This window comes from Lepisma saccharinum, chromosome 7 (genome assembly GCF_977018435.1).
Source record: "Lepisma saccharinum chromosome 7, izLepSacc3.1, whole genome shotgun sequence".
NCBI classification, from domain to species: Eukaryota; Metazoa; Arthropoda; class Insecta; order Zygentoma; family Lepismatidae; genus Lepisma; species Lepisma saccharinum.
Genome location: NC_139235.1, coordinates 96,495,748 through 96,549,072, shown reverse-complemented (window position 1 = coordinate 96,549,072; position 53,325 = coordinate 96,495,748). Strand labels below are relative to the sequence as shown.

The 53,325-nt window shown below is 38.4% G+C and overlaps 1 protein-coding gene across 1 annotated transcript; it reads right to left on the bottom strand.

Annotated features, from left to right (window-relative positions):
* Window positions 1–260: 260 nt before the first annotated feature.
* Window positions 261–50,397, bottom strand: LOC145990367 (luciferin sulfotransferase-like). The gene is made up of 8 exons (XM_083126060.1): window positions 50,325–50,397; window positions 47,400–47,618; window positions 45,795–45,891; window positions 21,253–21,448; window positions 9,858–9,984; window positions 9,136–9,230; window positions 8,324–8,504; window positions 261–583 (listed from the first exon to the last, which is right to left on the bottom strand). Exons 2-8 carry the CDS (start codon window positions 47,602–47,604, stop codon window positions 477–479), a joined length of 1,008 nt encoding a protein of 335 aa, XP_082982186.1. The 5' UTR covers window positions 47,605–47,618; window positions 50,325–50,397; the 3' UTR covers window positions 261–476.
* Window positions 50,398–53,325: the final 2,928 nt, after the last annotated feature.

Below are 53,325 nucleotides of genomic sequence, written 5' to 3'. Positions count from 1 at the left end.
GAATGTGAAAGAATGAAAAAAAATCACGAGCGTTTTCATTCAGGAAGAAGAAATGTTGCAAAGTTGGCTACTCTTAGTTGGCTCTGAAGCGCTATGCTGCCAAATTTACGAATTTCGGACTTTGAAATTTTTCAGGGCGGTCAAATAAGATGTTGCGAAGTGTACGTTTCGAACAATAGTCAAATAACTTTAGTGGGTTTAAGTTTAAGAAAGTTTTTTTTTTTGTTATTACGACATAATGCAGGCAGCTGCTTATGATACAAATGCACTAGATTTTTGCGATTCATAATTATTGCCAATACTTGGACAAGCTAATTTTACATGTTTTATTTTTAATATTTCGCAGATATTTCAGAGGGGGTTTGAACCCCCGAAAAGGCTTCTCTCGTACACCCTTGAATACATGTCAGAAAAGTATATGCACACATTAGATTGTTTGATTACAAAACTGTCAGTGTGGACTTTCCCCTCAATCTTCACAAAGGAAATCGTAGATCCGTCTGCTTCAGGTGTTTTTCAATCCACTCATCTGCTCTCGCGAGAAGTTCAGGGGTAAATTCCTCATTCCAACCACCCACTGCACCTAGAAGAGAAAGCATATTCTCTCTATTGTCATCAATGATTAAAGTAAAGAAACATGATTGCGTCCCCACTTGGGCTGTACACACAAGTCCCTTATCAAGAACTAAATAGAGCAGGTGTGACAAGTTAAAAGTGACAACGTCTTGCGATAAGGAATTCCTTATCAAGATTAAAAGCAATTAGAGTACACAAGGACTGATATCAAAGGTGTAAGTATGAATTTTGTGATAATTGCGACCGCGGACAATCGCGATGGAGGTAAAGCATCGAATTATCAATAAGTACCTCACCATACATGCAGATATACCAGCATGATATACGTATTATATGCAGGCTGCCCAGGCATGCATAAGAAAACTGTTCAGTTATGACGCAGGTGAGCGCATAATTGTGAGAATTTCATTCGATATACCTTTGCCTCCTACCTCACCTTGTACTCCTGTCCCTGTAATAGAGTCCCGTAAAAATTTTAGTTATGATTTGTCTAACCAATGGAACCTAGTAGAATACATTTAGGAGAGTCAGAAAAACTTGGGTAGACATCACCATATTCTGGACCGGGTGTTTTAGACGCCATTTTCCAAAATGGCCGACAGCGACAATATTTTGCTTTTATTTCCGCTCCTGAAACCGTTAAAGTCATAATTTTGGTGTCTAAATATATGTTTTGAAGGGTGAGGAATCGAATAAAATGGTTCCTGAAGTTGTCTGGTTGTTATTGATTTCAGGAAATCTGTTTGTTATTTTGCATCTATAAAGGATAATATGAATAACTGACTACAATTATTTGGAAATTTACATTTACACAACATAAAAGTTTTGAAAAAATATATATAATAAAATAAAGCACACATCAAAAAAATTATATTCCAATAAAGCACACAAGTAATTATGAAAACACTGAACTTAAATGTTTTTTACAAGTTATTGCAACAATCTGCATAATAATATGATAATTTCTTATTTTTCTCCTGCACTATATTTTACATCCTTCGCCGCATTTGCAATACTCAGTGCATGGTAAATATTTCATACGACATGTACATCTACTAGTAGCACATGCTTTACAAGTACACTGTATTAGTAGCTCAGAACGCATTTCATGAAGGCAGATATCAGGCTTTAGTACGCCATTTGCATCTTAACGAATCTCATCAAATGTCTTATACTTTGAGGATGGATGTTAAACTTGAACAAGATATTCCTCTGCTTTATCAAGTGCTTCTTCAGACAGAGTATTTTCTTTTGCAAATCCAATTAGTAATGTTTCTGATGATGCTTTCAGTGAAGATGGCTTTGTTCCTATCTTGCTTGTAACATCACTACCTGTAATGATGTGTGCCTTAATTAAAGTGCTGCAAAGAGTAGCTCCTAGTTTTCTCCCCAGTGTGTGTAGAGGTACATAACGCACTTTGTCACCCACTCCCACTTTAATCCACATTTCTTCCAATCCTTTCGTGAATAGTTCAAATAGATATCGAAGGACGAGAACAACTACATCAGTGTCATTAGATAATATTATGAGGTATGCTATGCCTGACTGAACAGCGTGGAATATATGGAGTATCATTCTGGAATCTGCTTCTTCTACAAAGGTCTGAAGGCCAGAGCAAGTTCGAAGTTCCTTGTTCATAACTATGAAGGCATCTCTGGTATAATTGTCTCCTGTGATGGTTCCACTTATCATTGTAGTAAAGTTAGTCGTTTTTGCATGTTCAATAAAACCGGTAGCAGCGGACAATTGAAGCAGCTGTTTGTTTTTACTTGAAGACCAGAATCTGTCCATCTGTATAGGAATTAGTGTGTCCCATTCCATTGTTATCATTTCAATTGGATCATCAGGTCTCCGTCTTTCTCTTTCACCTTCGTTTAGTGACTGCTCAATGTAGCTGTCAAATACAAAATCCACTCTTTTAGTTCCGTGGTATTGAGTTGCATTAGTCCAGACTTTATCAAATATACTTTTAAAAGTTCCCATACACTTAGTTCTGAGTTGGCGAACTTGTGACATAAAATCAACTACGACAGAGGTATTCATGACTTCACGTTCTTGAAAACAGTAATCAGTTGGATCTAGTTTTTTCTCCAATGTGAAACAGTAGATACTTTACAGGTCTTGTTGTGTAGCCATTATTATCAAATAACATATTAATTGGCAGCAGATCATATTTCAAAATATCTTTCATTGTTTCTCCTCGTGCTTTAGCTATGTGTATACTTCTGTCAGCTGCAGCAATATTATTCTTTTGGGAAGCAAGTGTTGTCTTCGATTTCGGAGCAGGCACTACGGTTTCACCCATCATTGTTGGGAGTCTTACCTTCGTGATGACACCAGAAAGTTTTGTAGTTTCCTTAACGAAACGTTCACTTCTGAATAGTTCATAACTCTCTTCTCCATGCTCTCTCACTTTCATCAGGCGGTACACATTGTTTACTGATAAAATTATGAAGTTGGGTCTGGCTGGATGTTTCATATGGATTGCCCCTACTGTTCATAAATTCAAATACTGCATTCACAAACATTAACATCTTGGAACTCAAGTTACCTGATAATTCATGATGAAGAGTTACCTCACTGTAACTGATATCATCAGCACCAAGTATTTCTCTGAAACAGTTGCTTATTCTTAGTATCTCGTGATATACCAACTCCCATTCAGTGACACACATTTGTTGCTTTGTTTCTCCAATTATTCCTTGAGAGCTCTTTCGAGATCGTTGGATAGTTTGCTCCAATTTCATGACCGGTGACACAGCACTAAATGATCGATTGGTTTGCCTCACTACAAAATGGTCTGTTTGAAATTTCTGATACACTTCAGGATGCTGTTCCTCTAACCATCGCATTTTTTTCAGATACCATGATGCATTCCTTAAATAGTTAATACTGTCAAATTCACAGAATATAGGTTGAAGGTTCTGAATAACTTGAAGGTGGCTATTCCAATCGCCATCTCTGTCAGACGCTATGAGAAATTACAACAAGTTTACAAGGTAAAGGAATGTATCCTAGTATCGGCACATTTCGAACTTAGTGGCACAATCATTGGAAAATTTCTGAAAGTCATTGTATAGAGTTGCTAAAAGTTCATTAAACTCTGTTGGGCTTGTTTTCACATTCTTAGTTGAAATACTTATTTTCAATTTCTGGGCTTGTTGAATGGTAATAGCATATTTTCCATTGGGGTCACATTTCAAAAATGCTGACCATTTCATCTTCAATATACCTTCATCAAGAATCAGTAAGCCCTTGAGCGATCTGACATAATTACTTCCATTCATTACTGATTCTGCAGTTTTAACACCAACTGATTGTTTTAACTGTGAGCAAACATTCTGCAAACTTTTCAATGAAAAGAAAACTGTAGCATGTTCTGTAACTGGTCTGGGGATGAATGGAACAAATCCCACATGCATGAGAGGTGGTGTAGCTGTTGATACCAAAGCACGACATCCAGCCCATGTTGGAACAATTAGATCATCAGTTGTATCTTCAGGAATCCCATGTTTAATTAAAGTGATTGCAAATTCAGTTTCAGCATGTATCTTTTCAGTGCTCTCATTACAGAGCAGGTCTTCCCTAACTTTGAAACTTTCATGAAAACATGGTTTGCTGTCTGGTCTCTTGTAATGTAGAAGCCTTTGACATAGTAATTCCTTTCGTATGTAGTGACTTCGTTGAATAAGATTACTCTGAGATATCCTTGATTTGACTGGCAGTTTTGATGGATCTGGACAAACAAATCGAAAAAAAAATATTTCCTGAAATCAATAACAACCAGACAACTTCAGGAACCATTTTATTCGATTCCTCGCCCTTCAAAACATATATTTAGACACCAAAATTATGACTTTAACGGTTTCAGGAGCGGAAATAAAAGCAAAATATTGTCGCTGTCAGCCAAAATGGCGTCTGAAACACCCGGTCCAGAATATGGTGATGTCTACCCAAGTTTTTCTGACTCTCCTAAATGTATTCTGCTAGGTTCCATTGGTTAGACAAATCATAACTAAAATTTTTACGGGAATCTATTACAGGGACTGGATTATTGTGTGTCATCATGTGATGTACATGATATCAGAGTTTTCTCTTTGATTAATTCACGATTCGCTGTTGCTTTTAGAGGTCTAATCGGGAAAACGTCTTCTTCATCTTTATGAGGTAAAGCCCCTTTCACAACACCCGCGGCACGTTAAATCTCACCACTGAAGTTTCTATGTTGGAATCCAGGCTTGTCCACGGGTGTTAGTTGTGAGTGTCGCTTCGTCAATTTCATCATATCGCTCATCCTCGTCGTCGCGATTAGCCAAAGGTGCCAGAAAAGAAACATAAAATAAAAAATAAGAAGAATGCACATTTCACCAACATTGGAATATATTTCAATGCAGTATCGTGCGATTTCAGAGATTTATATAAACACAGTCAAAAAAGTCTTGCATCATGACGGAGTAGAGGTATTGTATACGTTCAAGTCCATACTTGGTACGAGGCCTATTATTTTTATTAATTTAAGCACATTGGAAAACCTATTTTCATGATGTTTTTGTTGATTTTATACTATTGCAAATCTGTGATTTTTCATCTCATACTTCGTACGAGTGTCATAATTTCTTACGAGTTAAAGTACGTAACACCCACGCATACCTACGCACACCTACGCATACCCACACCTACACCCACACACACCTACACCTACACCTACATCCACGTACACCTATACCCACCCACGCACACCCACACAATGCAACAAGTTATTACGCAATGTTTACGCAACAAGTTATTACGCAGACCCGTATCTAGCGTGTTGTTGGTTATGACGTAATGGGTGTCTTCTGATTGACTTACTGTTTCGGATGTTTTCATCCGCGCTTAGGTTATTTAAAGGGTTTTCGCATTACAGATCAGTCAGTATCGTGAGAGTGTTTGAAGAGTATGGATATGTTGTTGCAGTGTTAAAAGTTAAGCATTTCATTTATTTTAAAGCTACATACTATTTATTATTTTTAAGTTTAAAAAAAGTGTATCAAGTGATTTTTTTTTCATAGTAATTTCGATCAGCTTGAGTTTTGATGTGATCACATGTTACTTGTTGTCTCCGGAAATTCTGTATAAATAACATAGCTGAAAATGTTATCGTAATAGCTACAATTATTTTATTTTTAAGGTGGTTCAAGTCTTTTTTCACACAGATTGAATTTGTACGAATTTGTATTTGTATTGAATTTTGTATTTTTTCCCGAGAAAATTTATATATAAATACCAGAGCTGAAAAAAATATTATAATTATAACTATTGTATTTTAAGTTACATTCTATCAATTATCGTAAGTTTAAAAGTGTTTCTTCTAGTAAATAGAATCTTATTGAATTTTGACTTGATTGTGCGTTTTGTATTTTTCCCTGAGGAGGAAATTTATATATAAATACCGAGAAAGTTCTATTTAAATAACAGCTTGTGAAAATGACAACTTGTATAACCGACTTACCACTTGAACTGCTGCACAAGATTTTTGCATACACATTCGATGCAGGTGAGGATGTCGCAAGGCTTGTTGAGTTAAGCAAAATAGCGCCTGAATTTCGTCCACCGTGCGAGATTATTTTTATGGACAATCTTCGCAAAATAAGCGGTATGAAAAACTTGCAGAATCCCGATTCTCTTTTTCGGGCTGCAGGCAAGAAGTTAGCGGATAGGATGGACGAACTTCATGAGGCGAGGGAAGGAAAGAGACGATATACGTACGATTGGTATGAGTCAAACGCGGAAACAGACAGCATCATCACACAACTCATCGCATTGGTTGAGGCGCGAACTTTCTTCTTGTCACGTGAATTGTGTTGATTGGTTCGCTAAGGGGAATTTTCCCGATTAGTAAATTGAGGTTATAAATATAATATATTCTTACTACTTATGTGCGTCTAGTTTTTTTACACCACAGATAAACGGTTACACAGTGCAACATTAACTTGTCTATTTTGTTGATTTGGTGTTAAGTAGTGTATTTGGTGTCTGCATGTGTAGTACTACGTTCTGGAGCGGTGTAGTGTGTGGTGTATGGTTACATGGTGCGAGCTAACTAAACAAATGAATGTTTAAAGCAGAGGCAATTGTTGAACTTTTTGAACTTGAATACAGCTATTCGTCTATTTGGTTGAACACAGTTATACTGCACTTGCCTGGCGCTGGGATGCACCTGCACTCCACCATATGTCTAAAAGTGTAGCGAACTAGACGGGGCTAATCATTTCTTAATTGCAATCATTTTTCCAAAGAAGGTGACTTGAGTTTATTTATGTTTTTAGAGTTTTAACACAAACACACAGCGTAAATTTATTTTTGTAGTGTTTAATTGATTAAATTGCTTTATTTTACTTCGCTTTTTTGTCCCTTGCTGCGACTGTTGTATATTTAAAGAAGGTAGGGAACATGTTTCTAAGAGGTAGGGATATAATTGATCGAGATAAAGATTGTGAGAAAAAAGAAAATGTGTAAGCAGAGTATAAGGAAAATTTTATATTTTGAGTTTCTTATTGTGATAGAACAAGGAGATAAATGGATTAACTTTTGCAGGTGACCAAATCTTATAAAATGTTGATAAAAGATACGCTTTCTATTAAAAATGTAATTACTTATAAATATAGAATGCGTGATATTCTCGAAAAACTTAACCGCTCCTGCAGTCCAGAGCCTCGCCGCCACACACGTCCTCTTTGTGAATCTGGCCTTAGACAGAGCCTACATTCATCGGTGAAGAGCACATGAGTCCAAATAATCGGGTCCCCAATTTCGAAGTGCACGGGCTCAATGCACACGGTCGCGCCGATGTCGTGGCAATAGGTACTGGCGTCGGAGAGGTCTTCTGGAACATAAGCCACTTTCTCGGAGTCTGTTACGGACAGCTTGGTTTGACACACACACACCAGAGGCTGCCTGGAGGGCATGAGTGATGTTCCTTGCCGTCATGGTATTCTGTCACCGAGCTGAGAGTTGTACATAGCGGTCTTGTGCTGGTGTCGTGACCCGTGGACGACCTGTCCATTGACGATCTGCTACTGTTCCTGTATCTGTATACGGCCTCCAGGTCCTACAGACATCGCTTTGCATCACTCCAACAGCCCTAGCTACAGCCCGTTGTGACATGCCAGTCTGCAGTAGCGTGATGATCCTGGCCCGATCAAACTGCACTATCGTACGCCTAGGCATGCCTTGCACAAAGCTGCACTAGCTCACCTTATCTAACTGGACACAAGAAAACACCTAACTAACCTTCGCCGACTACCGTGGTGCTACGCTCGTACACACGCATGCGCTTGTCGACTCCGGTAGTCGTCTGTGGTGATCGGTATTGCACGTCGACCGCGTTACTTCGCACAATGAGCTCTGCTTCATCGTTTCTTGTCCGCTTCGGCAAGTTGCGGATGCTGTTTTCATGACTTCTCGGGTGATGCAAAACTTTTTTGACTGTGTTTATATATATATATATATATATATATATATATATATATATATATATATATATAAACACATACGCACACACATTCGTACATACTGAGGCCTCCCCGATGGCGTAGTGGTAGCGTCGTCCGTCGCCTTGTTGTGAAGGGGTCCCGGGTTCGATTCCCGGTGGAGGCACATAGTGTTTAGGATCACACTTTGAACTGTAGGTCCAGTCCCGATTAGCCTTACTGTGCGTAAAGTGGACTTAAAACACCAACTCAATCAAGCAACATTCTTACATACCTTTCCTGATAAGAGATTGTTCTCCTTCCTTCCGGTAGCCCTTAGCCTCTAGAATGATTGTTCTTGATTCCATCTTTTTGAAATTCTTGATGTCCAAGTACTCTGCCAACTTCTTCACTTCTTCATCGCTGTAGCTCTTATTCAAAAACTTCGCCATTTTCTTGATTGCGGCTGGCAAATCCTGTAAATTCATTATCAGCAAAACAATGTATTATTTTTTGACAATTACACTGACTTTCTGTAAAGCATTTACAATTACAATTACAGGTCAAAATTAATTATAATTTGTGACAATTCTTGCCGGCCCCCGTGGCAGAGTGGTTATCACATCGCGCTACGACGCCAGAAATCCCGGGTTCGAATCCCGGCCTGGGCATGGATGTTTGTGAGTGTCCATTGATCAATTTCACCATGTCATCACTCATACCCATCTTCGCAAATTAGCCAAAAGTGGCACAAAAAGCGATGTAAAATAAAGCTAATCAATCAATCAATCAATCAATGGTAGTTTAATTATTTTTCGAAGTCATTCCTTGGGATTTATGCTGCTGAGAAAGAAATAGTGAGATAGGAAGATTCTTATTACTCTTTATTGTTTTACATTACTGGGTACTGATCGTAACATGTCTTATTCTGAGGCTTGTATACTTTTTAAGCAGTGGCGGCGATTGGGTTCCAAAACTAGGGGGGGAGGCAAGAACAGTTTACTTTCCCTTGTTAGATAAGGTGTAGCATCTTGCTGGCGCAAAAATTGCAAAAAGTGGGGGGCAGTAAAATTATAAGTTTGAAATGTTGATAGGACCTTCACTCACCTTCTTCATGTCTTCATAAAATAGGAAGAGAACGTTTGGATGGTTCCTCATCTGCCAGGCTTCAATGGTGTGGCGCCAATATGGCGACCATGGAACTATGGAAATATAAAAAAGTTATTTGTTAGGTACTAAAAAATCTGTGGCACTACAATATTTTTGTTCATTTGCATTATATTATATGATAATTGCCATGAATTAGAGACAATGTTGATCGGTTCAATATTTATGTTCAATCATTTCTCCACACACAAGTAAATATATTATTATTTTTAAAACATGAATTAAGTATTGTTTGAATTGTCCACAGTTTCTTCCGTTCTAAAATGTTTCATTCGGTTACTTCCACCATTCGATCGATCACTACATCAGCACCATCTCTTGGTATAATGTTCAAACTATCGCTTGCATTATTTCCTGAAATTAGTTGTGTGAGAAATTGAATTGGAACGCTTAGCAAAAGGTCATTTGGATACTAATGAGAAAATGAATTCCCCTTGCCCATAAATTTTATAATCGTAGATTACGAATAGGTCGCTTTTCCTGTTAGAACCATTTTTCGTCGTCTTCTTCTTCTAAGAGAACCAAACCCAACTTGCCTAACCTAACCACCACAGATTATTTACCACCCCAAAAAGCTACCAGCCAATGGGAATGCTTAAAACAGTTGTAGCAGCAATTACTACCAAATAAATAAGAGGACAGAAGAAGAAATTGCTTCTTACGTAAATCCTTTTCAAAATAGTCCCAGTACTTTTCGAAATTTCCTTGGTATCCTTGAACAGTCAACAGTCGATTGTGGTGATAAAAAGAAACAGCGACATCTTTCGGGTTTCTTGCCACGTACACCACCTGAAACAAATCAAGGAAAAGGTTTCGCCAGAAAAAATAAATGTCAGTGGCAACTCTGAATCCGTATCGCATGGTTGCATAAATTTGGGATAAAAATTTAGTTGTTTTCGCGGACTCACAGCACCCAAGCAAGGTTGATTTATTTTGTGTTTTAAGTCCACTTTGTGCACAGTGAGGCTAATCGGGACTGGACCTACAATTTATAGTGGGATCCGAACCACATGTGCCTCCACCGGCTATCGAACCCGAAGACCCAAGCAAGGCCCACTTCCTCCACGTGCTGTGGAAATTTGCCCGTCTAACTGGACGACAGTGTTGCCACAGGAAGGGAAATTTCCCTTTTTGAAGGGAAATTTGGACCTAATTTTAAGTGAAAAGGGAAAAGGGAAATTCGATTAAAAGTAGCGAATTTTCAGGGAAATTTTAAGACAGACTCAATATTAATTACATTAAACATTATAAGATATTCCAGTTTTGAAAATGAGATTTTTTTAAAAAAAAAATTGTATACTTTGTTCTGAGAGGAAGGGTGAAATTTGGGTTGGTCCACATCTGGCTACCGTTTGGCGCTGGAGGTTATTGACCATTCACCCTTATGTTCCGGCTTTGGGAGTGGGTGGCTAATTGCAAAGATGGGGATGAGTGATGATATGATGAAGTTTATGAATGGACACTCACAAACAGTCATCCCAGGCGGGGATTCGAATCCGGGACCACTGACGTCGTAGCATTTAAAAGTTAAATTGTTTAACATTTTATACATACATACGAACATGGATCAACGATAATATTTATTATTATTATTATTAATTCTTTAGATGAAGGGAAAAAATGGGCGAAAAAGGGAAATTTTACCCCTTGCAAAGGGAAATTGTGCTTACAGATTGTGGCAACACTGCTGGACAATGAGCAGTGGCCCACTCTCGTGTCGTGTTTTATGCCTATTTTACCACTACCTAATACCATGGACGTCAGCAAGGGGGGCCACGCCCCCCACCCCTGGAAAATAAAAGTCAACCAAAAATTATATATTTCACACATATAATTTCATTTCAGCCACAATAATATGTGTTAATTATTCCATGAACATGATCAATTCAAATTGAAACAATGTTTTTTGAGGGGACAACACTATTATGGGGGAAAATCTGCTCCGTTTGAAAACACACTCTTGCTAACTTTTTTTGTTGAAAATTTTTAACCATTGTTATAACTGTATCTTTAATCAAACTAAAAATAAATGTCTGATGACGGGAGCGTGTGTTCTCCTGAAACATCACAATGAAAAACTGTGTTTTTATGCTTGTAATAACCGTAGACTACAAGAGAAATAATTCTACAATGCAAGCAATGCGTACATACAAGAAAAATTGTAAATCTATCAATTAAAAGAAGTAAATGGATAGATAAGGAAACAAAATTGGAAGGCAAACAATGAAATTGAACATGGAAATCGCGAAGCAGAAGACCATTAAACGCATGAAGCAAATGAGGGAAATAAACAAGGCCAGAGAATTTATTGAGAGAAAGAGCCACCCCTACCCGCCTGACCATCAAACAGCTTCAACCCCGTTACTCGGTCAAAGACCCACGACATCCTGGTTCGGAAGCAGAGGTTGCTAAATTTATCCGACCTCAGCATAGCACACGCAAACGTTCGTTCTTTAATCCCGAAGATAGACGAACTCAAGGAATATAGAAGTATTTTAGGAAGAGCATTCCGAGACACGGAGCTTTCCCATTGGCCAGAAGCCGCAACGAGCTCTGACGTGACCAAGGGGATCTGTCAAGGGGCGTGGCTCGCGTAGCAATGGAAGCTTACGGGAAATATTTTCATTTTTAATTGTCCATATCTTGGTTCTATTAACCATTTGCAGCAGAATAATAAGCAAAACGCAAGGAATAAGACCTAGGCAATAATATGAAGAAGTTTACAGCACGCAATTACAATAAATGGCGTTATACAAATCAAACAAAAAGTAATCACGACTATCCTCTTATATCGCCCCTACATTGAAATCTGAAGTTGCGTATGGGTAAATAAATACAATTTTACGTATTAAATATTTCGCTACCACACCAATACTTATTATCCTTCATACCTTCAAATTTTCACAGATGTTTGTTATTAATAATTTGTTCATTATAATTTATATATCTAGTATACATAGGATGTCGCTGTCGCTGTTGTTATATGACGTCGCTTTTCTACGTATTTAGGGTAACAGTAACATTAAAAATGAATGATGAAATGATAAATTTGATGGCCTAGATGAGTGTGGCAAGCACTGGTGTACGCAGGGGGGGCTTAAGGGGCTGCAGCCCGCCGAAATTCTTAGAAAATCAAAAATCAAATGAAGACAGTAATGAAGTAAAAAAAACAACTTTAAAATGACCCCCGATAACTATTTTTGTGTTTGAATAACTTTTAAAACGAAGGATTAAAATGGTAATTGGAGCTCGTATCTAATGAAAATAGAACAGTGACAACGGGATATCAGCGAAATTGATTTTCGGCGATACATTCTATGAACCAATCTCATTCTGTTCAGTAAAGGTTAGATTCATGGCACTGAACCCGCGTACAATTTGAATTGAATTAACATAATCCTTGAGTGAGGTGGAAATGGGTTTTGGATATATTTTTTTTTTGTAGATGTGAAAATCTTTAACTAGTGATGCAAACATGCTTTCGCTTACATTAAAGTTTACACTATGGTAAAATTGCAGAAATATTCTACCTAAACTGATTTGTGTTTAAAATACCGTAACATCAAAATATGTTTTATAGAAATTAATAAATAAATAATAAATGGATAAAATGCAATGTCGTGGGAAAGCGTATCTGGTCAACCGCGTGTTCGACTTTGAATCCCATCATTGAAGTTCCTTACTTGGAGTCACGTCGTGGGCATTGATGTTCTTTGTGCCTGCCCTTTCATCAATTTTATGTGATCAACACTCATCGCCGCGATTAACCAAAAGTGGTAAAAAAGCGACGTCAAATAACAAATACATGAACAATAGGCCTGGCCTCTGTCTTGGTTTAGCAATGTGATTTGTTAATCACTACGGTAGAGGCTGAGGCGGAAATAAATATCAGTAAGAATAAAAATTCATTACAACTTACCCTTCCCGGAGACTTATGATTTTGAAGACGATGCTACCCACTGTCGTCTTTTTCTCGCTGCACTTGCTTCCATGGACTTGAGTTTCATTAGTTTATTCAAATGTCGAATTCTAATAAAAGTTCTTGTTCTGACATACAGGGAAATAATCTTTTCGTTAACTTCAGGAAATTTTGACTGAAGTACTGTCTTTAGAGTATCCATAACTTTATGTTGCTTGGAAACAGTTGACGCATGGAAGGATGCAAACACAATCTCAAATTGAATAACTTTTTCCATATCCGAACCACTACGTGCCTCCACCGGGTATCGAACCGGAATCCCTCGATTATAAGGCGATGACGCCACTAGGGATGGCCAAACGGATCCAGATCCGAAAAATCCGGATCCGTTTGTATCCGGATCCGGATCTAAAAGTTCCGGATCTGGATCCGGATCCGAAAGTTCCGGATCTGGATCCGGATCCGATAATTACGGATCTGAATTCGGATCCGATAGTTCCGGATCTGGATCCGGATCCGAAAATCGGGATCCGGATCCGAGAGTTTCGTATCTCAATCCCATTATAATATTACCACACCTTAAAAGGTATTATGATTTTCGATTACAAAGAAATTTTTCATTGTCCTACAAGAATTTTTTTCAAGTGTTGTTCCTAAAATACTTTGCTACGCATCGGCTAACACACAGGTGCACAAAAATAATCTTACTTGTTTAACATAAAATGTCAGAGGTGATTTTGTAAATGCCATTGAAACGAATATGTATTCATTAGTATGTATTGGAAATGAAAACACACATAAATGTGAGACATTCCATTCAGGATGAAAACTTTAACACATTTAACAAGATAGAAATGTTATAAAAAATATACAATTGTTCTACAGTTAGTTTTACAAATTAAAATAAAACATTATAATATATGCAGTGTTATATAATTACAAAGTGTAAGACTAACAAGGGAGGTTATCTAAGTGTCCCCCTCCGATTTCCATGAAACTTGGCAGGTGTATAGAGGGGCCCAATGGAAGAAATACGTGTTTTTTTTGTTTCAGCTAAAAAACTGTTTTAGGGGTCAAAACCCCCTCAAATGTCAAGATGAGGACAAATTGAACTCAGGATCTGACCCCTGTGTCCCCCTCCGATTTCCATGATACTTGGCAGGTGTGTGTAAAACGGGCCCAAAGGAAAAATACGTGTTTTTTGTTTCGGCTAAAAAACTTTTAGGGGGCAACCCCCCTCTAATGTCAATATGAGGACAAATTTAAGTAGGCATTTCACCTCCGTGTCCCCCTCCGATTTCCATGAAACTTGGCAGGTGTATAGAGAGGCTCTATGCCCCCTGTTTCTTCCTATGCCATATTTACGTAGTTTCGGGGTCAGATCGCCACTTCAATTTCACCTCATCTTGACATTTCAGGGGGGTTGCCCCCTAAAACCGTTTTTTAGCTGAAACACAAAAACACGTATTTCTTCCTTTGGGCCCATCTATATACCTGCCAAGTTTCATGGAAATCGGAGGGGGAGACTTAGAGCTCCCTTGTATGTGCATTAATTAATTACAAATCGCGCACACACACTATATATATATATATATATATGTATGTATGTATATTATATATATATATATATATATATATATATTAGCAGGTAACAATATGTTATAAACACATTCTTACTTTCCAAAAAAGCGCATGTGGGATGGCAACACGGATCCGGATCCGACAGAACTGGATCCGGATCCGAAAGTACCGGATCCGGATCTGAAAATTCCGGATCCGCGGATCCGGATCCGAAAAAATTAGGATCCGGATCCTAAGGATCCGGAACCAATTGGATCCGGATTTCGGATCCGCCAGGATCCGGATCTGGCCATCCCTAGACGCCACCACTACGCCATCGGGGAGGCCCTCAAAATAGAAATAGATGTGGTGCCAGATTCCTTACAGCCCCAATTGGTACACTCTGCAACAGCACAAGAATGTTTACCTTTGGCACGCTTATTCATGGTACAGACACCGAATACACGTAATACGACCTAAAATTACTCGCTTTAATATTGAAGACAAACAGCACAAGCACTTCTGTAAACGAATACCTGATCGCTACTACTGGACCTGCAGATTTTTCTGACATCTGGGAGAAATCTGTGCCTCGAAGTTGGCTTATACCGAACAATGAAAGCCATGTCGCTTTCGGAAACTGGAAGCAATTACTTTCCATTTGAATGTTCCCAACTGCAGGTATGAACCCCCTCGGTGTACGTCAAATCGTCTATCGTATATCCCTTACCTGGAGGAATCGCTAGCGTAACGCTCTATGAACTCAAAAGCGAACCTTGGTTGAGGCATGGGTGTGTATCATTGTGTGCCTTATCTATTTCATCTTTCATTTTCATTTCATTGCCCTAGTTTGCTCTATATGTCAAAAAGCGTGTGAAATAATAAGACAGATTGATCGAATTGGCGTTTTAAGTTCAGTTTATGTAGATTGAGGCTAATTGTACCTACAGTTTAAAGTGGGATCCGAACCACTACGTGCCTCCACCGGGTACCGAACCCGGGATCCCTCGATTATAAGGCAATGACGCCACCACTACGCCATCCGGGAGGCCCTCAAAATAGAAATAGGTGAGAACGTTAATTGGTTCAGTAACGATCTCGCTACCCAGCGAAGGTTTAAGGCTCGAGTTCCGCCTGGACATTGTGTCCCTTTGCGGGTGTCCATCTATTTCATGTATTCATTACTCATCCTCGCCTTCCAATTAGGTAAAAGTTACAGGAAAGCAACCCAAAAATAAGAAAAAATATTTGCCTCGTAATGACGCAATTTGACAAGGACGCCCGCAAGATGTTTTCACAGGAGAGGCAGCAGTGCTCAAAGAGGGAAAGATTTTGGAATGCTATCTCTCTAGTTAAGAATATCCTCTTAAAGAAAATTCCCCCACTAGGATAAATTGCATAGACATCCTCCACCCACTGCATTTTTTCTATGATTTTGCAATATACTCGTACTTATTATGTTATGCAGCAGTAACTTCAATTAATTCTTGTCAACAATAAGTCGCCCCTGCAAAGAAGTTGCTGAAATTCTACTGCTGGAAATTTTTAAAATACAACACTACCTGAATATATGTAAAATATATTGACATAATTTGATGCATGTTTCTTCCGTATATAAAAAAAAAACACTACGTGTTAAATAAAAATTAAATAAGAAGAATACTGTTATAGACATTCGTATTATTGAAACTGATGGCAATATTTGCATTCATACGGCTTAGACGTTTATTATTGCGTAACTGTAACTTCATAATAATAATAGTTTTATTCACACGCACACAACACAGAAATTTTGGAGCTTCCCGTGGATGCAACTCGACAGGACTCATACCACTGCATTTTACATACTAGTGACTAGCGAGGCTCTGGCGTCTGGACTCGTGGCCATTGTGTTGTCCTTACATGTTTATGATTGTCCCTTCATCCGCCTCATCTTATCACGATTCATCCTCATCTTCGCGATTAGCCAGAAGAAGCAGAAAAACGAAATAATAATAAATCAATACGTCTGTATGTGTCGTTCATTTAAAGACGAATTTCTACTGGGTTGATCGCTACTATGAGGATGAATGATGAACTAATGAGACAAACATTGCTATATGCCTTACTATGGTTCAAACTGGGGCCTCTGGCTTCCTAAAGCGTTATGCTGTCATGGAGACCCGTTCGTATACATGTAGAGGGACTTACTTAATTCTTTCCGTTCAATCTTACTCTCTCGATCCTGTTGCAGTTATGTCCACGCTATAATTAATTAAATTAGTAAACTATTTGCATGAAAATATGCGCACGAGACTCTACTCCCCCCACCCCTCCAGCACACACAGGCATTTCAAATTGTTTCACTTTAGGATTTTACGAGTGTTCTCTATTGTGCTCGTCTCAAGATGAGACTCTCATCTAATAATCATTTAACTTCATTGCTGTGTCTCGTAATCAAGGGGTCCCGGGGTCGATACCCGGTGAAGGCACATGGTGGTTCGGATTCCACTTTAACCTGTAGGCCCAGTCCCGATTAGCCTTACTGTGCATAAAGTGGACTTAAAACACCAAATCAACCAATCAACCAACTAACCAACTTTATTGCTGCGTGTAGAAGTGTAGACAAATAGTGTTAAAGAACCAAAGACATTGATTCCCTTTTTGCTGAATTCAGCATGAATTTGTTCGTTTGCCATCCTCAGTTAACTTGAGAAGGCACGGGAAAGCAGTGAAGAAGAACTACATGTTATAAACATTGCTTCCCAAGAGTTATAATCGCCTCTATGAGGCGATAAACTTGTATGATTTTACATGTTATTAAGCGGCCCGCAGCTGAGGGATCCCCTTTTTGACGTCACTCTAGCAGAAGACCTTCACGTGCCGCCGTAGCGCGGGAAGCCGGAATAGCACCCCCTGAGACGAACTGAGGCTCTGTCCGAAAGGTACAAAGTACAGACTTGAAGTATGGTCTGGGCGGAAGTGACGTCACCTAGTACAGTTCGAAAGCGCCAAGAACAGAAGTACGCAAGTGCACAGCTCGCAGTGCAGATGGTTGGTGACTAGGTCACTTGGTTTCCGCACTCGTTGTTCATTTGTTTAAAATCACGGAGGTAGAAAGCCAGCGACACAGGTAGATATACTACGTTATGGGCCAGCAAGTTGTTGGTTATAGTTTTTCTAATGTGTGGAAGTGTATGTGTACGAACATTTGAAAATGCTATCTGATTACTATGGTGAAAAATAAGTGTTTCAATGGCGAGGAAAACAGCGAGTACTCAGTTTTATCTACTGATCGTATTTGGCGCTGCATTCGAAGTGCAATTCGAAAGACGTGTACTTCCAGTCCACCACTTGAAGACCACACTCCAAGACCATACTCGGAGAATGCTCGCTTCAAGTACGGTCTTGTAACTTTTGGACACGCCCTTAGGTTCGTTGTACGCCAACGTGCTTACGATATCGTAATAATAACGGAAACGTGGCTCTGTAGCGCAGACGGGACGAACGAAATCAACATTCCCGGTTACTCGGTTTTCCGTAACGACAGAAACAAGAAAGAAGCGGGGCATTGCCATATTCACCCGCTCGGCGCTGGCAGTAAAATTCGCAGACTTCCAACCATCCGAAGCCAATGATATTGAATATATTAGCATGATAGTTAGTGTAAGTGACTTAAAACTTGGTATTTGCGCGTTTTACCGTCCACCGAATGTAGCCTATACAAATCTCGCCATCATGGAAGAAATTATTACAGATAACTATGCCAGTGTAGACACTTTCCTTATGCTAGGCGATCTTAATTGCGACATGCTCAGCACACAAAAAGCGGAGACCCTGTTTCTTAAAGATATTATAAAATCGTATAGTTTAACACAATTGATTGATAAACCCACTAGAATTACCGAAACTTTCTAAACATTGTTAGATTTAATAATTGTTGACAACCCCAACATTGTATCTTCTTTCGAAATCGCTAGTCCAATCGGAACTTCAGACCACTGCTTGACGAGCGTGCATTGCGCAAAAACCAGGGATAAAGCCAAGTACGTTACGTACCAAGATTTTAAGAAATTTTAATATGAAAATTTTTGTCTAGATGCTGTAAACATCAATTGGAATGAAACGTTTAAACTTGGAAACATCGATTCTAAAACAGAATTTCTTGAGAAAATCTCGTCGACCTGTTTAACGTTCACGCCTCATTACGAACGGTTAGAGTGACGAAAGAGCCAGCGCCGTGGCTAACGGATAATCTTAAGCTGCTCATGAAACTGAAGGATGGTGCGCTGCGTAAATACAAGCGAAGCAAATTAATTTTACATTGGGACGAATATAAAAGATTAAGAAATATTACCACCTCTGTTATGAGGCAAGAGAAAAAGGCTTATTTTTCTTTTATTGTAAATAACAATAAGAGAAATTCAAAGAATATGTGGAATAGCCTGAAAACAATTGGTATAGGTAGCAAACTGAACGCGGGAGAACTTCCGCCTCACCTGAGCAGTCCCTCTGAAATTAATCAACATTTTGCAAATGTCTACGACTGTGTTCCTCGAGAAAATGCCATTATTGCAAAGGAGTGCAAGTATTTCTTGGAGAACTGCTTTCGAAACGATGCAAAAGTATTATCCTTTCGCCAGGTTCAAGATTCTGAGGTTGAAAAGGCAGTGTACAGCATTCGATCAAATGCTGCAGGAGTGGACAACATTACGTGCAAAATGCTTAAACTGGCCCTTCCCTTCATACTTCCGGCACTCCACATACTATATTTTTTTCTCTGAAAACCGGCCAATTTCCAAATGCATGGAAGGAAGCTCCAGTTATTCCGCTCCCCAAAAAGCAGACGTTAACCTCTCTAAGTGATTTAAGACCAATAAGCATTCCATCAATATTTTCAAAAGTCACAGAAAAGATAATATCTATACAATTAAAATATTACATTGCAAAATTTGAAATCTTACCTGATTCTCAATCAGGTTTCTGCACTTCTTATAGTACAACCACGGCATTATTATCTGTCACGGACAATATTTTACGTTCGATTAACGATAAAAAACTAACTATACTACAACCTTTCTAAAGCTTTCGATCTTGTCAATCATAACCTTCTCCTAGCAAAAATGAAATACTACAGTTTTTCGAAGCCTGTAATAAACTGGTTCCAATCACATCTACAGGAAAGAAGACAAAGAGCTTTTTACCCTGCCGACACCGGATCATCACCGATAACATTAAATGAAGGAGTCCCGCAAGGTTCCATTCTGGCCCCTCTTTTATACACCTTATACGTCGCTGATATATCAAGCCCATCAGCCATTGTAATATACATTGTTACGCGGATGATACGCAGTTGATGATATCGTCATCACCATGAGATTTGTTAAACAACATAGATAATCTAAACAATTATTTACATACCCTTAACAAGTGGCTCACTGCAAATGGGCTCGCAATAAACCAGAATAAATGCGTATACACAATATTAGGCTCTAACTATCATCTTGAAAAAGTAAATTATGAAACAATTAACATCAAAATTTAAAAAAACCAAAACATAATTTATGCATCAACGGTTAAAAATCTAGGCCTTACTTTCGATCCAAACTTTTCCTGGTCAGCGCATATCTAAGCGCAATGCACAAAAGCACTAACAATAATGAGATCACTCTACACGAGGAGATACTTTTTCACTAGAGAAACGAAATTATATCTCATCGAAACTCTAATATATCCTATTTTTGATTACTGTGATGTGGTGTACGGCACGAATTTACAACGTAAAATATCGAACAGAATACAAAAAATTCAGAATTCTTGCATTCGTTACGTTCTCTCGATCAGGAGAATCAGCACATCCTACCCTTGCTCAATACATACAAAATCCTTAACATGTCCAGGCGACGTCTTCTGCATCAGTGTTCTACAATATACAAGGTATTAAAATTGCAAACATCTAGCTATCTCCACGAGAAACTGACATTTGGAAATTCCATACAATACTAGAGGTCGGCGAAAAATCGACATTCCCCGCCACTCTGCTGTCAGTTTCGAAGGCTCCTTCTCCCTCTGGTCTGCAAAGGTTTGGAATGCTCTTCCCGATTATGTTTGTTTTGCAACAACACCCAATAACTTCAAAGAACAAGTCGTATTACTTTTATTGCAAAGACAACAATTGAGTATTAGCTCGTACGGCTAAGCAACAGGAATCAAGTGAAGTAAAACCATGTATTTTGCAAACACTTATCTGACACAACGAATATTTCAACCTGTGTCCGTGCTATTTTAGTATCGATTTGGAAATTGCGTATGTACACGTTTGTATGTGTGTGCGTGTGTGTTAATGTATCTGTCAATGTATTCTCTTATAATTTTATTATTTTTCATTTGTCAAATTCATTCATGTTATGTTATATATTTGATTTCAGTATTATAAATATATGCATTGTAACTTTTATTCAGCAGAGTTAGGTGGTAGAGCAGCCCAAGGCTGAATCTCTTTCTGTAGCAAATAAAAATACTTTTTAATTCAATCGACACTCTAATTATATCAAGAATACTAAGTATGTACGAGTAGGTTGCATTGCATTAATACTTACTTTACAAGTGTCTGCTAGTTTCGGGGGCAGCAGAGAGAACGGTAGATGACTCTTGATGTACCTCGGGGAAGCCATTTTGTCCACCATCTCGTACACAGGTTTCTTCATCGACTCCAGCATCTTTATGTGTTCTGGAGCATCTTTATTGACCTCCTTCAATTCTTCCATCACCTCATCGTGAAATAGAATGCTCAATCTGAAACGAGAAAACACAATTAACGATTTTGAGTACAGGCAGGAACGCCCCGGAAATTTTTTATGTACTTTACTGGAGATTGTACTTTTATTACAATATTGCAAAATAGTTCTTCAGTAAATTTGCACACAGTTTGTAACACTGCTCTTGAATGTTCCGTGGCATGAGAGTAGTGGTATTGATACTACGGACAGTGCGAGAAAGTACGAGCTCCTTTCTAGCAGCTTTGGCCATATTTAAAACTTGCTCAACATGCTCATATGGGTTTTTGCTCAAGTGTGGAGCTCTTATAATTCAAGATTTTTGTAAAAAATGCCCTCGGGAATTTTTCAGAAAGTACGAGCTCCTCAGATTGATTTGTGCATACTTACAAAAGTTGCATCAGCCAGATTTTTGTCAAAAATTGATATATTTTTGGCCACACCAGAAATTAAGCAAAAACCCATACATACACACACATATTTACTTCTAGTTTAAGTTTAATTGGACCCCAGGCTCAATTTGCTTATCTAATATTAAAACAAAACAATATGCAGAGCCTACCTCTAGAATTGCTTCGTATTTCCATGTTTCTCCTCTGTGGCAATGTGCGCAATTCCCGAGACGGTAGTATTGATTTTTTTCCTCAGCGCCAGTATTTACAGAAATTTCCGAATATTGCATCAGCCAGTATTGTGAGACTGACTGAGGGGAACAGACGTGTTGATACAGTGCTTCTCATACTTACAGGTTTAAATTCATATTGAACAATATAAAATCTGATATTTGTTGTAATCCATTCATATTTAGAGTCAAGCTTATATTTGTCCCAGCCTGTTATACATAACAAGGTTATTGCTATTCAAGATATGCATGTTCGTGCAGGCATTTGCGCCGGGTCAGTGTGAATGATTTTCCACTTGTAGGCTATTGGCTTTACAACCTGTCATAAGATTAATATTAATCTATAGAGATTAGATTTGAATCCCAGGAAATTTTATATAAATACCAAAACCAAAAATATTAAGTGTATACACACATATATACATATATACATACAAATTACAGTGCTGAACCCAACTGATATTTTTTATCCAGTATAAAGTTTTGAATTGAATCCCGGGAAACTGTATATAATAAACAACAGCAAAAATGCCGAATCAAAAACATTGTAATCAGTGCAATAAAAATATATCCAGCTCTAATTGGGCCAAGCATCAAAAGATTTGCAACCCAGACAAATACAAAATTCCCACAAAAATTTGCCCCAAATGCAATAGAAAATATAACATGGAATATTTCACATATAAACATAAAGATACTTGCTCTGCACAACCATCAACATCTGGTCTGAAAAGAAAGCACGAAGCACCTCTTAATGCCAGAGCAGCAAAACAGCCACGCCATGCACCCATCTGCAGCAGTTTTAACGGCCAATTAAGAGATCACCGGTTTGTATCAGAGCCAAGATGTGGCATTGAGAATTTCTTGAACAGTATAAATCCTGATCTCCAGGCAATTCTAAATGCACAAAATGGCTCTTATAAGCTATCCCTCAAATTGTTTGTACAATATAAGAAACCAAATGGCACAAAATTTACACAGCCCCACATAACAGAAACTGTACCTGTATATTCAAATGCAAATTCAGACACAATAATAAGCAGCTTGATAAATCAACTGAACATTAAACACTCTGAATTTGCGGCAAAAGAGTCCGGATGGAGTCTATGCGGTTCATCACACAAGTTATATGTTCATATTTCTGAATTCAGCCCATTACAAGGTTCCACTTATCTGCCATTACCTGCCAATATCAAAAACAAAAGAGCCGTGGTTAACATAAAAAATGCCGACCAGAAATGCTTTTTGTGGTGTATATTAGCTGCTTTGTATCCAGTTTCAAGGAATCCTGAGAGAATAACTTATTACAAACAGCATGAACATGATTTTGACGATGTAATGGAGGGTTTGGATTATCCAATGTCAGTTCAGAATATTGACAAATTTGAAAAAAAGGCCAGGCACATCAATGGCAAACAATTATCTATTAATGTATTTATTTGTTCTACTGGCAATTGCCCGATAGATCCTCTTAGAATCAGTACAATTGATGATGAATCTGCTATTCCGATTGATCTGCTCTTAATTGAAGGAGATGGCACTTATCATTACACTCTGATACATAATCTTGAAGCTTTAGTGAGAACACAACTAGACAAAACTCATACAATATTCAAATTGTGCAGAAGATGCTTAACTGTATTTGATGGTCAAAAAATGGTGAAAGGGGTTCGTGAAAAAAATGCAGAAATTGCCAAAAACAAGTTAATTGAACATCTGAAATACTGTGGCAACCATAAACCTGTTCATATGGTGATGCCCAATCCAAGTGAAAATTGCAAATTCAAAAAGTTTGAAGCCTTGTTGGAACACCCAGCATTTATTGCCTGTGATTTTGAATCGAATCTCAAATCTCTTGCATTCTGTAGCCCAGATCCAGAAGAATCTTCAAGTACACCGTACCAGCAACATGAACCTTCCAGCTTTTGTTGTGTGGTTGTACAGGGTGGTGTTGTTATTAAAGAATATTCATACAAGGGACCAAATGCCGTCAAAGAATTTGCACATAGAATAGAAAATGTGTGCCGTGACATAGCATCTAACATCTTATTAATATCAAAGCCTATGTTGCCTTTAACGGAGGAACAGAATGAAGATTTCAACAATGCAGAAAAATGCCCGGTATGTGATTCTGAATTTTCAGATGCAAATATCAAGGTGCATCACCATTCTCATACAGATGGTAAATTCTTAATGGCCCTGTGTAATAGCTGTAATATTAAGATCAAGAGACCAAGATTTATCCCCATATTTTGCCATGGAGCATCCAATTATGATTTCCATCATCTGATCAGGTACGAGGGGTTTGAGAAGCAGAATTTAAATATTTTAGCTGAAAATGATGAGAAATATATATCTATTAGCAAGATAATTAAAGTTGATGGTGTTCCTATTCACATAAGATTTCTTGATTCTTACAGATTTTTACCTGCTAGCCTGGCTACACTGGCCTCTCAATTATCTGATGATGACTTGAAAATCACACGTGCATTGTTTCCAAATCAGGACCTGAAATTAATTAGGCGGAAGGGTGTATATCCATATGACTATGTCACAGATTTTTCTAAATTTGATGAGTGTTCCCTGCCACCACAAGAAGAGTTTTATAGCAAAATCAGAGGATCTGGAATCAGTGATGAAGATTATCACCATGCCAAATTGATGTGGAACAATTTAAAATGCAAGACATTTGGTGATTATCACATGGCATATTTAAAACTTGATGTCACCCTCTTAGCTGATATACTTCAAGCATTCAGAAAATCTTCGATGCAAAATTATAAACTGGACCCAGTGTATTTTTACAGTGCCCCTGGTCTAGCATGGGCTGCAATGTTTTTCAACACCAAAAAGCCATTGGATCTGATCCACGATCAAGATATGTATCTGTTTATGGAGAAATGTATAAGAGGAGGGATGGTGCAATGTCCCCAGAGATATGCCAGAGCAAATAACAAGCATATGCCTGATTATGATCCAGCACGGCCATCAAATTATATAGTGTATGTAGATGCAAACAACCTCTATGGTCACGCTATGATGCAAAAACTGCCATATGCAGGGCTTGAATGGGTTGAAGATTTCAATATTGAAGATCTTCAGAATTTTGATGACAGTGAATATGGCCTCTTCTTAGAGGTTGATCTGACAATTCCAGATCATTTACACAATAAATTTTCTGATCTGTCCCCAATTCCCGAGGTTCAGTGCTCACCTGGCTCTAAACAGAAGAAGCTCATGATGACACTGGAGCCAAAACAGGGTTATGTCACATATTACAAAAACCTCCAGTTCCTGATGAAACATGGTGTTCAAGTAACCAAAGTTGGCAAAGTTTTAAGGTTCAGGCACTCAAGATGGTTGAAACCATACATTGATACAAACACGGAGCTTCGAACATCTGCAAAAAGCAAATTTGATAAGGGCTTGTTTAAATTGATGGTGAATTCAGTGTATGGCAAAACAATTGAAAATGTCAGAAAACATACCGATGTTAAAATAATTACTGACCCCAGCCGGAGCAAAAAATTGGTTGCAAAGCCCAACTTCAATTACAGAAGAATTTATGATGAGCACATGGCACTTTTCAACATGATGAAAACAAAGATCAAATTTGATAAACCTATTTATGTAGGGGCTGTGATATTGGAATTGTCCAAATTACATATGTTAATATTGTATTATGAGGTGCTGAAACCTTTTTATGGTGATCGTGTAAAATTATTGTACATGGACACGGATAGTTTTATTCTTGATATTCAAACAGAAGATGTTTATCAAGATATGTCACAGCCTGAATTGTTTCAATACTTTGATACCAGTGAACATACAAGAATTCAACACCACCACAACAAAAAGGTGCCTGGCAAGTTAAAAGATGAGACACTTGGTGATGTTATTGTGGAATTTGCTGGGTTAAGTGCCAAGATGTACAGTTTTGAAACATGTAGTGGTGCTGTTGCCAAAAAAGCCAAGGGCATTGGCAGAGTAACTGTTGAAAAAGATCTCCAATTTGAAGATTATAAAAATTGCATCAAATCACAGAGTTCAATTAGAACATCAGAAAATAGAATTCAGAGTGAGAATCACTTGCTGACTTCAAATATTGTAACAAAAGTGGCTCTGGACCCACGTGATGACAAGAGATGCATTTTGTCATGTAACATACATACTCTACCTTGGGGGCATTGTGATTTGAAAAGTGGCAAACAATGCCCAATTACAGAGCATGATTTGAAATAAATAAACATGCCTATGAACTTATTTGGGTTCAAAAAACAGGCTATTATGGACCTGCCCACACCACAACCCTCTCCTGATATGCTGTCTAAACTGAGTGGCTTGTTAATTATTCATCTGAACAGCATACTTACAGAAGTTAATGATGAAACAGGCAAAATATTGTACATATTTAACAATAATTTAAATCATTACCAATTACCTGTAGGTGGGCAATTGCAATTTATTACAACCCCTGAGGGTGATGTCAAGATTTCAATAGGGAGAAATATTTACAGAATTAAGCACTCAAACATGGTTTCTGGCACTGTATATACTGTTTCTGCTGGTGACTGCTTATATATTGAGGTCCCGGGATCCTATGACAAGCTTATACCCTTTTTTATAGAATTAAGAATCAGATATTCAATAATAAATAACCATTAAAACAAAAATGCCTAATGATATATTTGGCCATACAAGGCACGAAGATCACAGTGATGAGATTTTGATGCTTGATGTCAGAGTCAAGAAATTAAGAAGTGATTTGCAAGCTTTACAAACCACACTCAATGCCAGTCTTCAATTAGAAATTACAAATTTGCAATCACAATGCATGGACCCTCTTCTTAAAATTGATTCTGAACTCAAAGTGCTGCTTCAGAAATATACTGATTTGGCAACATTAGATAATTTTCAAAGTTTGGAAGAAGCTGTAGCAGCTCTTCAAGCCAAATTTAAGACCCAGGCCACCAACTCTGAGCAATTGAAGCAACAATTGGAAGAGCAAATAAATAATGTCCAGGCACAGCTCCAAACAATTGTCAAAAGCATAAAATCACAGGAAGACTTTGATCTAGTGATTTCCACTCTAAAGGAACAGATTCAGTCACTCCAGATACCTAATCTGGATCCTCTGAACAATGCCATAGCCGAGGTTAAAGAAAAAATTGAGACGCTTGAAAATTTTATGAACAACTTGCCATCTTCTGATGCTTTGAATGCAATAACTCGGAGTGTAGCAAATATTAAGCTGCAACTTGAAACATATGAAGATTTTGGAAAAATTCAAAGTACCATAACCCACCTTGAGGGTACCATAGCAGCAGTGCAAAGTGATTTGGCTAATGTACAAGAAACTCGCCTGCCCGGTATTGTAGACACTCTTGTAAGTGTCCAGCAACAAATCACAAAGCTTGAAAACCTCAACACTGAATCTGAGCTATCTCATTTTCATCACTTGATCGATGATATTCAAACAAAACTTGAAATTTTACAACGATCAACACCCTCTCAGGCAGATATAGCCCTGCTCCAAAATGCTATGCAAAATGTGGCTGATGCTTCTGAATTAAATAATGTGAAATTGGCACTTGAATCTTTGCAGAATACTGTATCAAATCTCCCCACATCACAGGAACTTAAAAATATTAAGAGGGCAGTGAATAGGATATTGAAATCAGAAGATATCAAGAATATCCAGACAGAGATCAAACAACTCACTCAGACAGTGGCCACTCTTCCAACCAATCAACATATTAATGAACTGCATGCCCTGTTTGAGGATATCAGAAGACAGGTCCATGATCTTACTGCTCAAAATTCAAAACTAGCAGTTGTTGAAAATTTGCAACAAATTGTAGCTAATATCAAGCAACAGCTAGGAACCGTGGAATCCAATCAAGCAAATGCCTTGTCTGTTTTTGCCACCCAGCTTCAAGAAATTGTGCAACAATACAAAAAACTTGTAGTGGACATAAAAATCAAGCCAGGCCACGATGATGTTGTTAGGACCATCAATGAACACCTTGAATCTGTAACAAGCAGATTGCTCACAGCAGAAAAGGAAATAACAGGCATAATTGAGAATCCAAAACATACAGTAATTCTTGAATTGTACAGTATCCCCAACAAAGAATATGATTCTCCATTTACACCAGGTGGCAAAATATATATGCTGTCCCCTGTACAATTTTATTACCAGTTTTTTGTTGGGGGCACACTGAGACCAATCAAGATCAAATATTGGCATCAACCACAGGCACACCACTACCCCACCTTATCAATAACAAATGCTGACAACAAACCGAAAATCACCAGTGTAGAGTTAGAGGATTTTACAGATCCCAATACATTAGAAACAGCCTATACTGAAGATGATGGCTCTCTGGAATTTAATATACAAATAGGAGACAAATTATATTTAGAAAATCCTGCAGTCTCAGCTGCTGAACACCCCATAGTTGCAATATTCTTGTTTTCATATTATGTCTAGAGAAATTATTGTTGATGAATTACACAGACAGGCCCGACATAATTTTAAGAGACTCCCAGTAGTCACAAAGGGCATAGATGATTTATGGCAAAGCGACTTGATTGAAATGGCAAGTGGACAGTTGAAAAACTTAGACAAAATCAACAAGGGCTACAAGTATCTACTCACTGTCATAGACACATTTTCAAAATTTGCCTGGGCTGTGCCACTCAAATCCAAGACTGGAAAATGTGTTACAGAAGCCATCAGGACAATCATCAATCACACTGGAAGATCCCCGCGCTATTTGCAAACAGATAATGGCAAAGAATTTTATAATTCAGTGTTTCAACAATTTATTAAAAGCCAGTCAATACAACATTACTCGAGTTACAGTGATCTCAAAGCCTCAATTGTAGAGAGATTCAACAGAACCTTAAAAAATCTTATGTATAAACAATTTACACTTCAAGGTAATTATAAATGGATTAATATTCTTCCAGAACTTCTACATAAATATAACAACTCGGTCCATTCCACAATCAACATGAAACCCTCTGAAGTAACTCCATCTGATGAGCAAAAATTGATCAGGACTGTTTATTATCCTAGATACCAGCCAACAACAAGAAAAGCCAAATACAGGGTGGGTGATCAAGTAAGAATAAGCAAATATAAGCACTTATTCAAGAGAGGTTTTACAAGAAACTGGAGTACAGAATTATTTACAGTGGTTCAAGTTAAACCCGGGACCCTTAACACATATATAATAAAAGATCACCGAGGAGAAATTCTCAAAGGCCGGTTCTATGAACATGAACTCAGCAAAACTAAACAGCCTGACACATATCTCATAGAAAAAATTATCCGCAGAAAAGGCAACAAGTTACTTGTCAAATGGCTGGGTCATCCGGAAAACAGCTGGATCGATGCAAACAAGATAATAATATGAGCACCTGGGATGTTATAAAAAGGCTGCCAGAACCTGAACAGCAGATTAAGAGAAATGGAAAATTGCTGCCTGAAAATATTAGGTGTCTTATTGTTGGGCCATCTGCTTGTGGTAAAACTACACTAATGGTTGATAATTTTTTATTGGCACCCAACTGGTTAGACTGGAAAAATAGGCACTTGTATGTTTTCTCTAAAAGCTTGGAACAATTAAAATATCAGCAGCTGATGAAGCTGTATGATGGACTGGATATTGCCACTTTTGAACCAGATGTTAAGCCACTTCATGAATGTCTCGATAATTCTGTTGTTGTGTTTGATGATGTTATACTGGATAATCAAAACAAGGTTAGACATTTCTTTACACAGGGGCGGCACAAAAACATTGATTGTTTCTACCTGGCACAGACTTTTTCTAAAATACCGAAGCAGCTGATCCGAGACAACAGCAATTTTATATGCGTGTTTCATCAAGACCATACCAACCTCAAACACATACATGATGAATATGTAGGTGGGGACTTGAGCTACAATGATTTTTCTAAGTTTTGCAGCAAGTGCTGGAACCAGAACAGCTATGGGTTTGTCACAATTGATATGACAAGAACACCTAATACTGGAAAATACAGAAACAAAATCAACGATTTTCTAGACGTTGAAACATATATAAATAACCATGAAACGACCAGTCATTGATGATCTTAAGTTAAGAGATTATCTTGTAAAAAGATTTAAGGGGTGGAAATCAGAGAACCGGGGAATTTATGAAAAACACAAACAAACAGAACAGCCTGTAATTGATGCTATTAATAATTTAGGTAAGAATATCAAAACTGTTACAGAGCAAAATCAAGATTTGATCACAGAGCTTGTACCTGTAGCTGCTAGAAACATATTAGATTATCCATTCACCCCACTTTCCAGTATTCATACACCTAGTCCTGTTGCTCCTAGAAGAATTGAAGCTACTCAGGATCCTATTGAATTGGGTCTTCTTGCTCAAAAATATTTAACCACACCTAAAGACAACAAAGATGAGGTCTTTGGCTTATATGCTGACACAGAGCTTGATGGTAGCATCATACATAGAATTGGCAATTTCAGAGTAACATTTATGGGGGATGATATAATTGTTTATTCAGAATCTCGTCTCGGAGAAAAAGGTGCTTTTGTTAAGTACCCCGGCACACCTGGATTGTGGGAACTGATGACTAGGAAGAGGCCTGGCAGCTATACAGATCAAGATTATGAACATTACAAAGAAATATTAATAAAATCAGATGCTCTGTACCAGAACAATGATCCTACACAAAAAAGAGTCAAGTCTAGCAGTGGAGCAAAATACAATAATTTAATCAAGCCCATATGGTCACAGATCAAGACAGGCAGTGGAATCAAACAATACAACACCCTGCCTAAAGAATTTGTGTGGGTTGATGATGTCAGGAAACTTGTAGATAGGCTGCTGGTCATAGCTGGGGAGGAAAATGCTGGCAACCACAATTTTTACAATGAAAAGGTTGGAATTATGGACATGATCAGCACCAAATTGTCTAATTTTATAGTGAATGACCCTAAGGGGATTGGATATCTCATAAAAATTATTAATACTCTACCGCCTAAATTTTGGAATATTTCTGAGGGTCGGGGTCTTGTTAATGACATTATAAACAAGCTGCCATTTGAACTACACATTCCAGGCTATCAGTATTGTGGTCCAGGCACAAAACTAGATCATAGATTAAACAGAGGGGATCCTGGTGTTAATCCCCTAGATGCTGCTTGTAGAGACCATGACATAGCATACAACACGCATTCTGATCTTGACAAGAGACATGTTGCAGACAGGAAATTAGAAGAGGCTGCATTTGGTAGATTTGTAAGCAAAGATGCTTCTTTGAGTGAGAGAATATCAGCATTGGGAACCACCATAGCTATGAGCACCAAACAAAAACTGGGGTGGGGGTTGTGAATATATATATAATAAACCTACGATGAAGGCCAAGGGTGTTATGTATCAAATACCTTATGCAGGTCTCAAATCTCTTAAAACTATTGACAGTCTTTTGACCAAAAAGCAGCGCAAGAAAAAAAATTCTTGTCTTGCAAAAGGGCATGGTATGAAATTGTTGCTTAGCACCCCCCAATTAAAAAAATTACAGCAATCTAGAAAAAAATCACATGTGGGTGGATTTATATTTACCATCCCGGCCATCTTAGCTGCTCTCGGGGCAGTTGGGAGCTTGGCAGGGGGTTCAGCCGCCATAGCAAAAACAGTAATAGATGCCAAGAAAAATAGGGCAGAATTAGATGAGCAGAGGCGCCATAACCTGGCCATGGAGAAAAAAGGCAAAGGTGTTATGAATAAGTTTAAAAAAAACAAGCGCCGCTTACAAACCAAGATATTGAAGCTTTAATCAAGCCATTGGGCATCAAACATTTTAGAGGTGTGTACATGTCTGATTCTTTACCGGAACAACCACTCAACAAAGAGTGTGGCATTGTTAATTTGGATGAGTACAAAAATCAGGGCACTCACTGGATTTGTTATCTTAAATATTTAAAAGATGATGCATTTGTGTTTGATTCATTTGGGGGTGTTCCTCCTGAAAATTTAGTACAATATCTAAATTCAGCTAATCTGTATTACAATAATGCCCGTGTTCAAAACTTCAAAGATGTTAATTGCGGACATTTGTGTTTATCTGTTCTCAGATACATGTCTCAAATAAATAAACCATCAATTGAAAATTTTCAAAAGGCCTTGTGGTATTTAAAACATCATGGGGGTATTCCATCTCACCAGTCAAAATTCAATATTGAAACTCAAATTGCATGATGACATAGTGTATCCCAAAACAATAGCTCTCAGAGCATTTTATGGCATGTACCTGATCCCAAATATTACACGCCACAACAACACAATTGCAGTAGGGGATCAAAAAATTGTCATCACTCCAGGGCAATATAATCTGTCCACTCTAAATGCTCAATTACCCAGAGGCGTAGTGTTAAGTCAAAATTCTGTCACTCACAGAGTAGAGATTGTATCTGCTACAGAAACAGTGGGTCTGGCTACTATAGGAGAGCTGTTAGGCTTTGAGAACAACACAAAACTTGAAGCAGGCATCAAACACACTGCTATGAATATACCTAAATTCTTAGCCATAGAGACTCTGAATATTCACTGTAATGTGGCCGAGGGTATGATCACCAAATCAAATGGCATAGGCACTCACAAACAAACTGGCATCATTGCAACATTCAAACCTAATTCTGAATTCATGGAACCAATCATCTACAATCCATCCCCAACATTATATTTTCCTGTGTGCCATAATAGAATAGATTATATTGAATTGATGGTCACTAATGAAAAAGAAGAATTAGTTGATTTTGCTGGAGCCACAACAACTGCAATCATAGAGATTAACATTTAAATAAAAATACATACAATGGAAAATATTGAGAGTTATGAGCTACAATCATTCCCCCCAAACAGGAGGACATTTGCAAATTTAAATCAGCCCAACACAGAAATAGAGGTGGATCTTGATGTAGGGGACGGCTTTATACACCCCCACAGAGCAGATTTATACATCAAATTTGATGTTGTAAAGCTCGATGGTACAGATTATCCGGCAAATTCTAATATAAGACTTGTAGACAATTTTGTGCCACATCTGTTCTCTGAAATTGAGATCAGAAAGCATGGCGTTGTTATAAACAGAATAGATTATCCCGGCATTACCTCCACAGCTTTGGCCACACTAAAATTATCCAAAACCGAGGCTTCTTACTACAAAATAGGCGGATTTGAAGCTGGTGATAAAATTATATCTAAGAGCCACACAGTGCTGTTTCCAATGCGCCTGTTGCCAGGATTCTTCTCGGATTACAAAGAAATTATGTGGAAGGGTGGGTTAAGAATTACATTTAGGAGAGCTGCAAATGATAGCAATGCTTTGATGAGATACAGCACATTAAACCCTACAGGGGAAGCTATGCCTAATACCTTACCTGATGCAGGCAAATGCATTATTCAAACTATGGAGCTAAGAATTCCAGTTGTTGAATACGAAGCCAGTTACGCTCTTAAATACAAAGCAGATATAATAAAAAATCCCCAGATTCCTCTGCAATTTTACACATATCAAGCTGTACAGAAGCCTGCCACTGGTACTTATTATGAGTTTGATGCGACAAATTCATTCTCCAGTATTCAATTTGACATGCCCGATTTCGTGGTGGTATTGTTTCAGACTGGAAGACACAATAATCAGGAAAAAAATTCAAGTAAATTTGATAGCTGCAACGTCAAGAACATATATCTTAAAAATGGCAGAAATGAGGTATTTCCTAGAGAAAATTACAATTTAGACATGTCCAAGGATGATTTTCTTAAATTATACGAAGCTTTTTCTTCCTTCAAGAGGGTCACTACTGGCAGTACTGACATGTATTATACACCAGATGAATTCAAAGCACAGAGACCCATGTTTGTAATTAACACTTCAAAAAGGAAACAAGTTGTAGTAAATGATAGAACAAACATTAAAATTATCTGTGAATTCCACGAGGCATTACCTGAAGACACCATTTGTAGCGTCATTCTCATAGGTGAGAAATCATATATTTATGATGTAAGAAATGAGCGGGTCACTGAGCAGTTCTAGAAGCACGATTCAGGGCTTCCCCCATAGTGGTAGCGTCATTGCCTTGTAATCAATAAGTCCCAGGTTCGATGCCCGGTGGAGGCACAAGTAGTTCAGATCCAACTTTAAAACTGTAGGGCCAGTCCCGATTAGCCTTACTGTGCATAAAATAGACTTAAAACAGCAACTCGAACTAGAAACACAATTCAAACACAGAAACTTTTTGGATATAAAACAATACTTTACCGTCAGTTACCTACTCATTTTATACCACCTCTGCTCGTAGCAGATACCTACCTAAAATACTGCCAAAAGCTGAAATACAGAAATATTGTTCTGTAAGTTACAGACTTGTGTACAACAAGACCAAGCCTAAATGCAATTCAGTTTGCAATGACAATATCCAGGAATTTCCTCAATATGATGGATGGTCCCTGAAAAAGTACACAGTATAGATAAGAATTTCTCTTTGAGTTCCATGACAAATGACATGGAATTTCCCTCGGAAAAGGCGCAGTGCGGGTAATAACAACAGATATAATCACTCAGGCATACAGAAAGAAGACAATTGCTCTTTGAGGAAGAATAATATGTTATTCCTCTCTGAAAGAACACAATACAGATTATATCTGATGGCATACAACTCCCAGGCATGCAATGGCCGAAACATGGGACTGATCAAAAGATTGGAAAACACATGCAATGTTTACTTGACCTCCATTCTATGTATTGATTATGCAGTTTTGCCCCGTATTGTTGAGCTGTTGGTGATTCTTAATAGAGAATAATTTTGCTCTGTTGTTACCAAATTTAAGATCTGGGAGCTATCAACTAGCAGTAATTATTCTCAAAATCTCACGTATGGAATGCCACATCTCTCAGGACTCGAACCCAAAGCCCCTTGTTTACATTAACATTTTGCCATCAGATTTTATGAGGACTCAAACCCGAACCTTTTGATTACAAGGCAATGTACCACACTCCACTCGGTCTCAGAACCCAATAGATATCTTCAAGATTCCTGGGATTTTGACAGAAAAACATACTTTAAGCTTAATTTCTGGTGTGGCCAAAAATATATCAATTTTTGACAAAAATCTGGCTGATGCAACTTTTGTAAGTATGCACAAATCAATCTGAGGAGCTCGTACTTTCTGAAAAATTCCCGAGGGCATTTTTTACAAAAATCTTGAATTATAAGAGCTCCACACTTGAGCAAAAACCCATATGAGCATGTTGAGCAAGTTTTAAATATGGCCAAAGCTGCTAGAAAGGAGCTCGTACTTTCTCGCACTGTCCGTAGTATCAATACCACTACTCATGAGACTATTTAACGGAGAAAAAGGTGGATGTGACACACGGCGATATAAAAAAACGTTGTACAGTCACGAGCACATCTGGAATGTAACGATCCCATTGAAAGCCAATGAGATTTTTACAACCCTGAAGTTTGCAACTGTCCCCAGTGAGGAGCAGTTTCTTGCAATAATTAAATAAAATAACTTGACAAATGTAACTTAACGCATGAGTATATTAACCATTTCTCTACAGTCACCATAGTAACGAATAACAAAACAAACTAACATCAACATTGAATAAAGTATGTACAACATGATTATCTTCGTTCGTTTCAGATTATGCACAAAACAAATAAGAAAATATAATTGCAAAAATGTATTTGAATTAAAGAACTGTTGCAAGTTGTACTATATAGTAGAACTAGGTTTTAAAAAGGAACGAAATCTATTTAGTCAAGCATGGACGTCCGCAGATTTTTCCAGGGAGGGGCAAGCAAGGTATTTTTTCCAGGGGGGGCAAAAGGAGGCATATTTTTCCCCTTAATAGTGATGCCTCCTCAAAAAAACATTATTTCAGTCTGAAATTATAATGTTTCTTCAACTAATTTAAAATAATGAACATAAATTACTGTGACTGAAATGAAGTTATGTGTGAAATATATAATTTTTAGGTTAACATTCATTTTCCAGGGGGGTCATTTTAAGGACTCATTGTTCTGAACCTAGAAACTCCTTCCATTTCTATTGTCGATCTTGAAAAGTTTATTATTCTTATTTTACGTCTCTTTTCTTCCACCTTTTGACTAAAGCCGATGATGAGGGCAAATGATGATTGCATGGAACTAGTGAAAGGAATGCCTAGGCGTTATGTCCGCTACTTCTTTCCTTTATTTTTACATATTTTTCGTTCTTGCCTGGATTTTCGTACGAAACGAACTGACCTTGTATAACAAATCTTAAGAAGGTGACATAATTTATCCACGTTGCTACGGAAGTTAACGACGGACACTTGAAGATAAGAATCGAGTGTTTATGAACGATAGAATTTAAGCACATTCTTCATGTTAACTAAATAACAGAAGTCAGTGCCATCTGATATCCATTCGGGGATTGCGTAAATTGAAATAATTCTTCTGTATTTGCCACACAATAACTCCAAAATATGCTTGTTAGTTATTTCATAGCTGCTACATTCTCGTTTTGAATTCACTGTACATGACATGGAATGAAAAGAAGTTTTAATCAGGCTTTCTTTTGTCAACAACGAAGTACATTTTATCTTACATCTTATCAAACTTAGAATGTATTATGTCTTCAAATAAGTAAGGAACTGTCGGGTATGATAAAATGGACTGTAAGTAGGTTAGTTAATCTTGACACATGCAACATAAACGCTTTTCGAGAGAACCTACCGTTTGAACCCTTAAAAACATTGAAATATGGAGTGATTGACTATAATAATTACATTCAAACTGTGACGGAAAGTGCTGCTAAAAACCCCAAAATGTTCTGGACGCTAATTAACTCACGCCGACAACACGACCGTATTCCCGTTCAAGTCTCCTGGAACGGTAAGTCTGCTACAAAGAAGGAGCGCACATCACTTTTTAACTCGTATTTTCACAGCAACTTTACAAATAATACTGCTACCGCACTGCCTGAAGTCAAGCCCATCACTCCTTACACACTCTCTCAAATCTCAACTAACTGCAATGAAGTCCACGAATTATTAAAATCTCTTTCATGTTCTAAAGCTAACGCTCCTAATGATATCCCTGGCATATTTCTACAACGATTAGCCCATATTCTATCCAAACCAATCAGCATAATCTTTAACAAATGTTTTTCCGAGGGTGTATTTCCTCTTGCATGGAACCAAGCAAATATAGTTCCTATACTCAAACACGGAAACAAAACTCACGTTACTTCTTATCGTCCGATTTCCTTACTTCCTGCACTTGCACTACTAGCCGAAAAAATAATTTCCAATCGTATCCTTGCGCATGCTACTCCGTTCCTCTCTCCCACTCAACACGGTTTTCTTCCTCATGCTTCATGTGACACAAACCTTGCTTGTTTGCTCACCAACGCGGTTAACTGCCTGAGTGCCAAGCAAGACATGGATGTCGTTTACTTAGATTTTTCTAAAGCCTTTGACTCTGTCCCTCATACACAACTCATCCATAAACTTTCAAACAGATTCAACATTCACGGTCCTCTTCTTAAATTACTCTCATCTTACTTGCACAATAGAAAGCTAAAGGTTATCATATGTGGTTGCTCTTCGTCGTGGCTCCCTGTAGTTTCCGGTGAGCCTCAAGCAAGTTCTCTAGGGTCCCTGTGTTTCACTCTTTTCATGGACGATATTCATGAATATATTTCTCCAGAATGCTCGATTTTATTGTATGCTGATGACTGTAAGTTATTTAGAAACATCGCTTCAGTTGAAGACACTTGTTCCATGCAAGACAATCTCACACACATTGAACGCTGGTGCCAAGACTGGAATCTAAAAATAAATCCCGAGAAATCTGTTTTTATGAGGTTTACCCTCAAATCCAATTTTACAGCACCATCCTATAGATTATGCAACAAAATCATCCCGATCGTACAACAGCACAAAGATCTTGGAGTCATTTTCGACAGCAAACTCACTTTCAGCCACCACATAGATTACATAACTTCGAGAGCCATGAAAACCCTTGTGCTAATTTACAGATTTACAGATATCACACATGTTTCTGCCCTCAAAACCTACTTTACATCGTGCGTAGTACCTATTCTTGAATATGGTTCCTGTATTTGGTCTATGGCCTGTGATAGCAATATAAAGAGAACAAACAAAGTGGTAAATTTCTTTATCAGAATTGTCAAACATAGATGTCCAGCCCTTGAAAACTTTTCCAAACATGAAATTCTATCCACTCTTCAAATTCACGATCCGTCCCTTCGCCGTCAAGTTTCAGATCTAACATTTCTTTTCAAAATCATGAATGGACAACTTTTCACTAACGAACTCTTGCCACATCTTCGCATCCGGATCCCACGTACCAACAGCAAATGCAACAACTTCTTTTACACAAAAGCCTCAAGGCTATCCCTAGAACAAAGGTCATTTTTCTATAGGCTACAAACAAGGTACAGTGTCTCTCAAAAGTTTCAGGACAACGACATTTTAAACTAGGCAACCCAATTTACACAAGCCGTTGGTGGGTTGCGTGCAGAGTTAGGCTCAATTTCAGGGTTGCCACATGCACAATAGATATTTATAAAATACGCGAAAGAAATATAAACAAGTATTATTGTATAAAATTATTAAAAATATCACTATTATATCGCAAATGACAAAATTCTTTCTGAAAGAAAAAAAAATAGGTTTTCTAGTATTTCATCGCTGATGAGTCTACAGTAAGGAAAGGAGGTGAGAGGAAACGAAAGGTTACAAAGGAGAAGAGGAAAGTAGAGGAGAGAAGAAAGAGAGGATAGACGAGGAGAAGAGATGTAGTGAGGAGAATGTAAAAAGATTCGAGGAGAGATGAGGAAAAAAGAACAAAGAAGAGAAAAGAGGAGGAAAACGAGACGAAAGCAGAGGAGGAGACGAGAAGAGGGAAGTGGAGAGTAGGGTAAAGGAGAAACAAGGAGAAGAACGAAAAAAGATAGAATAGTGCAGTGGAGTCGGAAATCTAAGACGGGAAAGTAGATAAGAGGAGTGGAGAAGAGTGGGATGGAGATAAGATGCGAGAAAAGTAGGGAAGGCGATATGAGATAAAAGCATAACAGAAAGAGGGGAGAGAAGAAGGAGAAGGAACTGGAGAGAAGAGGTAGTTGCAGAAAATATCCTCTGAACGTCAAGAATGGATGCATTGGTCAATTTATCGACATGAAACATTCAATAACATTTTGAAATGTATTGGAGAATATATTAGATCGGTGCGAAATGCCTTTTGGCTGAGTTCAGAGCAAGTTAAAATTTTCCATGTAAGATCTTTGATTTTACCTGCGATTACACCACTAAAAAAATGAACGTAATTTTTAATAATTATTCAATTTTTCTCCACTTCTCGGTTCGTTGAAATGGAGATTTTGTAATTCAATATTTCCCCTCCCCCAATCGTTAATTCCAAACGGAATCATTCCGTTTCACACGGCGTGGATAATGAACACAATGGGATATATCTAAAACTTACGAAAATTTTCTGCCACCGGATGGGTTTGAACCTATGACCGTCAGATTGACAATCCTAAACGATAGCCACTACCCTACAAGCTTTCGCTCCTTAAACCAGGTAGAAGAACCACTACACCACGCCTTTACCTTCGAATGAAACAACAATTGTTTTTAAGTATTCTGTCCCTCCAATATTGTAAATGTCGTTTGGTATACGTGTAGTTGAACTTTTACTTTAATTTTGATTTGCTTTCTTGCAGTATAACCGATATCTTCGAGAAATAATTTTCGAAGTGATTAAAAACGAGAATATTGGTAGTTGTGAAAATGCGAGATATTTCTTCTAACTTATTATTGTGATTAGACATTATTAATGGAAAATATCTAGAGGCTTGAACATTACAGGACGATGTTCTTTTCCTGTGATACTGTAACAGACAAGATGCTTGTTTACTGATGCAAATCTTGCGTCCAGAACAGTCTTATGAAATGTATTTGCTGTTGCGTAAGGTAACACGAAATAATTACACCGTGTGCGAACTACCAAATCTGCGCAACGTTATACGTAAACAGGCGGAAAATTTTATTCATAAAATCATCTCACATTTGACAGTATGTGTTAAGAGAACTCGTGGGACACTGTGTTAAGGTGCTGGACTAAATCCTTCTAATTTTTCTTCCTCGAAGAACAACAATTTCTAAGGAAAAGCAACAGTTATGCTCTTTCTTATTTCTTTTAAATGCTTACACTTTCCTTTAATTGGGTTAAAAATAAATAAGATTATTGCTTGCATTTCTGTCATTGACGTAGACCAGGTCCTTACGCAGGATTTATTTGAGGGAGGGGCCAGACCCAATTATATATATATATATATATATATATATATATATATATATATATATATATAGACAGAGAGAGAGAGACAGAGACAGACATATATTACAAAATAGTTCAAATAGTGCGAGCGCCATTAAAAAGTCATGATAATTCTATGTTTAGAAAATAATATATTTATAAATTAAATGTTGCGTACTTAGAATTATTCATAAAATAAAGATCATGTCTAATTGTAAGTTAACAAAAAAACAATAATAAAGAGACATTTTCGCATCACGATTGCAGTTCGAAAAAGTCGGGACAGGGATTGAAAGTAACGCACTGTCCTGACTAAATCGGTGAATCGGACGTCTGGTAGCCTTGCATCAATGATTATAAAACTAAAAAGACCCAATATTGCAGCTTGAAGACTTTTGCACAAGAAACAGATTCATTTATGCAAGAGCAAAATTGAAATTTTTACACATTTCAAAAATCGACGATCTTATTTTCGTATTTATTTATTATTAGGTTCACATTTAAATATTTCAGAGTTCGAGGGGGGAGCATGGCCCACATGGCCCCTCCCCTGGGTACTGACCTAACGTAGACAGTGGAAGAGAAATTTTTGAGAACCTTTCTATTAAATTTAGTATTTACATTCACCTTATGCTCAGATAGGTTAAACCGTTTATTGACAATCGTGAACTTTTCGTTTAATAGATAATATTTGGTTTTAAACGATGGGAGAACATTGGTCGAATTTCCTTTCTTGCTCTTTTGAGAGAATATATACTTCTACAATAGCAATCGCGTTCGGAAACCGTGAAACAAATGACTTGGTTTTCAAAGGCAGACAAGCTTGGTAGTCTAGCTTGCTCGCGATCAAAGTGACTCTATTCAAGGCCGCTTCTTATCGCAACACTGTGCTTCGATGCACAGTGTCTGCACCCAGCACGTTACAAGTGACCAGAGTCGAATTTTAAAGAGAATCTGAAGAATGGTAGATTTCATCAGAAGCGGCTAGGTAGGCATCAGCTCAACATGCAATAGTTTAAGTGATAATTCCTGACAAACAAAAAACCGTATTGAATAATTATTGGGATAGTAATACGTGTATCCGCTTCTTTTTAACAATGTAAGCTCGAAGACAATCTGTATTCCATTTATTTATATTGGCAACTTGGTCAACCGGAGGTTATTTTATCGCCTTCGATAATCGAATTGTCTGATCGATTATTTTTTGTTTACCCAGGAACATGCTCCATAGGAGATTTCCGAGACCGGGTTACGCTACTCGCTCGTAGCTCCCCAATTTCTTCACGATGGTGGGTTTCTACCGGTCCCATACACAGGCCGAGAACCTAGAGAGTGAGCATAGGCGGACTCGAATCCATGCCTTTCTGCAGTCGGAGTCCAAAGCACAACTCCTTAGACCGCACGGTCACGGAGGAGGACTTTTCTTATTTTACCTTTGGCTAATCGCGACGATGAGGATGAACAATGAATAGAAAAATAAAGAAGGTCACGCACAAAGTAGAGGACGATCTTCAACCTCTTAGGTGACGAGTTCAAGCCCTAAATATGAGGATTTAAATTTCAAAATTATAAACAAATTGCCTACTTACACTAAACTTCTCATCAAGGCCAAAATAGTTTGTAACTGTGAAACTACCCCTGAATACAAATTGACATTTTTTTCCATGTGAGTAAGAATTAAATGTGTGGCATACAGAGATAGATGATACCTTTTGAGAAACAATTAACTGTATTCTGTCCCAGCATCTCTGGAGCAAAGCCGCCCATAACGGAAGAAAAGTGGAGAGAGGAGAGAGGGGATCGAGTGGACAGAGCGAAACAGTGCACGCTGCTGGGAAGGCTGGTAACTGAAGTGGGTTTCCTCCCTCCACGCAATCCCGTTCCTCTCACGTGTTCATCGCTGCTCAGATACTTGTCTTCGTTCACCTGCTCCAGAGATAAGTGGGACAGAGTGTAGTTCGCATACATGTAGCAAGTAAAAACACTTAGGCTATCCCAGAATGAAAATTCCACATAGTTTTAAAACGTTTCTTTAAGCAATGAATGACTGGAAACGGATCACACATAATTCCCTTGCCAAAATCTAGTGGTCGAAAATTAATTTCAAGACATTTCATATCTATTCACCATATTCCAAGTTATAAGGAACTATTTCGTAGATTTTCATGAAACCTTTATAAAATTACATTGTGGTCCCACGTTCGATCCTCCATACTAGATGTTCCTTAAAAAATATCCATTCCATTAAACATGAGCATGGTAACATTATTTATAATAGCAGTATATAGTGGCTACATTGTTCTGCATATGGAATTTATAAAAAAAATAAACAAATAAATGAATTGACACACGTTCAACGGGATATTTTTATATATAAGATCGTGAATTATGATACTCTAACGATAATTGTGTACTGCTTCCAAGACATTGACAAATATTAATGAAATAACTATTTATATGGGTGGCAATTCAGGACATGCTAATTTTACCCCTTTTCCCACTCGGGTTCAATGCAAGGATACCTCCGCAAATATCGCATGAAAAGTTCTCACCATGTGCAATCCTCCATTAAATGTTTTCGCCGAGTCGTACTACCTTCGTTTTCTTTGTTACAAACAATACTTGTTTGCACGTTACATGCATAAGAGTTACATCTACATTTCTCATTGGTCAACTCCTTCTACTTGGCTTAAGGAGCGAAAGTTTGTAGGGTAGTGGCTACCGTTTAGGATTGTCAATCTGATGGTGGTAGGTTCAAACCCTTCCGGTGGCAGAAAATTTTCGTAAGTTTTAGACATATCCCATTGTGTTCATTGTCCACGCCGTGTGAAACGGAATAATTCCGTTTGGAATTAACGATTGGGGGAGGGGAAATATTGAATTACAAAATCTCCATTTCAACGAACCGAGAAGTGGAGAAAAATTGAATAATTATTTAAAATTACGTTCATTTTTTTAGTGGTGTAATCGCAGGTAAAATCAAAGATCTTACATGGAAAATTTTAACTTGCTCTGAACTCAGCCAAAAGGCATTTCGCACCGATCTAATATATTCTCCAATACATTTCAAAATGTTATTGAATGTTTCATGTCGATAAATTGACCAATGCATCCATTCTTGACGTTCAGAGGATATTTTCTGCAACTACCTCTTCTCTCCAGTTCCTTCTCCTTCTTCTCTCCCCTCTTTCTGTTATGCTTTTATCTCATATCGCCTTCCCTACTTTTCTCGCATCTTATCTCCATCCCACTCTTCTTTTCTCGCATCTTATCTCCATCCCACTCTTCTCCACTCTTCTTATCTACTTTCCCGTCTTAGATTTCCGACTCCACTGCACTATTCTATCTTTTTTCGTTCTTCTCCTTGTTTCTCCTTTACCCTACTCTCCACTTCCCTCTTCTCGTCTCCTCCTCTGCTTTCGTCTCGTTTTCCTCCTCTTTTCTCTTCTTTGTTCTTTTTTCCTCATCTCTCCTCGAATCTTTTTACATTCTCCTCACTACATCTCTTCTCCTCGTCTATCCTCTCTTTCTTCTCTCCTCTACTTTCCTCTTCTCCTTTGTAACCTTTCGTTTCCTCTCACCTCCTTTCCTTACTGTAGACTCATCAGCGATGAAATACTAGAAAACCTATTTTTTTTTCTTTCAGAAAGAATTTTGTCATTTGCGATATAATAGTGATATTTTTAATAATTTTATACAATAATACTTGTTTATATTTCTTTCGCGTATTTTATAAATATCTATTGTGCATGTGGCAACCCTGAAATTGAGCCTAACTCTGCACGCAACCCACCAACGGCTTGTGTAAATTGGGTTGCCTAGTTTAAAATGTCGTTGTCCTAAAACTTTTGAGAGACACTGTACAATACACTAATTGATCCTCCAGGCTTCCATCTATCTAAGCAGGCTTTCAGAAATGCGTGCATCAAGCAGCTGAAGAGAAATTAATATTTGTTATACCCTTGTTATAGTTTTATTATTATTGTTTATTTTTTTTATTTTTTTATTGTATTATTCTTGTTACATATGTGTGCGTGCTTCTCATTTGTTAATTTCTATTTTTCTCGCTGTTGATATCCTGATATAAAATGGATCCTCTCTGTATTCAGGATTTCTCAAATAAATAAATAAAAAAATAAATAAAGTGACATGTCAACTGCCATAAAAGTGAGGTAATGAGGTGAAACCAGCTCTCGCTCTTTGGAGATCTTGTATAGCATTGCATTTCAGCAAAATTAGTCAATTAATTTTTGGAGGGAACTGTAATGAAACCTTGAATAATGTATTATTTTAAATGGCAGGGTTTAGGCCATACAGAATCTTTTCGTTTACTCAACAACACACACAAAGTTAATCATTAATACATTAAACACGAAGTATTTTTAGCTCCACTCAAATGCCTAGACACACACACAACATATTCAAATTTACAGGTCATATCATGTTTAAGTATTTTAAATATTACGTTGATGTAATTTACTTAAATTTGTTTACGAAAGAAAATTAGGTTTTTACATCTGCGTAAAAAGCTGGTTTTCTACGATAAGTAAATTACGCGTAAACGTAAAGAAACGTAACGAGTAAATGACTTTGCCAACTCTGCTGGAAGTAGATTCCACAGCTGATACGGAGAAAAGTTCGATTTGTGGACACAGATGGAGAGATTATGAGTCGCGTGATCTGGTATCACTGTGAAGAAACTGGAAATGTGATAGAAGATAGGAAGGTGTCTTGAGGTTGAGAGCTTTGTAAATTAAGAGTGTAGTACATACAGTGTTCGTCTTTCTTGCATACGTAGTGATGTGGTGTGTTTCTGACGAGAAGTTCAAGGCGACGAAGTTGAGGAGTGAAATGCAATTGTGTCACAGGGTCGAATCGAAATCCTCTGCCTTGACAAGCCTATTATGCCAAAGAAACCTTCCAATGATTGAACAGAAATCAATAATTATATGACTCATCCCCATTAATTGATTTTGATTTGATTTGCTTCTTTTTACAACGCTTGTCTGTCACTTTTGAATAATCGAGATGATGAGAATGGCGATATAATGAAATTGATGAAAGGACAAATAAACGTGGGCAGAACAGCACTCAACACAAGCTCCACAGGGTATTACACTGGCTCTGAGTACAGACATCAGAGACTCGTTCAATCTTGAACAATGCAGTCTACGATGTAGATACTACCTGTAAGTAAGGTTGACACTTGATTGCATTCTAAACACCTCACATCAATATTTAAATGACTTAATAAATCGTGCCCTTTTAAATCAGAAATATTGAAAATGTGCTTTAGAAAGTATGTGTTTGATAATATTAATAAATTGAATGGAAAAACCTTACTCTATAAATGGGAATCGTTCCATCAGAGAGACATTTGCCCCTTCATAGTCCAAGTCGTGTCCTACGAGCCACATCATCTCTTGGGTCCACGTGGTACCTGGAGGAGGAAAGCAAACACCAATGACATTGACATTACCCGCAAGGCAGTATTTAGAGGGGTGTCCAGGGGGTCCGCCCCCAGAAAGACTTTACAAGCACTAAAATTATATAACGAAAATATACTTGCTTAGCATATAATCGATGGTTATTAATTTCCTCTGAACTTATTGGAAGGCAAGGATTATATTCAGATCATTGGGCTTTGAAGAGCGGTACCAAAGATTTATGTTTGAACACTACTATTTATGATAGTATGCATAAAATATTAATCAGAAACTTTACTTTTCGCCAACTGGATCTAACAACCTCTTTTCTATTCAATACTATCTGATTACCAGGCGTTGCCCGGGTATTTATTTATTCCAATCTTGTATCAGACAGGAAAATAATGAAATCTAACTATAGTGTAAAACGTAACTAATTTTAAATGTGATCGCGAATGTCACCAATTAGCTTAGCGACTCCGAAAACTATGGATTCGACACTAATCTAGGTCATTTGTGGCATTTTATTTTTCACCCCCTCTCACCCCCATGCCGATAGGTGATGAACTTGGAGTTGAACCGCATTGGGAGTATCACGAAAACTATGGATTCCATTCGCAACAAAGCCTGAATGTTAGACAACCCGAGGAACACTATCGTTGTGCGGATTGCATACAGTCACGGATGTCTGTTTGTGCGGAATTTAATATAGGTGGTTCTCGATTATTTTTGCATGCCACCCCTTCCCACTTCATCCCTAGGGTGCCAGGGGTGTCTTACGCCAAAATATTATTTCCAGATTGCAAGTGATGCATGCACCAAGTTTGGTTGAAATTGCTCCAGGCGTTCGAGAGTTATGTCGGAACAAACAAATACATATATATATACACACACACACATACATCCGTTTTTATATTAGAGAAGAAGATATATATTTAATTATACTTGTATTTGACATTAATTTCTTTATATGCAGATCTTAACTACACGTAAGTTAGATAATGAATATATGCTGTTATATCTCTATTCTTATTCGGTATTTTTACCTATTGATGTAATAATAATAAATTCATTCATTCATATATTTAATTAGTATTAATTTCATATAATTATAATATAATTATTTTTATTTAAAAGTTATTATTATTTTTATTCCTGAGACACTTAGTTCGGACACCCCCAAAATGTATTTCTACATACGTGCCTGATTTACCAGTAGCGTGTTCAGTTTTTCACAAAGAGGTAATATGACACTCTTTAAAAAAACAAACAACTTGTGAGTATTATATATGTCGCATGTCCAAACGCGCTATTTGTGTACAGAAGGATACATGTTCCTCTTCATCATATCCGCCGATGTTCGTAATTATGAAACTTTACAAGTAAGTACATGCAGTAAAGTAAATAGGGATATTTTATAGAAGTAGTATTATTTACGACATACTACAATTACGTGTACATACCATTTACCTATCTTTCCAAATTGGAAAGTTGGACGCAAATTTCTAACTTCATCACTCACCTGTTCTCGGGTATGTAACAATCCATACGTCATCAGGTCGAAGCTTGAAGTCGTAAAGTTTTTCCGCCTGCTCTTTGTACCCTGAAGGGAAGAACCATTTTTCAGGGCCAACCTGGATAAACCCTGTTCTTTCCCCATGAAAGTCCTTCAGGAGTTGTTGGTTCAGTTCCGGAGGGACGTCTCGAATCTCGTAAGGAAAAGGCATGTCTTCTTTGTCACCTGTAAGTGGATAGAGGATCCTCGTGAAAATCTTAACATTGACATGCGTGGTTAATATGCATAACTAACTAACTATCTAGCCTTGTTAAACCCGAATAAAACATAAAAATGCTGACCAAGGCAGACTTTTATAGTATAAAAATATACAGAAAAACGAATATTCGTCTGAAGAAGACCCTGTTACGTTTTTATGTATATTTTTTATACTATAAAAGTCTGCCTTGGTCAGCATTCTAATGTTTTATTAACATGGAAACGAGGCTGAACAGTGTTACCATTAAACCCGAAGGTTTATGGCTGCAGCATAATGTTATACAGGGTGTCTCATAAGTAATCGCACGAAGTGACACAGGTGAAAGTACACAATAATAGAAGCAAAAAAGTCTCAGTAAACATGGGTCTGCAAACGAACCGTTTTCGAGATAATCGTGAATGTGTGATTACAAGCCGCCACTGACTTCATTGTTTGTAAACGTCGTCCTAGTTGGTAAAATGGTAATAATGTGTGCGAATGTGTGGTTAGAAGCCGTCACTGATTGCATTTTGTAAACGCAGGATGCTTTACTCGTTGCGCGTTCCGAGGTTTGCTCTTCGTTTACAAAACAGAACATTTACGAGAGGTAGCGTGGGAATCAAACAGGATGGATAAAGCACTCAGTGTTTACAAAATGCAATCAGTGACGGCTTCTAACCACACATTCGCACACACTATTAGCATTTTACCAACTAGGGCGACGTTTACAAACAATGAAGTCAGTGGCGGCTTGTAACCACACATTCGCAATTATCTGGAAAACGACTCGTTTGCGGACCCATGTTTACTGAGACTTTTTTGCTTCTATTATTGTGTACTTTCACCTGTGTCACGTCGTGCGATTACTTATGAGACACCCTGTATAACATTATGCTGCAGCCATAAACCTTCGGGTTTAATGGTAACACTGTTAAACCTCGTTTCCATGTTAATAAAACATTAGAATGCTGACCAAGGCAGACTGCCGTGGAGTTAGGCAACACACATGACGCCTTGCAGAGAAGCGAATATTTCAGGATCCAGGTGTCCAATTTGTATTGCCGGTGACTTTACATATAAAGAAGTGTCAGTGTTATTTTCAGACGAAACAACATTGTTATCGATTACACTCAATATTCCTAACATCGCACAACTGCAACGACTGTGACACTAAAGCAAAACTCTGCAAACGAGATATCACGCGTATAGTCAACGCGCTAGCTACGTTAACGACCGGCTGGCTGTGAAGTCCACGGAACCCGCCCACCAGCTGCAACAATCACATTCAACCCACAGTGTTGCCACACATCTACTCTACGCCACCTTGGTCCTCCGCCTTCCCACGGTCTCCACATTGAAGTTGCAAAGTACGACAACAGCGTATCCACAGTCATGTATCAGACTCCACGTGGAGTAGACAAGCAGAATGACAGCTGCGCCCATTGACTGAAGGTTGAGTGTGATTGGACGAAAACAACTCGCCCGCTGTTTATCCCCACCCACGTTCGTGGCGGCAGCTCTCTTCAGATCTTGGACGTTAACCAAGTCTACGCGTCATCTATACCACTTTTTGTTCACAAGTCGGCACGCGAACATAGCGGTGCTGCGAGCTATGACGTCAAGAAAAACGCCTATATTTTATGGCAAACTAACTGCCGCGGTGGCTGAGTCGGTAACGCGTCTGACTACCATGCTAAAGGTCCCGGGTTCGATCCCCGGCCGGTTCAAATCCGGGAACTTTTCTAACGTTGGAAGCAACCCCGTGCCCACCCAGCGTCGAATGACATGGGTACCTTGGGGAAACCCTGGGGGTAAAGGCGGTCAGGGGCGTGATGCTGATCACATCACCCCCCTCTCACGACTGGATCAAGAAAGTGTGGGGCGTTACCCCCACAAGCGCCCTTCATGGCGTGGTGCTAAGCACAGGGGAGCACTTTACCTTTCTCTAATTTCTTTTATTAGTAACTCTGGAGATGAGAACTCATTCAATAGTAATTAAGAAAGCCATGAGCTTTGCTTCCTGAAATGCAAAGATAAGCAAACCGCACTGTATTATAAATAGGATGCAGATTTATAGGCACTAAAAACCTTTCGAATAAGTAGGCAAATAGGCATCAAAAACGATGAAAATAGGCAAGCACCCTAAAATAAAAAGTAGACTAAAATGAGCTAAACATTCTGTCTGTTAAAACTGTTGCTCTCTTGTATTGTTTCTATGTTGCTTTTCTGCCATTTTGCCTAATCGCGGTGATGGAGGATGATTAAATGAAATTGATAAATGGACCCTGACAAGAAACACCCCTGGCCAGCTCAGGAATAGCACTCGGAACCGTCGATATACTGATTGGTTTTTACAATCTTTCAGCTGGAAACAGAAGAATGGGTGACTAGGCGTCGTTATCTCTTAGTATGAGTCACCAATCAGCTGTTCAGTTTGCTTACCCTGGACATCTCTTGCCGCCGTCAAATCTGACGGATTCCAGAATACCAGTTTTCGGATACTTCAACATGAACAAAAGCTTAACTTTCTCAATGTAGGGAGGGTCAAAAGTTTCGTAAAAATAAAATAAGTAAGCAGGAATTGGAGAATAGGCATTTTAGGCATGATCTAGAAACGCCGTGAAGTTTTACTACAAAGGACTTAAAATGGCAAATAGGCAAAAATCCGCAACCCAAGTGACATGTTTACTAACCTCTTCCTTGTTGAAGAAGTCTCCCGCTGCGGTCGAAATCCACCGACTGCGCTATCCGATGTTCCCTGTAGCAATCCGCAATCAACTCGACCTTCAGTCACAGATTATGACACGAGGTCCTCTGACGTCATCACTTAGAAATGCGTGTAGCCGGGCCTTCTGCTCGTCCCTTCAATTTAGCATGAGCCGCGGAAGCGACAGCAAGTCACTTGTTACTGTGTAAAACAAGTATTTTGTAACTGACTGTAAAATATGTGATTCGTAAAATTATATCGTAGTAAAGTATTAAGAATATACCTTTTTACCGATATTACTTAGGCCATCGAGAATTTGAAAGGCCGCGGTGGCTTAGTCGGTAACGCGTCTGACTACCATGCTCAAGATCCCGGGTTCGATCCCCGGCCGGTTCAAATCCGGGAACTTTTCTAACTTTGGAAGCGGCCCCGGCGCCCACCCAGCGTCGAATGACAGGGGACAGGGGCATGATGCTGATCACATCACTCGCACTCACGACCGGATCAAGAAAGTGTGGGGCGTTACCCCCACACCCCCTATACGCCTTCATGGCGTGGTGCTAAGCACAGGGGAGCACTTTACCTTTACCTTTTTTTTATCGAGAATTTGAAAGTGAAATCTGTAGCCCCTCCTCCCCAATTATTTCAGTTTGACGCCGTCACTGGTACAAGGTAAAGAAAGAAGAAGACAGGAAGAAGTGATTTTTATTCAGACAACATTAAATAAATAAAAATGGTTGATTGCGCATTTTTTACTAATTTGCGAAGATGGGGACGAGTGATGACATAATGCAATTGATGAATGGACCCTCACAAAGATCCAAGCCGGGATTCGAACCCGGGACCCTTGGCTTTGCAGCGAAATGTGCTAACCAGTCTGCCACGGGGGCCGGCAAGTAAAAATGGATCTGAATTTTGCGTAAATATAGCACACGATAGTAATAATAATTTCTAATGCTTTTCGGGTCGCTTTGCATTACAGGTCTGTATGCTACGCCCCTGGGCTTATTTGAGGTGAATGGATGATTCTCTGTTTATAATGAATGATAAATAGCAAAACAAAACAACTAAAAAAAAAAAAAAGTTTGGAGGAGTCTTGAACCTACGTCGTTCAATTCGATAGAGAAACATACACCGGCCTACGTTGTCTTTATTGTGAATATCATGTACATGCTTTTACAGGGAAATATAATATGAAGCATGGGTAGAGAAAACAAAACGGCGGTTTGCGCCTGTGGGGCTCTTTCCTGCTGGACGAAGCTCCCTCCGACACAGCTGGAAGTAAACGGTTCTGCTGATACTAGGTTCGAAGTACCCACATGGCACGGCCGCCGATCATTTGCTGGATATTCCCTGGGGTAATTTCGCTAGCAACAGAGCCCAGCGCGATTGCTGATCGATGTTACCGATCCTTGCCAAACTTTACGTAGAGTAAAGGTGTGTGTCTGTGTGTATCCCCTCTACGTATCTCTCTTCTCCACATCTCTCTCTCTTCTATACGTATATATCTCTCTCCTCTACACGTATATATATATATCTCTTCTCTACATCTCTCTCTCCTTTATACGTATATATCTCTCTCCTTTACATATCTCTCTCCTCTATTTATCTGTCTCTCATATATATATATATATATATATATATATATATATATATATATATATACCAGGTGCGGATCCACGGGGAGGGCGATAGGGGTGATCGCCCCTCCCAACTGCCAGGAATTTGGATATACGTATTATTATGCTTAATACTTTTGAAGACTCAAATGTTCCTTCTTTTATCACCAATCCGTAGCCTAGCGGGTTAAGGCGTTCACTCGTCTTGAGATCGTTCGCTGCGGGACGGCGTAGGTTCGAATCCGGTCGAATTTATTCGGCCTACGTATAGGGCCGCTGGCAACCCACCATCGTGAGGAAATTGGGGAGCTCCGAGTGAGTGAGCATAATCCGGTCACGGAGACCTACTATAACGGCTGGGGATACGTCGGGCTGACCACCCGACTATTCCAATACTGGTTGAAGATCTCCACGCTTATATGTGACGAAGGAGATCGTGGGAGGGAGACCGGCAGTCCGTAGGTATGCCTAGGCTACAGCGCCTTGAATAACGTAGTGTGGAAAACGACCCAAGAAACTGGTTCCCCAGACGGATGAGAAACATAGATGGCAGTGCGATCAATGTCGATGCTAATTTTCTTATGAAAGTAATGCGGCTTTGTTAGTTTTTGGAATATATTATGAAGATTTGTTTGTCTTGAAAGGCGGTACGTGAATTGATGGAAACAGTTATATTTGTGGAGTGATTTACAGTCACGAAATGACATTAATTTGGAAAGAAAAGTAAAATAAAATTAATAAATAAATAGCATGCGTAACACAAGAAGAAACATCGCAAAGTGATTCCGGACGTCAGGTGTTGGATTGTGTACTAGAGTTTTATTTTTCTATGTTTTTAGAATATAAATAGTATCCTGAGAGATATTTCATACCGAGGCGACAAACCACAAGTGTCGCTTGGAAGCGAGCAGTCCGTAATCAATGCAGCCTTTCGAACCGAAGGGACACAAGCTCTGACTGCACCGTTTCCTCAAGGAGATTTTACACCAAAGCGACACGCGACAAACTATACGAGGATTTCACACCAAAGCGACGCGGGTCCTTCGGTCCAAGGCAACTTTCACACCGAAGCGACACATGTTTTTGGAAACGAGCCAATCAAGAGCAACATTTCACATCGTAGCGGCATGACGGGAAGCACAGGCCAGCGTTCGGTTGGTGAAATCCTCAAGCGATTAGCGTCGCGTGCCCCTTGTCGCTTTGGTGCGCAATCTCACTAAAGCAAGACAATCATTGCATCGCGCATGCGCGAACTACAAACCACGGCAACATGTTGCAAGCTATTGAGGAAATGGCCCAGTTTGAGCGACGTACAAGCGACAAAGCGACACGTGTGACTTATCGTGTCGCCTAGATCCGTTGTTGTAA

What these genes read in the sequence shown, in the direction of transcription:
- LOC145990367 (XM_083126060.1), bottom strand. Translation starts at nt 47,604, where the DNA reads ATGCCTTTTCCTTACGAGATTCGAGACGTCCCTCCGGAACTGAACCAA. An exon ending in TGTTACATACCCGAGAACAG is followed by an intron (nt 45,892 to 47,399) that starts GTGAGTGATGAA and finishes TTCCTCCTCCAG; the next exon opens with GTACCACGTGGACCCAAGAG. An exon ending in TTTATGAAGACATGAAGAAG is followed by an intron (nt 8,505 to 9,135) that starts GTGAGTGAAGGT and finishes ATGAATTTACAG; the next exon opens with GATTTGCCAGCCGCAATCAA.